We start from the raw sequence: 72,089 nt of genomic DNA on the forward strand, positions 1-72,089 counted from the left end.
ATTGGGTTGGGACGTCATAATGTCAGACTTCCAGTCGGATGCCTCCCTTCATTATTTAATGCACCATCTGCCTCTGTGCCATACCTGAAGTCCACATGAAATTTTGCCTGATGGGCCGAATGGCCACCTTCTGTGCTGTAAAAGTCTCTCGGTAGGGTTTAAACTAGTGTGGCAGGGGGGTGGGAACCAGAGCAGTAGGACAGCTAGTGAAGTAAATGAGGAAGACATAGTAAATAAGGCCAGTAGGACTAAGAGGAAGAGCAGGCAGGGAGATGTTGCTGAGCACAGCGGGACTGGTGGTCTGAAGTGCATTTGTTTCAACGTGAGAAGTATATGAGGTAAGGCAGATGAACTTAGAGCTTGGATTAGTACTTGGAAATATGATGTTGTTGCTATTACAGAGACTTGGTTGAGGGAAGGGCAGGAGTGGCAGCTAAATGTTCCAGGCTTTAGAAGCTACAGGCGGGATAGCGGGGGATGTAAAAGGGGTGGGGGTGTTGCATTACTGGTTAAGGAGAATATCACAGCTGTACTGCGGGAGGACACCTCAGAGAGGTCATGCAGTGAGGCAATATGGGTGGAGCTCAGGAATAGGAAGGGTGCAGTCACGATGTTGGGGGTTTACTACAGGCCTCCCAATAGCCAGCGGGAGGTAGAGGAGCAGATATGTAGACAGATTTTGGAAAGATGTAACGTTAACAGGGTTGTAGTGGTGGGTGATTTTAACTTCCCCAATATTTACTGGGACTCACTTAGTGCTAGGGGCTTGGATGGGGCAGAATTTGTGAGGAGCATCCAGGAGGGCTTCTTGAAACAGTATGTAGATAGTCCAACTAGGGATGGGGCCATTCTGGACCTGGTATTGGGGAATGAGCCCGGCCAGGTGGTCGAAGTTTCAGTGGGGGACCATTTCGGGAGCAGTGACCATAATTCCATAAGTTTTAAGGTACTCGTGGATAAGGATAAGAATAGTCCTCGGGTGAAGGTGCTAAATTGGGGGAAGGCTGATTATAACAATATTAGGCAGGAACTGAAGAATTTAGATTGGGGGCGGCTGTTTGAGGGTAAATCAACATCTGACTTGTGGGAGTCTTTCAAACGTCAGCTGATTAGAATCCAGGACCAGCATGTTCCTGTGAGGAAGAAAGACAAGTTTGGCAAGTTTCGGGAAGCTTGGATAACACGGGATATTGTGAGCCTAGTCAAAAAGAAAAAGGAAGCATTTGTAAGGCCTGGAAGGCTGGGAACAGATGAAGCACTTGAGGAATATAAAGACAGTAGGAAGGAACTTAAGCAAGGAGTAAGGAGGGCTAAAAGGGGTCATGAAAAGTCATTGGCAAACAGGATTAAGGAAAATCCCAAGGCTTTTTATACATATATAAAGAGCAAGAGGGTAACCAGGGAAAGGGTTGGCCCACTCAAGGACAGAGATGGGAATCTATGCGTGGAGCCAGAGGAAATGGGCGAGGTGCTAAATGAGTACTTTGCATCAGTATTCACCAAGGAGAAGGACTTGGTGGATGATGAGCCTAGGAAAGGGAGTGCAGATAGTCTCAGTCATCTCATTATCAAAAAGGAGGAGGTGTTGGGTGTCTTGCAAAGCATTAAGGTAGATAAGTCCCCAGGGCCTGATGGGATCTACCCTAGAATACTGAGGGAGGCAAGGGAAGAAATTGCTGGGGCCTTGACATCCTCTTTGCATCCTCATTGGCTACAGGTGAGGTCCCAGAGGACTGGATAATAGCCAATGTTGTTCCTTTGTTTAAGAAGGGTGGTAAGGATAATCCAGGAAATTATAGGCCGGTGAGCCTTACGTCAGTGGTAGGGAAACTATTGGAGAGGATTCCTCGGGACAGGATTTACTCCCATTTGGAAACAAACAAACGTATTAGCGAGAGACAGCATGGTTTTGTGAAGGGGAGGTCGTGTCTTACTAATTTGATTGAGTTTTTTGAGGAAGTGACGAAGGTGATTGATGAGGGAAGGGCGATATGGACTTTAGTCAAGCCTTTGACAAGGTCCCGCATGGCAGACTGGTGCAAAAGGTGAACTCACACGGGATCAGAGGTGAGCTGGCAAGATGGATACAGAACTGGCTCAATCACAGAAGACAGAGGGTAACAGTGGATGGGTGTTTTTCTGAATGGAGGGATGTGACTAGTGGTGTTCCGCAGGGATCAGTGCTGGGACCTTTGCTGTTTGTAGTATATATAAATGATTTGGAGGAAAATGTAGCTGGTCTGATTAGAAAGTTTGCGGACGACACAAAGGTTGGTGGAGTTGCGGATAATGATGAGGATTGTCAGAGGATACAGCAGGAGCTAGATCGGTTGGAGACTTGGGCGGAGAAATGGCAGATGGAGTTTAATCCGGACAAATGTGAGGTAATGCATTTTGGAAGGTCTAATGCAGGTGGGAGGTATACAGTAAATGGCAGAACCTTTAAGAGTATTGACAGGCAAAGAGATCTGGGTGTACAGGTCCACAGGTCACTGAAAGTGGCAACGCAGGTGGATAAGGTAGTCAAGAAGGCATACGGCATGCTTGCCTTCATCGGTCGGGGCATAGAGTATAAAAATTGGCAAGTCATGTTGCAGCTGTACAGAACCTTAGTTAGGCCACACTTAGAATATTGCGTGCAATTCTGGTCGCCACACTACCAGATGGACATGGAGGCTTTGGAGAGGGTACAGAGGAGGTTTACCAGGATGTTGCCTGGTCTGGAGGGCATTAGCTATGAGGAGAGGTTGGAAAAACTTGGATTGTTTTCACTGGAACGACGGAGGTGGAGGGGCGACATGATAGAGGTTTACAAAGTTAAGAGCGGCATGGACAGAGTGGATAGTCAGAAGCTTTTTCCCAGGGTGGAAGAGTCAGTTACTAGGGGACATAGGTTTAAGGTGCGAGGGGCAACGTTTAGTGGGGATGTGCGAGGCAAGTTTTTTACACAGAGGGTGGTGAGTGCCTGGAACTTGCTGCCAGGGGAGGTGGTGGAAGCAGATACGATAGCGATGATTAAGAGACATCTTGACAAATATATGAATAGGAAGGGAATAGAGGGATATGGGCCCCGGAAGTGCAGAAGGTGGTAGTTTCGGCAGGCATCAAGATCTGCGCAGGCTTGGAGGGCCGAATGGCCTGTTCCTGTGCTGTACTGTTCTTTGTTCTTTTGTAGTTCAATGCTTCTACGTAGAATAATTGCTGCTCTAACCGTAGTCCCAAAGGGCCATCGGCATCGCTCCCCATTAGAGAGACAGTTGGTAAAGTATAGTTTGAGGGTCACCACTCTGCAAGTGTGGGGCAAGGCGAGGTGGCAGGTCTCCATGAACTACCACAGCTGGTACAGGGAATGAACACCCATTGTTGGTGTTTTTCTGTATCACACTCTGGCCAACTGAGAGAATCAGCCCTGCATGTAAAATTATAGTACAGTGATGACAAGACATCAATATGTAAGTCTGTGTGTATTCAAAGCTTGGTATTTACCAGTAACTTGTTGAGTAGAAATTGTAACTGTAATCTTCCTCAGCCATGCTGTAACTTTAGACATTCGACATACCTTTGCTCAAGTTAAAAACTATAACACCCAGCAGTCTAAAATATTATGACTCAGTTCATTCACAATTGTGCCTGTAATTATCCAATCTCTTTCATCAATCTTGGGTAAATAAAGCAATGATAATGTAAGCATCTCGGTCGTTGTCTCTATCCACAAAGTCTTTGTCAGAAAGATGTTGACTAATGTTACTTCATACTGTACTACCATTGTGATTGGACTGTGCACTGTAATACTGAAGCAGCATCACCATCCAGTCAGTCACTCCACCATTCCCCACACTGCTCCATCACCACATGCATTAACCGCTCCCACAAGATTGCACCAGATGGCAATATGGCTTTAAGGGATCACTTTATGCGATGTGGCCTGTTTAGGTTCTAAATTGTTCCCTGTACCTTGCGCTGTCATTACAGATGTCACTTTTTTAAGGATGTGAACGGCACTTTTCACTGAACTTGGAATTTTGCCTGGATGGTGAGTGGTGTCTGGTGCTGTCCTTTCAGCACAGTGTCCCGGCTCAGTCTCACTGAGGGGCAGCAGCATTGGAGGGGAGGCTGTTTATTAAAGGAACTGCAGAACAGAATGTGACAAAGAGCCGGGGATCCTCCACACGGGTGGCATTTCCCAGGGTTTTAAGCACAACTCAATGTCTGTGTTTTTCCTGCTTTCAGGATCCTGAAGTGAGTAACTGTGGGAGTGTTTACAGCTCCTCACATTGTATTTATGTGACTGATAGTTCTGGGCAGAACTCAGAGAGGAACACGATAGAAAAGGACAAGGTCCATGATTTCACCTGATTTAATTCCCATCAAATTTATGCAAAGTCCAATCTGAAGAACCTGGAAGAGAGAATCCTGTTGGTTAAAGAAGTGTCTGAGTTTTACATCGGAAAGCATTGATATTATAGATTTATCACCAGAGATAGTGTTGGAGACATACTGACACTAACTTATTCACCAAAACTCTCTCACACTGTGTTCTGATGTTGAGCCTCTTCAGTTGGGCCATTTGGAGATATGACACAGATTAGTTTATGAGGGAGGGGCTCAGTGCTGTAATGGGATGGTCTGGGGGTGTTTGAGTGAACTAATTCATTGTAAGTAATTTCTGCCTTTGCCCTCTCCTCTCAGGTTGCTGCTCTTGCTGTCCTGCAGGATGCACGAACTGCGCCAATGGTTGTGTGTGTAAAGGGAAAACCTCTGACAAATGTAACTGCTGCTCCTGAACAACAGGCCCTTCAGGCACAATATATGAAATATTGTCCATATGTACTGTATTACACAAGCTGCATGTTCTCAGTGTCTATGTACTGATGAGTTGTGTCTTTATATAAACTAATGGAAAGTGGATGAATTGTTTTTGAGAGTGTCATTTTAGTATCAGTAAATTAAAAAAAATTCCAAGTTCAGTGATAAGTGCCATTCTCCTCCTTAAAAAAGTGACATCTGTAATGACAGCGCAAGGTATAGCGAACAATTTAGAACCTAAACAGGCCACATCGCATCAAATGACGCCTTACATCTATATTGCCATCTGGTGCAATCTTGTGGTTGTGATGGAGCAGTGTGGGGAATGGTGGAGTGACTGGCTGGATGGTGACGCTGCTTCAGTATTACGGTTCATGTCGGTTAGGATGGTACTTACAGCTTCATCATCAAGGCAGAAAATGAAGGGATGTGAGGAATAGGATTCTTGTTTCTTTGTTGTGACTCAGTGGCGCTGCTCTGTCACATTAAGAAGGAGCCCCACAGAGCAGGAGACAAGAAATGCAACCTCTGGGGTTTATTGAAGCACAAAATTGACATATCTCAGTCAAATATATTTTTTCCAAAAATATACTTTATTCATGAAAATTTGTAAAAAAAATAAAATTACAGAACAGTTCAAAGCAGTTCAAATTTGACCTTTGGGAAAGTACAACAGCGATCAGATGCCTTCGATACAGAGCCTGAGGTGCCTCACAAACCTTGCCATTCCATTTTAAATGCAATGTACATTTGTATTACACAGCAAAATTATCTTTGGTGCATACAGCACGAGGGGTTTTACACAGGTTCCAGCCCCTCCGTACACTATGTCAGGAGGACCTTACACTGTGGCTTTTCCCCATTGAGCCTTTGCGATGGCTACCCCAAGCTTTAGTGCGTCCCTCAGCACGTAGTCCTGGAGCTTGGAATGTGCCAGTCTGCAACACTCGATCTTCGACAAATCTTTGCTCTGGAAGACCAGCAAGCTTCAGGGAGACCAAAGAGCATCCTTAACCGAGTTGATGGTCCTCCAGCAGCAGTTGATGTTTATCTCGTTGTGTGTCCCTGGGAACAGCCCATAGAGCACAGAGTCATGTATTACAGAGCTGCTTGGGATGAATCACGAGAAAACCAGTGCCTCTCTTTCCACACCTGCTCTGCAAAGGCACATTCCAGAATGAGGTGTATGATGGTCTCTTCCCAACCACAGCCATCTTGAGTGCAACGCCGGAGGCGCTGAGATTATGGGCATGCAGGAGGGATCTGACGGGGAGGGCCCTTCTCACCACCAGCCAAGCTATGTCTTGGTGCTTGTTTGAAATTTCTGGTGATGAGGCATTCTACCAAATGACTTTGACAGTCTGCTCAGGGAACCTTCTGACAGGATCCACCATCTCCTTTTCCCGTAGGGCCTTGAGGACATTCCATGCAGACCACTGCCTGATGGATTGGTGGTCAAAGGAGTTTTCCTGCACAAACTTTTCCATGAAGGATAGGCGGTAAGGCACGGTCCAACTAAATGGACTGTTCCACGGCAATGTGGCCAGACCCATCCTTCGCAATACTGAGGACAGATAGAAGCCCAGCACAGAGTGACACTTGGTGTTTGCGTACTGAGGTTCTACACACAGCTTGATGCAGCTGCACACAAAATTGGCCATCAGGATGAGGGTGACATTGGGTATGTTTTTCCCCCTTTATCCAGAGCTTTGAATATCGTGTCCCTGTGGACTCGGTCCATTTCGATCTCCAGATAAAATGAAAGATGGCTCGGGTGACCGCCATGGCACAGGAGTGGGGTATGGGCCAGACCTGCACCACGTACAGTAACAACGTGAGTGCCTCGCACTTAATGACCAGGTTCTTACCCACAATGAGGAGAGAATGCTGCTCCCATACGCCCAGTTTCTGTTTCACCATGGCTACACGCTCCTTCCAGTTGTTTTGCGCATTCCCCAGCCCATCCAAACCATATCCCCAGCAACTTCAGGTCGTCTGAACTGATGGTGAAGGGGACAAAGGAACAGTTGGCCTAGTTCCTCAAGAACATGACCTCACTCTTGCCCTGATATACTTTGGCTCCCGAGGCCAGTTCGAACTAATTGCAGATGTTCATCTGCTAAAACAGCTCATGATTCAGGAATCAGCCTGACAGGCAAAAAAACCCCAATGTCATTTTCCTACTGAAAACTATTTCCAAAAAACCTCTTCCTATCTCCTCCACACTCACCTCTAACAGTAAGACTGAGGAGCTCATGGACTCTTTTGTCACTAAGATTGAGATGGGTCGAATGGCCTCCTCCTGTACTGTAATGACTCTTTGACACTCTGGCCATTTGATCAGCTGCCTCAGCCACTTCCCTCCCTTCCACGAGCCCACCAGGCCAAACTCCCTCTCATATAAAAGCAAAATACTGCGGATGCTGGAAATCTGAAACAAAAACAAGAAATGCTGGAATCACTCAGCAGGTCTGGCAGCATCTGTGGAAAGAGAAGCAGAGTTAACGTTTCTTCTTCGGAAGAAGGGTCACTGACCCGAAACGTTAACTCTGCTTCTCTTTCCACAGATGCTGCCAGACCTGCTGAGTGATTCCAGCATTTCTTGTTTTTGTTTCAAACTCCCTCTCAGTTTCCCCCCAAGCCCTAGCACCGAATCACATCATTTTAAAATTCTCATCCTTGTTTTCAAATCCCTCCATGGCCTCATGCCTCCCTGTCTCTGTAATCTCCTCCAGCCCTACCCCCTCCAAGTTGTGTGCACTCCACTAATTCTGGCCTCTTGACTATCCCTGATTTTATTGGCTGCACCATTGGTGTCAGGTGACTTTATCTGCCGAGAACCAAAGCTTTGGAATTCCCTTCATAAATATCTCCGCCTCCCTCCCTCTCTTTCCTGCATTAACACACTCCCTTAAACCAACCTCCTTGACCAAGTTTTTGACCATCTGCCCTAATGCCTCCCTTTGTGACCGGGGGTCAAATTTTGCCTTTTACCGTTCCTGTGAGGCACGTTGGAACGTTTTATTACATTAAAGCCGCTACATAAATACAAGTTGTTGTTGTTGTCTAGTTCAGTCTTTCAACAGTGAGGAAGTTGCACACGGTTCAGCGGTCACATGTTCTCCGGATTCCTCCCATTGATCTGGTAACTGGCCAATTCTCACCTCTCCAAACACTGTGTGTTTGAAATGTGCTGCCCATGAAAACACAATATCAATGTAAACTCTTGTAGATATCAAAGCAGGTGGGAAACTGTCTGGGACAAAGGATCTGGCAGAGCAATCTGAAACCCAGAAACGAGCAAATATCCAGAATGAAAACGGTGAATCAAACTTCAAACAGAAAGTGCAGTCCTGGACTCCCCCAGTCCGTGGGGGTGAAACGTGTTGCAGACGCTCAGACACACGGCAAATGCACAGAAAATGTTGGGAAATTGCTGTAATTGAGAAATCTTTTTGGGACGTGTTGTGAGTGAAGGAGACGGGTGCAATTCAAACCTTCAGCCGCTGACTCACTTCGGTGCCCCGTGTGCATTCAGTCGGGACCGAGCCGCTCCTTCCCTGGTTTTGCAGCCGGTTCTCCACCGATCACAAGCCCATAAAACTCGGCTCCGATTCCGCAAACGGCACAAGATCGAGAAGTGCTGATTGGGTGAGGGCTGGAAGCTGGTGAAGAAGTTAGTGAAATGTCTGACTCGAAGTCCTGTGTGTGCCTGGATGGTGAGTGGTGTCTGGTGCAGTCCTTTCAGCACAGTGTCCCGGCTCAGTCTCACTGAGGGGCAGCAGCATTGGAGGGGAGGCTGTTTATTAAAGGAACTGCAGAACAGAATGTGTCAAAGAGTCGGGGCTCCTCCACACGGTGGACATTTCCCAGGGTTTTAAGCACAACTCAATGTCTGTGTTTTTCCTCTTTTCAGGATCCTGCTCCTGTGAAAACACCTGCAGGTGCTCCGACTGCCGATGTCCCACCAGCAAAGCTGGACACTGCCGGAAAAGTGAGTAACTGTGGGAGTGTTTAAAACTCCTCACATTGTATTTCTGTGACTGATAGTTCTGGGCAGAACTCAGAGAAGAACACGATAGAAAAGGACAAGGTCCATGGTTTCACCTGATTTAATTCCCATCAAATTTATGCAAAGTCCAATCTGAAGAACCTGGAGGAGACAATCCTGTTGGTTAAAGAAGTGTCTGAGTTTTACATCGGAAAGCATTGATATTATAGATTTATCACCAGAGATAGTGTTGGAGACATACTGACACTAACTTATTCACCAAAACTCTCTCACACTGTGTTCTGATGGTGAGCCTCTTCAGTTGGGCCATTTGGAGATATGACACAGATTAGTTTTTGAGGGAGAGGCTGAGTGCTGTAATGGGAGGGTCTGGGGGTGTTTGAGTGAACTAATTCATTGTAAGTAATTTCTGCCTTTGCCCTCTCCTCTCAGGTTGCTGCTCTTGCTGTCCTGCAGGATGCACGAACTGCGCCAATGGCTGTGTGTGTAAAGGGAAAACCTCTGACAAATGTAACTGCTGCTCCTGAACAACAGGCCCTTCAGGCACAATATATGAAATATTGTCCATATGTACTGTATTACACAAGCTGCATGTCCTCAGTGTCTATGTACTGATAAGTTGTGTCTTTATATAAACTAATGGAAAGTGAATGAATTGTTTTTGAGAGTGTCATTTTTGTATCAGTAAATTAAAAAAAATTCCAAGTTCAGTGATAAGTGCCATTCTCCTCCTTAAAAAAGTGACATCTGTAATGACCGCGCAAGGTATAGGGAACAATTTAGAACCTAAACAGGCCACATTGCATAAAATGACGCCTTACATCTATATTGCCATCTGGTGCAATCTTGTGGGAGTGGTTAATGCATGTGGTGATGGAGCAGTGTGGGGAATGGTGGAGTGACTGGCTGGATGGTGACGCTGCTTCAGTATTACGGTTCATGTCGGTTAGGATGGTACTTACAGCTTCATCATCAAGGCAGCAAATGATGGGATGTGAGGAATAGGATTCTTTTTTCTTTGTTGTGACTCAGTGGCGCTGCTCTGTTACATTAAGAAGGAGCCCCCCCAGAGCAGGAGACAAGAAATGCAACCTCTGGGGTTTATTGAAGCACAAAATTGACATATCTCAGTCAAATATATTTTTTTCCAAAAATATACTTTATTCATGAAAATTTGTAAAAAAATAAAATTACAGAACAGTTCAAAGCAGTTCAAATTTGACCTTTGGGAAAGTACAACAGCGATCAGATGCCTTCGATACAGAGCCTGAGGTGCCTCACAAACCTTGCCATTCCATTTTAAATGCAATGTACATTTGTATTACACAGCAAAATTATATTTGGTGCATACAGCCCGAGGGGTTTTACAAAGGTTCCAGCCCCTCCGTACACTATGTCAGGAGGACCTTACACTGTGGCCTTTCCCCATTGAGCCTTTGCGATGGCTACCCCAAGCTTTAGTGCGTCCCTCAGCACGTAGTCCTGGAGCTTGGAATGTGCCAGTCTGCAACACTCGGTCTTCGACAAATCTTTGCTCTGGAAGACCAGCAAGCTTCAGGGAGACCAAAGAGCATCCTTAACCGAGTTGATGGTCCTCCAGCAGCAGTTGATGTTTATCTCGTTGTGCATCCCTCGGAACAGCCCATAGAGCACAGAGTCATGTATTACAGAGCTGCTTGGGATGAATCACGAGAAAACCAGTGCCTCTCTTTCCACACCTGCTTTGCAAAGGCACATTCCAGAATGAGGTGTATGATGGTCTCTTCCCCACCACAGCCATCTTGAGTGCAACGCCGGAGGCGCTGAGATTCTGGGCATGCAGGAGGGATCTGACGGGGAGGGCCCTTCTCACCACCAGCCAAGCTATGTCTTGGTGCTTGTTTGAAATTTCTGGTGATGAGGCATTCTACCAAATGACTTTGACAGTCTGCTCAGGGAACCATCTGACAGGATCCACCATCTCCTTTTCCCGTAGGGCCTTGAGGATATTCCATGCAGACCACTGCCTGATGGATTGGTGGTCAAAGGTGTTTTTCTGCACAAACTTTTCCACGAAGGATAGGCTGTAAGGCACGGTCCAACTAAATGGACTGTTCCACGGCAATGTGGCCAGACCCATCCTTCGCAATATTGAGGACAGATAGAAGCCCAGCACGGAGTGACACTTGGTGTTTGCGTACTGCGGTTCTACACACAGCTTGATGCAGCTGCACACAAAATTGGCCATCAGGATGAGGGTGACATTGGGTATGTTTTTCCCCCTTTATCCAAAGCTTTGAACATCGTGTCCCTGTGAACCCGGTCCATTTCGATCTCCAGATAAAGTGAAAGATGGCTCGGGTGACCGCCATGGCACAGGAGTGGGGTATAGGCCAGACCTGTGCCACGTACAGTAACAACGTGAGTGCCGCGCACTTAATGACCAGGTTCTTACCCACAATGAGGAGAGAATGCTGCTCCCATACGCCCAGTTTCTGTTTCACCATGGCTACATTCTCCTTCCAGTTTTTTGCGCATTCCCCAGCCCTTCCGATCCATATCTCCATCACCTTCAGGTTGTCTGAGCTGACAGTGAAGGGGACAAAGGAACAGTCTGCCCAGTTCTTCAAGAACATGGCTTCGCTCTTGCCGTGATTTACTTTGGCTTCCGAGGCCAGTTCGAACTGGTCGCAGATGCTCATCCGTCTGCGAACCGACAGTGGATCCGAGCAGAAGACGGCGACGTTGTCCATGTACAGGAAGGCTTTAACCTAAGTGCATCCGCAGCCTGGGATTGTCACCCCTCTTATGCCCACATCCTTCCCAATGGATTCAGCTGGCAAGGCTCCAGACTTTACTCCTCACTGCAAGGTCCCTTGCATCGAGAACCTTGACAGAGGCCGGGTTGAAATAAAGTGCCAAAGGCCATAAAAAAGAGGATGGATATTTTGTGTGATAGAAAATTATCTTTATTATCTCTGACAACTAATGCTAGCCTTTCTACTTACATTACATATTCACCTGTGAGTCTCTCGTACTTCTATGTGCTCTTCTTTATTCTTTTGTGTGCACTCCTATGCAGTGTCCCCCTGCACTGTCAGCTGAAGTGGAGGCAGGCTGCTGACCTTGCTGCCCTTGGCTTGGGATGACCTTGGCAGTCGTCCTCTGGATGCCTTAAGCTTGGAGGGCCCCAGCATGTTGAGGGTATCCTGCACAGAAGCAGTACCATCCTCTGTCATCAGGGATGAAGGAGGATCTGGCAACACTGGCAGAGGGGCAGAGAAATTGCTGCCCACACCAGGAGCACCCTGAGAGGAGTCCCAGCAGTGATAAGCAGCAATTCCTCCTCCCTTGCAAGGCACACGTGCCTCCCTGCTGACCTGAGAGTGTAGAGGATCTGATTGTGACTCCAGGTCCCCTGCCCCCTCTCTCCATCCCACTGCTGCCTTGCACTCATGATCAAGACGAGGGTAGTTAAGGCAGCATGAATATCCTGTAGACACTGAGTGCTCTGCTGGATGTGGCTTTGATGGAGCCAATCACTCAATGGAGGATGGCACTTGTGTCAGAGACAGTGTGGCACTCAAGGCCTGGGTGGACTATATTATCATCAGATCTCGGGCACACATAGCCTCTGGCATCTTTGCCAGATGTTGCCTGACCTCTCACTGCAGCTGCAGCATTTCTCATGATGCTGGAGACACCAGCGGCACATCATGAGACTACGGTTCAGCATGGACCTGGCCTCCCACAGTCCTTCGACTGTCAGAGGCCTGGGTTGTCACAGCCTCTATCAGCTGCTCGGGCAGATCCATGCAGAGTCCACCAGTTTGTGTGCCATATCTAAGCGCAAGCACATACGCACCACCACGACTGTCGCTTTGCTGGTGAAGAGTGCAGGGCTCTGAGGAGATGATGCCCCTCTGAAGCTCAATTCTCCCCCTCAGACGTGGTAAGCCCTACTACAGTCTCAGAGGCTCTTTGTGGATGTTCTATGGGACCTGTGTGAGAGAACAGAGACATTTAAGGGTCAAGGGTCTCCCCTCCTGACATGGCACACACCCCTACATTGGAGATGCCTGTAGGCACTGAATGCCTGATCAGCAGCAGGGCTCCATTACTGCAGATGCACCCTTCTGCCCCATGGCAACATTATTCACTGTCTTGGGAAGGTGCCCCGTCTCTCCTTCTGCAAGGCTGCATCCATCCTGTGGCCATGCCAGCTCCATGATCTCCTCCACCATTGGGCTCAAGGCATCGAGCTTTGGCAGACAACCGCCAGTCTTGGCACCCTTTCTGCGATTGTGTGCCATTTTCTAATGCAGACACAAAGATGAATGTTTTTTCTCTCCCAGCGGAACAAGCCCAAGACATATGCTTGTTGTAGTCTCGTGGATCATGATGAGGGCACACAGATGCCTCCTGCATGTGGCCCCTTTCCAGGGATATTTTGAGGGTCTCCAATGACAAAATGCTGCCTGAGGCATAGCGAAGTGGTGCTGAAAGGTGGAGGACAGTTGACAAGGCTGTTAAAAAGGCATCAGCAATTCTTGACTTTAGGAATAGAAAAATGGAGTAAAAAGCAAGAAATCTAAGCTAAACTTTTATAAAGCACTCATTAGGCATATGCTGGAGTATTGTGCCAAATTCTGGGTACCACATTTTAGGAAGGACATCAAGGACTTGGAGAGTCTGCAGAAGTGATTTACTAGATTTCTACAAGGGATGAAGATTTCAGTGAGGTGAAGAGAATAGAGAGTTGTTCTCCTTACTGCGGAGAATGTTAAGAGAGATTTGATAGAGTTGCACAAAACTGAAACTGTTCCAATGGCAGAAGTTTTGATAACCAAATGACACTGATTTAAGGTGATTGGAAAAAATAACAGAGGCAAGGCTTTTATACACAGCCAGTTGTCATGATCCGGAATACTTGAAAGGATGGTGGAAGCAGATTCAGCAATAACATTCAGAAAGGATTGGATAAATACTCGAAGGGAAACATTTACAGGACGATGGTAAAGGAGGAGGGGAGTGGGAATAATTGGATAACTCTACCAATGAGTTGGCACAGTTGCAATGGGCCAAATGGCCTCTTTCTGTGCTGCATCATTCTATGGTTCTGTGTTATTAGTTGGGCAAAAGCAGGGTCCATGTTACAGACAGTGAGACCGAGAAACTGTAATGAGATAATTAACTAACTAATCTATTTTGGCTTGTTGTGGAACATTGGCCAGGACATCAAAACAATTGTCTGCACTTCTTCCAATAGTTCCAAAGAATATTTTAATATTGGCCTGAGGATGTGAAACAGGTAGACAGATTGGACAGGCTGTCATCTAATTTATGGTACATTTGATAGGAGGACACTGCCTCACTGGTGCACAGCAGAAATACCATTGAATCATTTACTCCACCATTCCCATCATCAGATGGTTTCACCTCATCCACCAGACTGTACCAGGTGGCAATGTGGCTTTAATCCAATATTTTATACATTATGGCTTGATGATACAGATAAGGCTCTATCTCATTCCCGACACAATGTGCTGTCATTAGGAATATCACTTATTTAAGGCAGAGAATGGCACTTATCACAGCACTTGCGTTAGTGAAATTTTATTAAATGATATGAAAAATGACATTTGCAAAAACAATTCATACAATTTCCATTAGTTTATATAAAGACACAACTCATCAGGACACAGACAGTGAGGACATTTGGCTTGTGTAATACAGTACATATGGACAATATTTCATATATTGTGCCTGAAGGGCCTGTTGTTCAGGAGCAGCAGTTACATTTGTCAGAGGTTTTCCCTCACACCATCCAGCCAGTCACTCCACCATTCCTCACACTGCTCCATCACCACATGCTTTACCCGCTCCCATAAGATTGCATCCGATGGCAATATGGCTTTAAGGCATCATTTAATGCCACGTGGACTGTTTAGGTTCTAACTCATTCACTACATGTTGTGCTGTCATTAGAGATGTCCCTTCTTTAAGGGAGAGAAGGGCATTTATCACAGGAACTAACATATTTTAGTTTAGTTTAGAGATACAGCACTGAAACAGGCCCTTCGGCCCACCGAGTCTGTGCCGACCATCAACCACCCATTTATACTAATCCTACACTAATCCCATATTCCTACCGCATCCCCACCTGTCCCTATATTTCTCTACCACCTACCTCTACCAGGGGCAATTTATAATGGCCAATTTACCTACCAACCTGCAAGTCTTTTGGCTTGTGGGAGGAAACCGGAGCACCCGGAGAAAACCCACGCAGACACAGGGAGAACTTGCAAACTCCACACAGGCAGTACCCAGAATTGAACCCGGGACGCTGGAGCTGTGAGGCTGCGGTGCTAACCACTGCGCCACTGTGCCGCAGGTTTGGAGCAGGAATCATGTCTTGCACCCCCTACTGTATCTGATAATGTTCTTTAAATATTCGGATCTGGAAGTTTGTTAGAATGTATTTTTGGTCTAATTCTGCTTAAAGCCTGAGCTACATAAAAATGCAGAACAGGGACTGTTGTTCATGTCTTATACATGTTTATGCATTTGCTATTTTAAAAAATGTCTTCAGTTTTTTTCTTGATATTTTCTTGTATCTTTTTTGTTTAACAGGTTGTAAAGTTCACGAGGTAGTTCCCTAAATGTTACTATCCTCTCATGGAATGGCTTCTTATATTCTGAAGAAACTAAGCCAATTGAAAGTCTTAAAAGTACCTGTAAATCCCTGTCCTGTCAGCCAAAATGCACGGAGCAGTTAAGAGATGTGGGCTTGGTGGTAATGATTGCTCCAGAAATGATTGATTTCTGCCCAGTTTAACTTGCATAATGTAACATTTTCTGGGCTCCCCAGATAGCTCAGCTTCAATGTGTGCTGATTTTAGCCAGAGCAGAACTGGAGTTATCCTCAGTTTAGGGAAGTGAAAAAGCAGCCACTGATTAGCAATCAAGGTTAAAAACAGTGACAGGTGAAAATATCAGCAGGCATGGGCATTAAAGCGGCAGTTTGACAAAACTCTGCACTTTGCTCCCAACAGACAAGGCGTTGTTTTTAAATGATCAGAATTTCCAATCCTGATGCACGTGCTCGCTAGATGCAGAGTGGAGTCAGGAATGATTTTGGAAAATTGAAAAATTGGAAATTCGTGAGGACAAGATTGTCTTGGCTGTGATGTTTTACACAGCTGAATATCCTTTTGACTGTTGCAAGGCTCCACTAACTGCATAGAGCCATACTAGATATCAGTTCAGATTGGGAATAGAGCTATCACTCCATAGTGCAGATTCTTTGACCCACATCTATGACTGTGTGTGTATATGTGCTGATGGCAGAACCTTGCAGAATTATTCCGCTAGAATCTAGAATATTATGTGAAAATAAGCCACTTTGGTAAAGTACCAAAGAGTGCCAGCACCCCATGGAATCATACAGAGTATGAGTTATCGTCTTTAATGGAGGATGAGAGATGGAGGCTTAAAAACTGGGGAACTTGGCTGCTTGGAACAGGAGGAACATTTAGCCCCTCGAGCCTATTCCACCATGCAGTGAGATCATGGCTGATCTGCAACCTAACTCTATATAGCACCTTTGCCCCATATCCCTTATACTTTTGGTCAACAAAAAAATCAATCTCTGATTTAAAATTAACAATTGATCTTGCATCAATTACCATTGTGGAAGTGAGTTCCAAATTTCTACTGCTCTGTGTGTGAAAGTGTTTCTTGATTTCACTCCTGAAAGGCCTGGCTCTAATCTTTAAACAATGCCCCCTAATCCGAGATTTCCCAACCAGCGGAACTAGTTTCTCTCCATCTACCCATCAGTTCCCCTTAATATCATAAATGTCAATCAAATCACCCCTTAACCTTCTAAATTTGTGTAATCTATCAGAGTAATTTAACCCTCGAGTCCAGGTATCATGCTGGTAAATCTATGCGGCACTCCCAACAAGGCCAATATATCCTTCCTGAAGCCTGGCTTCTATCCTATTGTATTCCAATGCTCTAGATATAAAGACCAGCATTCCGTTAGCCCTTTTGATTATTTTCTGTACCTGTTCATGACATTTTAATGATCTACATATCTGGACCCCCAAGTCCCTTTGAACCTCCACTGTTTCTAGCTTTTCACCATTTTAGAAAGTACCCTGTTCTATCCTTTTTAAGTCCAAAGTGGATGACATCACATTTGCCCACATTGAAAGCCATTTGCCACAATTTCTCCCATTCACGTTTTTTATTTGTTCCTGGGATGTGGGCGTCACTGGCGTGGCCAGCATTTATTGCCCATCCCTTAATTGCCCCTGAGAAGGTGGTGGTAAGCTGACTTCTTGAACTGCTGCAGTCCATGTGGGTTAGGTACACCTAGAGTGCTGTTAGGAAGGGAGTTCCAGGATTTTGACCCAGTGACTGTGAAGGAATGGCGCTATAGCTCCAAGTCAGGATGGTGTGTGACTTGGAGGGGAATCTGCAGGTAATGGTGTTCCCATGCATCTGCTGCCCTTGTCCTGCTAGGTAGTGGAGATCGTGGGTTTGGAAGGTGCTGTCTAAGGAGCCTTGGTGAGTTGTTGCAGTGCATCTTGTAGATGGTACACACTGCTGCCTCCGTGCGTTGGTGGTGGAGGGAGTGAATGTTTGTGGATGGGGTGCCAATCAAGCAGGCTTCTTTGTTCTGGATGTTGTCGAGCTTCTTGAGTTTTGTTGGAGCTGCACCCATCTAGACCAGTGGAGAGTATTCCATCACACTCCTGACTTGTGCCTTGTAGATGGTGGACAGGCTTTGGGGAGTCAGGAGGTGAGTTACTCGTCACAGGATTCCTACCTCTGACCTGCTCTTGTAGCCACGGTATTTATATGGCTACTCCAGTTCACTTTCCGGTCAATGGTAGCACCTGGGATGTTGATCGTGGGGGATTCAGCAATTGTAATGCCATTGAATGTCAAGGGGAGATGGTTAGATTATCTCTTGTTGGAGATGGTCATTGCCTGGCACTTGTGTGGTGCGAATGTTACTTGCCACTTATCAGCCCAAACCTGGATATTGTCCGGGTCTTGCTTCAGCTGGACACAGGCTGCTTCAGTATCTGAGTCATTGCAAATAGTGCTGAACATTGTGCAGTCATCAGTGAACATCCCCCACTTCTGACCTTATGACTGAAGGAAGGTTCTTGATGAAGCAGCTGAAGATTGTTGGGCCTCGGACTCTACCCTGAGGAACTCCTGCAGTGATGTCCTGGAGCTCAGATGATTGACCTCCAACAACCACAACCATCTTCCTTTGCGTTAGGTATGACTCCAACCAGCGGAGAGTGTTCCCCCTGATTCCCATTGACTCCAGTTTTGCTCGGGCTCTTTGATTCCATACTCGGCCAAATGCTGCCTTGATGTCAAGGGCAGTCACTCTCCCCTCACCTCTGGAGTGTTGAGCTCTTTTGTCCTTGTTTGAACCAAGGCTGTAATGAGGTCTGGAGCTGAGTGGCCCTGGCGGAAACCAAACTGAGTGTCACTGAGCAGGTTATTGCTCAGCAAGTGCCTCTTGATGGCATTGTCAGTGACACCTTCCATCACTTTACTGATGATTGAGAGTAGACTGATGGGGCAGTAATTGGCCGGGTTGGACTTGTCCTGCTTTTTGTGTACAGGACATACCTGGGCAATTTTCCACATTGCAGGGTAGATGCCAGTGTTGTAGCTGTACTGGAACTGCTTGGCTAGGGGCGTGGCCCTAATCTATCAGTAGCTCTTAATAGGTTTGTGCTTTCATCCACACTGCTTACAATGCTACCTATTTTGTGTCATTGACAAATTTGGATATGCTGCCTTTGCGTTGTCATTGAGTCTGTTTGTTTCAGTTTGGAAGCAAAGCCGGGAGTAATCCTGCAAGTAAAGGTCATGTACATCTCTTAATATTCTGAAAGAAGCAGAAGCTTCTCTTTATGTGAATACCCCCATGGCAACATATATTGCCAATTAGTTTTTTACTCAGATTTTCTTAAAGGGGCTCTTTTTGACATTGGAAATATGTTTGACAGTTCTTAGCTTTGCTCCCTCGCCAAACACACTCTCTCTCTCACATGCCAGGTCATGTCATACATTTAGCAATTTAGTGGTTGATTGAAGCCAGAAAATAAATGAGCCTTGCTGAAGTTATGAAAATTTCAAATGTTTATTGAAATTTCAGCTAACACTTCCCAGCCTGCGGCTGAGTTTACTCATTTGGGAGCTGTTGAGCTCCGAAGGTCAGCAGACTTTCAGATTTTTAATGCGTAATAATGCACCTGCTTGCTGTTACAGAAATTAAAATGCAGATATGTGATACATGTTTCCACCTTAGGTGGATAAAGGGAGCTCGGAGGAAGAAGAAAACAATTAAGTGAATGACATTGGACTTTTACAAGGAAGAGGGCAGGAAATGTTAGGGTAGATTAGATTAGACAAAATAAAATTAACTAAACCTAGAGAATGAGGGAGAGGAGTGATAAGACTAGTTTAAGGTTACTATTATAAACCTATTTCTGATGCTTGAGCAGTGCTGTTTGCAGTGTCACAGAACACGCACTTAAAAAAAAACACTGCCATTTTCCCTGCTGTTGGCTTAAAACTGCAAACTTGCAGATACTTCAAGATTCTGACCTCTGAACACTATCTTCACCAATTGGCCAATCTTACATCATCTGAACAGGGGCGGCGCAGTGGTTAACACCGCAGCGTCACAGCTCCAGCGACCCGGATTCGGTTCTGGGTACTGCCTGTGCAGAGTTTGCAAGCTCTCCATGTGACTGCGTGTGTTTCCTCCCACATGCCAAAGACTTGCGGGTTGATAGGTAAATTGGCCATTGTAAATTGCCCCGACTGTAGGTAGGTGGTAGGAGAATTGAAGGAAGGTGGGGATGTGAGAGGGAAATGGGATTAATGTAGGATTTGTATAAATGGGTGGTTGGTGGTCGGCACAGACTCGGTGGGCCGAAGGGCCTGTTTCTGGGCTGTATTTCTCTATGAAATCCTTTTTTTATTTACTGATACCAAAAATGCTTCCATAAACCCCAGAGGTTGCATTTCTTGTCTCTTACTCTGGGGGGCTCCTTCTTAATGTGACAGAGCAGCGCCACTGAGTCACAACAAAGAAACAAGAATCCTATTCCTCACATCCCATCATTTTCTGCCTTGATGATGAAGCTGTAAGTACCATCCTAACCGACATGAACCGTAATACTGAAGCAGCGTCACCATCCAACCAGTCACTCCACCATTCCCCACACTGCTCCATCACCACGTGCATTAACCACTCCCACAAGATTGCGCCAGATGGTAATATGGCTTTAAGGCATCATTTTATGCGATGTGGCCTGTTTAGGTTCTAAATTGTTCGCTATACCTTGCGCGGTCATTACAGATGTCACTTTTTTAAGGAGGAGAATGGCACTTTTAATTTACTGATACTAAAATGACACTCTCAAAAACAATTCATTCACTTTCCATTAGTTTATATAAAGACACAACTCATCAGTACATAGACACTGAGGACATGCAGCTTGTGTAATACAGTACATATGGACAATATTTCATATATTGTGCCTGAAGGGCCTGTTGTTCAGGAGCAGCAGTTACATTTGTCAGAGGTTTTCCCTTTACACACACAGCCATTGGCGCAGTTCGTGCATCCTGCAGGACAGCAAGAGCAGCAACCTGAGAGGAGAGGGCAAAGGCAGAAATTACTTACAATGAATTAGTTCACTCAAACACCCCCAGACCCTCCCATTACAGCACTCAGCCCCTCCCTCATAAACTAATCTGTGACATATCTCTAAATGACCCAACTGAACAGGCTCAACATCAGAACACAGTGTGAGAGAGTTTTGGTGAATATGTTGGTGTCAGTATCTCTCCAACACTATCTCTAGTGATAAATCTATAATATCAACGCTTTCCGATGTAAAACTCAGACACTCCTTTAACCAACAGGATTCTCTCCTCGAGTTCTTTAGATTTGACTTTGCATAAATTTGATGGGAATTAAATCAGGTGAAATCATGGACCTTGTCCTTTTCTATCGTGTTCTTCTCTGAGTTCTGCCCAGAACTATCAGTCACAGAAATACAATGTGAGGAGCTTTAAACACTCCCACAGTTACTCACTTTTCCGGCAGTGTCCAGCTTTGCTGGTGGGACATCGGCAGTCGGAGCACCTGCAGGTGTTTTCACAGGAGCAGGATCCTGAAAAGAGGAAAAACACAGACATTGAGGTGCTTAAAACCCTGGGAAATGTCCACCGTGTGGAGGATCCCCGGCTCTTTGACACATTCTGTTCTGCAGTTCCTTTAATAAACAGCCTCCCCTCCAATGCTGCTGCCCCTCAGTGAGACTGAGCCGGGACACTGTGCTGAAAGGACTGCACCAGACACCACTCACCATCCAGGCACACACAGGACTTCGAGTCAGACATTTCACTAACTTCTTCACCAGCTTCCAGCCCTCACCCAATCAGCACTTCTCGATCTTGTGCCGTTTGCTGAATCCGAGAAGAGTTTTATGGGCTTGTGATCGGTGGAAAACCGGCTGCAAAACCAGGGAAGGGGCGGCTCGGTACCGACTGAATGCACACGGGGCACCGAAGTGAGTCAGCGGCTGAAGGTTTGAATTGCACCCGTCTCCTTCACTCACAACACGTCCCAAAAAGATTTCTCAATTACAGCAATTTAGTTCGATGTCCTTTCTGATTCTAAATATTTACACAGTTCTTCTTCTTTGGCCTCCTTATCTCGAGAGACAATGGGTAAGCGCCTGGAGGTGGTCAGTGGTGTGTGGAGCAAGGCCTGGAGTGGCTATAAAGGCCAATTCTAGAGTGACAGGCTCTTAAAAGGTGCTGCAGAAAAATGTGTTTATCGGGGCTGTTCCACAGTTGGCTCTCCCCTTCGCTTTTGTCTTTTTTCCTGCCAACTGCTAAGTCTCTTCGACTTGCCACACTTTAGCCCCACCGTTATGGCTGCCCGCCAGCTCTGGCGAACGCTGGCAACTGACTCCCACGACTTGTGATCAATGTCACAGGACTTCATGTCGCGTTTGCAGACGTCTTTAAAGCGGAGACATGGACGGCCGGTGGGTCTGATACCAGTGGCGAGCTCGCTGCACAATGTGTCTTTGGGGATCCTGCCATCTTCCATGTGGCTCACATGGCCAAGACATCTCAAGCGCCGACTCAGTAGTGTGTATAAGCTGGGGATGTTGGCCGCCTCGAGGACTTCTGTGTTGGAGATACAGTCCTGCCACCTGATGCCAAGTATTCTCCGGAGGCAGCGAAGATGGAATGAATTGAGACGTCGCTCTTGGCTGACATTCATTGTCCAGGCCTCGCTGCCATAGAGCAAGGTACTGAGGACACAGGCTTGATACACTCGGACCTTTGTGTTCCGTGTCAGTGCGCCATTTTCCCACACTCTCTTGGCCAGTCTGGACATAGCAGTGGAAGCTTTTCCCATGCGCTTGTTGATTTCTGCATCTAGAGACAGGTTACTGGTGATAGTTGAGCCTAGGTAGGTGAACTCTTGAACCACTTCCAGAGCGTGGTCGCCAATATTGATGGATGGAGCATTTCTGACGTCCTGCCCCATGATGTTCGTTTTCTTGAGGCTGACGGTTAGGCCAAATTCATTGCAGGCAGCCGCAAACCTGTCGATGAGACTCTGCAGGCCCTCTTTAGTGTGAGATGTTAAAGCAGCATCGTCAGCAAAGAGGAGTTCCCTGATGAGGACTTTCCGTACTTTGGACTTCGCTCTTAGGCGGGCAAGGTTGAACAACCTGCCCCCTGATCTTGTGTGGAGGAAAATTCCTTCTTCAGAAGACTTGAACGCATGTGAAAGCAGCAGGGAGAAGAAAATCCCAAAAAGCGTGGGTGCGAGAACACAGCCCTGTTACACGCCACTCAGGATAGGAACGGGGTCTGATGAGGTGCCGCCATGTTGAATTGTGCCTTTCATATTGTCATTTTTACAGAGTTACTGAAGATAAATCCAGTGTACAAGGTGAACATCATGTGCACTCCGTCCCCCTGGTATGATTCTCATCTCCGCAACCGGTCTGGCAGACAACTGGTTTGTCCAATCCCCACCAGATCTGGCTGGAGCAGATTACACACAATTCGGTTCTCCCCTGATCTCCCAAAACTGCTCACCTTCCAGGTTCATCCTGGAATACAAAGATAACCCCGGCTTCTTTACTCTACTGCAAACCCACTTCTTTGTAATATTCTCAACAAGATATCTTCAATAATTTCAAAGCATGACGGGCCCCCCATTTTACTTTTATTTTTAGTTATTTTTTCTTTATTACATTTTTTGCAATTTTTTTTCTTTGGTTTATTTCATTTCATTGTCGTTTGTTCAGTTTGCTTACCCACTTTTTTTTTCATGTTTGCACTTGCTGCTGCTCAATCTACAGTGCATTAACACCCTATCTGTACTAATTCCAGACTGATCCTGAAATCGGGAACAGTTTTAGCAAAACCAAGACCCGAGGGTGTGTAATCTGGTCCAGCCAGATCGCGTGATGAATGACTAAACCATTTGTCCACCATATCTGTTCACGTCTGCGTCCCTTTGAATTAAGGCAGCAGAGATGAGGCTGTAGCAAGGGGAATGGCCAAGGAGAGAGACAGTAATGTTTTTAGTGTTTCTAGGGCAGTTGAGCAAATCAGTAGCTGCAGAAATGTCAGTGAATGGAGGGCCAAAGGCTAGACAGTTGGAATTGTGAAATTACAGTTGTAAGTGAATTGGGAATAGTTTTTCAGGGGCAGGTACAAAAGAAAGTTGGGGGAGGCGATGGGGAATGGGGATGTGAGTGGGAAGTGATACAAAGAAGTAATCGGAGATGGTCTTCTCTGTGATTGACAAACTGGAAGTAGTGAGGCCATGTGAGATGGCAAGGTCAAGGAAATGGCATCGAATATGGGTTTGAAAGTTTATATGGAAGAGAAATTGTTGGAGGATAAGAGGACAGTGAACTCAGAGGAGTTTTGGGAAATCAGGGGAGAACCAGATAGTGTGTAATCTGCTCCAGCCAGATCTGGCGGTGATTGGACAAACCATTGGACAACCAGGTTGTGGAGATGAGAATCATACCGGGGGGACGGAGTGCACACGATGTTCACCTTGTACACTGGATTTATCTTCAGTAACTCTGTGAATATTTAGAATCAGAAAGGATATCGAACTAAATTGCTGTAATTGAGAAATCTTTTTGGGACGTGTTGTGAGTGAAGGAGACGGGTGCAATTCAAACCTTCAGCCGCTGACTCACTTCGGTGCCCCGTGTGCATTCAGTCGGGACCGAGCCGCTCCTTCCCTGGTTTTGCAGCCGGTTCTCCACCGATCACAAGCCCATAAAACTCTTCTCGGATTCAGCAAACGGCACAAGATCGAGAAGTGCTGATTGGGTGAGGGCTGGAAGCTGGTGAAGAAGTTAGTGAAATGTCTGACTCGAAGTCCTGTGTGTGCCTGGATGGTGAGTGGTGTCTGGTGCAGTCCTTTCAGCACAGTGTCCCGGCTCAGTCTCACTGAGGGGCAGCAGCATTGGAGGGGAGGCTGTTTATTAAAGGAACTGCAGAACAGAATGTGACAAAGAGTCGGGGCTCCTCCACACGGGGGGCATTTCCCAGGGTTTTAAGCACAACTCAATGTCTGTGTTTTTCCTCTTTTCAGGATCCTGCTCCTGTGAAAACACCTGCAGGTGCTCCGACTGCCGATGTCCCACCAGCAAAGCTGGACACTGCCGGAAAAGTGAGTAACTGTGGGAGTGTTTAAAGCTCCTCACATTGTATTTCTGTGACTGATAGTTCTGGGCAGAACTCAGAGAAGAACACGATAGAAAAGGACAAGGTCCATGATTTCACCTGATTTAATTCCCATCAAATTTATGCAAAGTCAAATCTAAAGAACTCGAGGAGAGAATCCTGTTGGTTAAAGAAGTGTCTGAGTTTTACATCGGAAAGCGTTGATATTATAGATTTATCACCAGAGATAGTGTTGGAGAGATACTGACACCAACATATTCACCAAAACTCTCTCACACTGTGTTCTGATGTTGAGCCTCTTCAGTTGGGCCATTTGGAGATATGTCACAGATTAGTTTATGAGGGAGGGGCTGAGTGCTGTAATGGGAGGGTCTGGGAGTGTTTGAGTGAACTAATTCATTGTAAGTAATTTCTGCCTTTGCCCTCTCCTCTCAGGTTGCTGCTCTTGCTGTCCTGCAGGATGCACGAACTGCGCCAATGGCTGTGTGTGTAAAGGGAAAACCTCTGACAAATGTAACTGCTGCTCCTGAACAACAGGCCCTTCAGGCACAATATATGAAATATTGTCCATATGTACTGTATTACACAAGCTGCATGTCCTCAGTGTCTATGTACTGATGAGTTGTGTCTTCATATAAACTAATGGAAAGTGAATGAATTGTTTTTGACATTATCATTGTTGGTATCAGTAAATAAAAAAATTCCAAGTTCAGTGATAAGTGCCATTCTCTTCCTCAAAAAAGTGACATCTGTAATGACCGCGCAAGGTACAGGGAACAATTTAGAACCTATACAGGCCACATCGCATAAAATGATGCCTTAAAGGCATATTGCCATCTGGTGCAATCTTGTGGTTGTGGTTAATGCATGTGGTGATGGAGCAGTGTGGGGAATGGTGGAGTGACTGGCTCGATGGTGACGCTGTTTCAGTATTACAGTTCATGTCGGTGAGGATGGTACTTACAGCTTCAACATCAAGGCAGAAAATGATGGGATGTGAGGAATAGGATTCTTGTTTCTTTGTTGTGACTCAGTGGCGCTGCTCTGTTACATTATGAAGGAGCCCCACAGAGCAGGAGACAAGAAATGCAACCTCTGGGGTTTATTGAAGCACAAAATGGATATATCTCAGTCAAATACATTTTTTTTCCAAAATTTACTTTATTCATGAAAATTTGTCAAAGAAGAAAAATAAAATTGCAAAACAGTGCAAAGCAGTTCAACTTTGACATTTCAAAAAGTTCAACAATGATCAGATTCCCTCGATACAGAGCATGAGGTGCCTCACAGAGCTTTCCATTCCATTTTAAATGCAATGTACATTTGTATTACACAGCAAAATTATATTTGGTGCATACAGCCCGAGGGGTTTTACACAGATTCCAGCCCCTCCATACACTATGTCAGGAGGACCTTACACTGTGGTCTTTCCCCATTGAGCCTTTGCGATGGCTACCCCAATCTTTAGTGCGTCCCTCAGCACGTAGTCCTGGACCTTGGAATGTGCCAGTCTGCAACCCTCGGTCGTGGACAACTCTTTGCGCTGGAAGACCAGCAAGGTTCAGGCAGAGTAAAGAGCGTCCTTAACCGAGATGATGGTCCTCCAGCAGCAGTTAATATTTATCTTGGTGTGCGTCCCTGGGAACAGTCCGTATTATGTATTACAGAGCTGCTGGGGGTGAGTCACAACAAAAACCACTGCTTCTCTTTCCACACCTGCTTTGCAAAGACACATTCCAGAAGGAGGTGGGCAACTGTCTCTTCCCCACCTCGAGTGTGGAGGGGGTGAGACTCTCAGCGTGTAGGAAGGATCTGACGGGCAGGGCCCTTCTCACCACCAGCAAAGCTATGTCTTGGTGCTTGTTTGAAAGTTCTGGCGGTGATGCATTCTGCCAAATGACTTTGACAGTCTGCTCAGGGAACTAACTGACAGGATCCACCATCTGCTTTCTCCTTAGAGCCTTGAGAATATTATGTGCAGACCACTGCCTGATGGATTTGTGGTCAACGGTGTTTTTCTCCACAAACTTTTCCACGAAGAATAGGTGGTTCGACATGGTCCAACTGAATGGAGCATTCTGTGGTAATGTCATCAGACCTATCCTTCACAACACTGGGGACAGATAGAACTTCAGCACGTAACGGCACTTTGTGTTTGCGTACTGGGGCTCTACGCACAGCTTGCTGCAGCTGCACACAAAGGTGGCCACAAGGATGAGGGTGATGATTGATACATTTTTTCCCCCTTTATCCAGAGATTTGAACATCATGCCCTGCGGACACAGTCCATTTCCGCTCTGCAGACAAATTGAAAGATGGCTCGGGTGACAGGTGCAGGAGTGGCTTATGGGCCAGACATGCGCCACATATAGTAACAATGTGAGTGGCTCACCCTTCATCTTTCACTGTCTCCATCAGGAGTCTGGACTGGTGTCCGTTTGGCTGTCAGCCCTGCTGGATCATTCAGCTACATTGATGATGCAGTTGAAATCACTGCCTAGAATAACTGGCCTGGATGTGGCCAGCAGTAGTGGGAGCTGCTGGAGGACGGTCAGTCACTCACTGTATTGGACCGGGGCGTACACATTGATTAATCAGAACAGAGCGGTTTGGTACATGGCGTCTACTATGAGGAGGCGATTGCCCACCATCTCCTTAACTTCGGGTTGAAGTTGCCTCCCCGCAGCAGAATACCCAGGCCGGAGTAACGGGAATCATTTCCCCATGACCAGATCAATGGCCCGTGTGATCACCATTGCAATCATTGCCTGTAAGTGCTGAGGTGCGGTATCCCACACTCCTGTGGAAACAGTAGGTCAGCTTTGACCTTGGCAAGGTAGCCCAAGGTCGAAACACATCGTGCAGTGGATTTAATGCTAAGCACGTTAATGGAAGCAATCTTTAAACCCATTTAAAGTGGATGTTGCTTACCACACCAGGTGTCCTTACTAGTCCCAGTCCTTGGGTGTTCTCCTGCATACCATAGTGTGCGCAAGCTGTTGCACAGTTCCTGCAGTCAGGAAAATCACCTGGTCACTCACAGGGGCTTTGTTCCACTGGGGTGACATTGGGGTGGGTCTTGCAGGCAACAAGATTTGGACTGTCCTCTGCTGATGGTATCTTTTCCCTTTGTTGCTCATCGAGGATGCTGCTACTCCCGGTTTCCCAGAGCTGGGGTGCGCAAGGCATTTCACTGGTGCTCCCGGACTCCCGGAGCTGGTGTGCGCTGGGCATCTCACTGGGTTCAGCACTTTGGGATAGAGGGGTGCTGGGCCCATTGCTGCTTCCAGTGCCACAGAGCTGGGGGGCTTTCTCTTCCAGCACCTTTCCGTTCTGTGCTTCCTTTGCAGGTGCCGTCTTTCCAGCCCTTCGTCATCCGAGGAGGAGCAGCTGCTGTAGTCCGTCTCATAAGGACATAGGAAACAAGAGGAGGAGTAGGCCATTCGGCCCCTCAAGCCTGACCCGCCATTCAATACGATCATGGCTGATCTGCTCCAGACCTCAACTCCTCTTTTGTGCCAGCTCCTCATAGCCCTCAACTCCCCGATATTTCAAAAATCTATCTACCTCCTCTTTAAATACTTTCAGTGATTTAGCCTCCACAACTCTCTGGGGTAAAGAATTCCAGACATTCACGACCCTCTGAGAGAAGAAATTCCTTCGCATCTCAGTTTTAAATGAGTGTCCCCTTATTCTGTAACTAAATCCCCAAGTTTGAGATTCCCCCACTCGTTGAAACATCTTCTCAACATCTACCCTGTCAAGCCCCCTCAGAATCTTGTATAATCAATAATGAGATCACCCCTCATTCTTCTAAACTCTAATGAATAAAGGCCTACCATGTTTCGCTGTTCCTGATATGTCAACCCCTTCATCCCAGGAATCAGCCTAGTGAATCTCTTTTGAACAGCCTCCAATGCCAGTATATCCTTTCTTAAATACGGGGACCAAAACTGCACACAATACTTCAGGTGCGGCCTCACCAACACCCTGTACAGCTGGAACAAGACTTCCCTATTTTTAAACTCCAACCCCCTAGCAATAAAGGCCAAAATTCCATTTGCCTTCTTAATGACTTGCTGCACCTACATGCTAACTTTTTGTGTTTCATGCACAAGAACGCCCAGATCCCTCTGTGCTGCACTTTTTTGGAGTTTCTCTCCATTTAAATAATAGCCTGCCTTTTGATTCTTTCTACTAAAGTGCATGATCGCACACTTTCCTACATTAAACTCCATCTGCCAAGTTTTTGCCCACTCACTCAATCTATCTATATCCCCTTGCAGATTCCTTATGTCCTCATTACAACATGCCCTCCCACCTACTTTTGCATCACCAGCAAATTTGGATATATTACACTCTGCCCCCTCCTCCAAATCATTAATACAGATAGTAAATAATTGAGGCCCTAGGACTGATCCTTGTGGCACTCCACTAGTTACGTCATTCCAACCTGAAAAAGATCCATTAATCCCAACTCTCTGTCCTCTGTGTGTTAACCAATCCTCAATCCATGCTAATACATTACCCCCAATACTGTGAGCTCCTATCTTGTGCAATAATCTTTTATGTGGCGCCTTTTCAAATGCCTTCTGGAAATCCAAATACACTACATCTACCAGTTCCCCTTTGTCAACTCTGCTTGTTAAATCCTTAAAGAACTCTAGCAAATTTGTCAAACATGATTTCCCTTTCACAAAACCATGTTGACTCTGTTTGATTGCGTTAAATGTTTCTAAATGTCCTGCTATTTCTTCCTTAATAATGGACTTTAGCATTTTCCCAACGACTGATGTTAGGCTGACTGGCCTATAGTTTCCTGCTTTTTGTCTCCCTCCCTTCTTGAACAGGGGCATCACATTCGCGGTTTTCCAAATCTGCTGGGACCTTCCCGGAATCCAGTGAGTTCTGGAATATTGTGACCAATGCCTCCGCTAACTCTCCTTTAAAACCTTTGGATGTAGGCTATCAGGCCCTGGTGACTTGTTTGCCTTTAGTCCCATTAGTTTGTCAAATACTTTGTCCCTCATGATAGAAACTGTTACAAGATCTTTCTTGTAAGATCTTTCTCGTCATCCACTGTTGGTTCCTAAAAAACTCCCAATCCTCTGGCCTACCACTAGTTTTCACTGCTTTGTATGCCTTAGTTTTTGATTAGATACTCTCCTTGACTGCTTTTGTTAACCACGGGTGGTTCACTGAGTCCTTCTTTTTAACTGGGATAAATTTTTGCTGAGCATTATGAAATATCTGCTTAAATGTCTGCCACTGCTCATCCACTGACCTTTCCCTTAGTCTATTTTCCCACCCGCTTTAGGCAACTATTTCTTCCGACCTCTGTAATTGCCCTTGTTTAGGTTGAGGACATTGGTTTGAGACCTGAGTTGCTCGCACTCAAACTGAATTTGCAATTCTACCATGTTGTGATCGCTACCCCCTAGACGATCCTTAACTACGATATCTCTTATTAATCCTACCTCATTACACATTACTGGATCTAAAATAGACTGTTCCCGGCTAGTTTCTACAACATATTGCTCTAAGTAAAAATCCCTGATGCACTCTACAAAGTCGCCTTCCATGTTACCTCTGCCAATCTGATTTGTCCAATCAATATGCAGATGAAATCACCCATGACAATTGTAGCACCCTTCTTACACGCCTGCGTTAATTCCCTATTTATACTTTGCCCTACAGTGAGGCAACTCCTCGGGCGCCTATAGATGACTCCCACCCGTGACTTCTTCCCCTTGCTATTCCTTATTTTCATCCAAACTGGTTTCACATCACGATCTATTGCACCTATATCACTACTCACCACCACACTGATACCTCCCTTTATTAACAAAGCTACCCCACCTCCTTTTCCTTTTTGCCTATTTTTCCAGAAGGTCGAATACCCTTGAATATGGAGCTCCCAGTTTTGGTCACCCTGCAACCACGTCTCTGTAATAGCTATCAAGTCATATTCATTTATTTCTATTTGTGCTGTCAACTCATCTATCTTGTTACAAATGCTGCATGCATTCAGATAAAGAACCTTAAGCTGTGACTTTTTACCATTATTACTCATTCTGGTTCTAATTTCTGCTGCACTCTTCTGCTTATATTTTCTGCCCCTTCCTGTTACACTTTGATTACTGTTCGCCTCTTCACTACCCTGCACCTCTGCTTTCTCGTTCCTTTTTGATTTTTTAAACATCCTTTCAATTGAACCCTACTCCCCACTAATTAGTTTAAAGTTCTATTTACAACCCTAGTTATAGGATTCACCAGGACACCGGTCCCAGCATGGTTCAAATGAAGCCCATCCCAATGGAATAGCTCTCTCCTTCCCCAGTACTGGTGCCAGTGCCCATGAATCAGAACCCATTTCACCCACACCAATCTCTGAGCCAAGTTTTACTTCTCCAATCTTATTTACCCTACACTAATTCGCGCGTGGCTCAGGTGGTAATCCAGCAATTACTACCTTTGTGGTGCTGCTTTTTAATTTAGCCCCGAGCTGCTCATAGTCCCTCAGTAGAACATCTTTCCTAGTCCTACCTGTGTCATTGGTACCTATGTGGACCATGACAACTGGATCCTTCCCCTCCCACTCCAAGTTCCTCTCCAGCCCAGAGGAGATGTACTTAACCTTGGCACCCCGTAGGCAACACAGCCTTCGGGACTCCTTGTCTTTGCTGCAGAGAACAGTATCTATTCCCTTAACTATGCTATCCTCTATTACCACTATATTTCTCTTTTCTCTCCTCATTTGAATGGCACTCTGAACCACAGTGCTGTGGTCAGTTTGCTCATTCTCCCTGCAGTCTGTGCCCCATCCACACTGGGAGCAAGAACCTCGTACCTATTGGATAAGGGCACTGGCTGAGGCTCCTCCAAAGCTAAATTCTGGATCCCCATACCTGCCTCACTTGCAGTCACACCCTCCTTTCCCTGACCATGGTCCAAATTTTATGTAATTAATCTAAGGGGTGCGTGTCTCCTGAAACACAGTGTCCAGGTAACTCTCCCCCCTCCCTGATGTGTTACAGTGTCTGCAGCTCGGACGCCAGCTCATCAACTTTGAGCCGAAGTTCCTTAAGCAAAAAACACTTGCTGCAGATGGGGTCACCGTGGATCACACCGGCGTCCACCAGCTCCCACACACTACAGCTGCAACACATCGCCTGCCCAATCATCTCTATTCTATTTAATTAATTAATTTGGATGTTAAATATTTTAAAAGTGAATTTCTTAATTGTACTCTTCAGCTGCAATAACGTTTCTTGATTTAAACTACTTGGCCAATCAAAAGAGACACAGAAGAGATACCCACCAATCACCTACCTGATTTCCCGTAATGTCACACTTTGCCTCTGTTAGGTAGAAACAGGGAGAAGGGGCTCCCTGCTGCCGGATTTTATCTCCCACCACCGCTGCCCTTGTCACTCAGGTCCGCTCTCCGTGCGCTCAGACTAAAGCCTGGCTCGGGTATAAAGTTAAAACTCGACCTGGGGCTGACCCAACAACAACCAACCCGAACCTGAACCTGGGCCCAAGTCATAATTTTTTTTAAATGCCCAACCCGACCCAAACCTGACACGTATAGTAGGGTTTGGTCGGGTAGCCAGGCTTTACTGCAGAGTGCGGAGTCCAGACTGCACGTTTCCCGCCTTGACACCCTGAATGTTCATTTGAAGATTACTTCCCGCAGCAAGCAGCACCGTCCATGTTCAGCCCGACCCGACCCTAGCCCGAATGTTGGACCCGGAAGAGAGACCCGACCCGAACCTGACACTTCCCGTCAGGTCTGGTCGGGTTTGGGTCAGGTAGACACACTTTAGCTCAGACTTTAGCCTCCTCTTACCATTGGTTTGGGTGGTGGTCTGTTCCTTTTGTGGGTCTTGTAAACCGTGGAGCGGAGTCAACTCCCCCTTGGCCCCTTTATTCCCTGCATCTACTTGATCCTGGCTGTCACGTGGGACTAAGTCCTCTTAATTCAGGCTCAGGCTGGGTGTTTGGGATATCGGGTTACAGGAGAGCCACCCTCCACTTAATCCACTGGCTACAGTTAATGGCTTAGTACAAAGAGGAGGAAACTCAGTCCTTTCTTTAACTATCAATTTACTTTGTTCACATTGTTGTACAATGTAAGAATAAGGGTTATACACTTAGTTAGACAAAAGCATGCAACTCAAACTGAGTTACACAGTTAATAACAAAGCTAGCTAGAATTGATAAGCACACCCACTAGGTTCCTCTGACCTTTCCCTGACCTAGTCACAGAAAACAAAGGATAATACCCGAAAAAGGGGAGAGTTGACGCTGGCCAGGCGTTCCGTTCTCTCTCTCTTTTACGTCGTCGCCGCGTTGCTCACGCAGGGTCTTCCACTTCCACAATGGTTGTTCTCCAGAGTTTATCGCTGGCTCTATGCCCAAATAGCTCTATTCTTACTCTCCTTCTTATCTCTCCAAAACTGAGCTGTCTCTTTCCGGTTGGTTTAAGCCTGCTCACCTCGTTCGTATCTTCTCCTAATTGGCCCAGGCCCAAAGACTCCGGTATCACACTGTGTCCAAATAAGGCTCTTTTCCTGTGATCGCTCCTTTGTCTTGTCACATAAATTAATTAGTTCAAACTGGTTTTTACCAGCACAGGTCAGTGTCTGAGCTCCAGGTTACTACAGGTCACAAACAATCCAGCAGTTTGTAACTGATTCTGTATTTCTTGCAGCCCCTGGCCGACAGTCTTCTTCTTTGTGGGGTTTTTTTGACACTTGCCACTCACCCAGTTGTCCCTCTGCTGGCTCCTCCTCCATTGATTCTGTCTGTTGAGTAGGAGGTTCCAGGCACAGGGTTGGTGTTGGGCAGCTTGCTGCAGCTCCCTCCCCTTCTCCTTTTTAGACCGATTTTCCACTCTGGACGGAGGGTTGCTGGTCTCCTTCGCAGCACCAGGCACGTTCACTGTTCCTTCCTCCAGTCTTTCCTTGGTCCTTGCTGCCTGTGCATAACTGAGGCAGCATTTTGGGCTGGTCTTGTAGAGGTGGCCTGCTCCACCACTCAGGTTGCAGCACTTACTCTGCTTACAGTCCTTTGTCTGGCGGCCTTCCTGTCTGCAGTTCTTGCAGATGACTTTTTTTTTTTGACTTTTCAGTGGTCCAACATTTTTATTATTTCAAATCAACTTATATGATCCGCTAATGTTTACAGGGGCTTGGGAAGAGGTCCATGTGGATGTTGGCACCTGGCCTGAAATATGGAGGCGATGTTCAGTCCTTCCTGGCTTCTCGTGAATGATTTCTTACCACATTACAGTGGATGGCACAGCTGACACAGTAATGCAATTTCACATACAGCTTGGGCAGCATCTATGCATCAAAGAAGCTGGCCTCTGAAATATTGCAGACTGCAGCAGCCTCCACAATGTTACAGATGACAAACTTCTTAATGGCTTTGTCTTTGGGGATGCAGCGGGCACGGTTCGTGCATCTGATAGGCACAACAAATTCTGCGCTGCCCCACGTAGACCAAGGAGCCTTGACTTCCCCCCGTAAGGGGAGACTGGCGTATGGGCATCATGGGATACTTGGCGTAAAACTCAGGCCCCGAAAACTTGAGAAGAGCTTGTCTGTGAGACACAGAAAATCACATGAAGTATCTTATCAAGAGGTAGACGAGGTCATGGGGAAGACAAACAGAATCACATGAATAATCGAATCAACAGGTAGATGAGATCAGGGAAGAGAGTAAGGTGGAAAGATGATGTAATTAAAAAAACAGCTCATCAAGTAAACCTCTTGTAACTGTAAAAATTAACTGCTCAAACATTGTACCAGTAGAACCCCTACGATCATTCGTGACAGTAGGACTTCTCCTGGCATGCTGGTAACAAAGATCGCTTGTTTGAACAAGACATCCAACTCTCAAGGCGTTTTTGGGTACCAGGGCAAGCCCTCACCCCTTACACCCCAAGAGCAAAGCCAGAGGGAGGATGCATGATGGCTCCATTGGCATCCACCTTCAAGGTCACCATGACCTGCCATTTGCTGGTCCAAATCCCAAACGGGTCCTTGACCTCGGTGCTGCTCCCGGCCACCTCGATGTACCTGGCGAGGAAAGTGAACACATCCATGAGGGGAACATAGAGGTTGTAGAGGTGGATTGTCACCACCTGGTTCCATTGCAACAGCAGCGTAAAGATCGGCTCCGCCATGAGGATCAACATCGACGCCTGATTTCCTCTCCTTGAACACTTTCGGGAACTTGATGCACACCACCATGTTCTTGAATGTCACATCAAAATAGCCACTGCTAGGGAATTCCTGCAGGCCGAAGATATCTGCAGATTGGCATCCACAGCATTCAATCAGGACTTTCTTAAAGAAGAAGGTGCAGTTGATGAGTGCACCTCCTTCATGATCTTTCACTGCCACCCTCATGGTGTTTTTCACCCCTGGCCTGGAGCTCTTGTGTTTTTTGCAGCCATTTTTTGCTTGAAGCTCTCCCAGGACAGGCACTAAGACCCCAACCAACAGGAAAACAACAAACCTGGTAGATCTCCAATCCCAAGGGTGAAAGCCGTGAAAACAGCACTGAAACCCCCTGACAAATCCGGGAAAAAAAACACCACCTGCAGAATCAAAGCCCATGGTCGCTATCACGCCAGCTAAGTATCTCAGTCAATTTTTTTTCCAAAAATATACTTTATTCAGAAAAACTTGTAAAAAATACATTACAAAACCGTTCAAAGCAGTTCAAATTTGACATTTCGGAAAGTGCAAAAGCGATCTGATTCCTTCGCTACAGAACAAGAGTTTCTTCACAACTCTTTCCATTCCATTTTATATACAATGTACATTTGTATTACGCAGTAAAAATATGGTTGGTGTATACAGCCCGAGGGGTTTTACACAGGTTCCAGCCCGTCAGTTCACTATGGCGGGAGGACCTTACACTGTGGTCTTTCCTCATTGAGCTTTTGCGGCGGCTGCCCCAAGCTTTAGTCCGTCCCTCAGCATGTAGTCCTGGAGCTCGGAATGTGCCAGTCTGCAACACTCAGTCGTGGACAACTCTTTGCTCTGGAAGACCAGCAAGTTTCATGCAGACCAAAGAGCATCCTTAACCAAGTTGATGGTCCTCCAGTAGCAGTTGATGTTAATCTCGGTGTGCATCCCTGGGAACAGCCCATAGAGCACAGAGTCATGTATTACAGAGCCCCTCAGGATGAATCGCGACAAAAAACCACTGCATCTCTTTCCACACCTGCTTTGCAAAGGCATATTCCAGAATGAGGTGTATGATGGTCTCTTCCCCACCACAACCACCTCGAGGGCAGGTGAGATTCCAGGCGTGCAGGAAGGATCTGACGGGGAGGGCCCTTCTCACCAACAGCTATGCTTTGTCTTGGTGCTTGTTTGAAAGTTCTGGTGATGAGGCATTCTACCAAATGACTTTGACAGTCTGCTCGGGGAAACATCCGACAGCACCCACCTTCTCCTTTCCCCATAGGGCCTTGAGAACATTACGCACAGACCACAGCCTGATGGATTTGTGGTCAAAGGTGTTTTTCTGCACAAACTTTTCCACTTCTCCAGATAAAGCAAAAGATGGCTCGGGTGACTGCCATGAGCAGGAGAGGGTTGTGGGCCGCACCTACGCCATGTACAGTAACAATGTGAGCACCTCGCACCTAATGACCAAGTTCTTACCCACAATGAGGAGAGAATGCTGCTCCCACATGCCCAGTTTCTGTTTCACCATGTCTACATGCTCCTTCCAGTTTTTTGCACATTCCCCAGCCCCTCTGAACCATATCTCCAGCACCTTCAGATAGTCTGACCTGACAGTGAAGGGGACAAAGGAACAGTCAGCCCAGTTCCTCAAGAACATGGCCTTGGTCTTGCCCTGATTTACTTTGGCTCCCGAGGCCAGTTCGAACTGGTCACAGATGCTGATCAGTCTGCAAACTGACAGTGGATCCGAGCGACATCCATGTACAGGAAGGCTTTAACCTAAGTGCCTTTTCGCTGTCTGGGATTGTCACCCCACTTATGCCTGCGTCCTTCCCAATGGACATAACTGGCAAGGCTCCAGACTTTACCCCTCACTGCAAGGTCCCTTGCATCGAGACACTTGACAGAGGCTGGGTTGAAATGAAGTACCAAAGACCATAAAAAAGAGGAAGAATATTTTGTGTGGTAGAAAATTATCTTTATTATCCCTGACAACTAATGCTAGAGTTTCTCCTACATTACATATTCACCTGTGAATCTCTCGTGCTTCTGGGTGCTCTTTGTTATTCTTTTGTGTGCACTCCTATGCAGTGTCCCCCTGCACTGTCACCTGAAGTGGAGGCAGGCTGCTGACCTTGCTGCCCTTGGCTTGGGATGACCTTAGCAGTCGTCCTCTGGATGCCTTAGGCCTGGAGGGCCCCAGCATGTTGAGGGTATCCTGCACAGAAGCAGTACCATCCTCTGTCATCAGGGATGAAGGAGGATCTGGCAACACTGGCAGAGGGGCAGAGGAATTGCTGCCCACACCAGGAGCACCCTGAGAGGAGTCCCAGCAGTGATAAGCAGCAATTCCTCCTCCCTTGCAAGGCACACTTGTGCCTCGCTGCTGACCTGAGAGTGTAGAGGATCTGGTTGTGACTCCAGGTCCCCTGTCCCCTCTCTCCATCCCACTGCTGCCTTGCACTGTTGATCAGGACAAGGCCCTAATGCAGCCAATCACTCAATGTAGGATACAGCTTGTGTCAGAGACAGTGTGGCACTCAAGGCCTGGGTGCTCTATATTACCACCAGCTCTCGGGCACGCAGAGCATCTGGCATCTCTGCCAGAGGTTACCTGACCTCTCGCTGCAGCTGCAGCATTTCCTGTGATACTGGCGACACAAGAGGCACATCATGAGCCTGTGGCTCAGCATGGGCCTGGCCTCCCACAGTCCTCCGACTGTCAAAGGCCTGGGCAGTCACAACCTCTATCTGCTGCTCAGGCGCATCCGTGCTGAGTCCACCAGTTTGCGTGCCATATCTAACCACGAGCACATACCCACCTCCATGACAGAAGCTGTGCTGATGGAGAGTGCGGGGATCTAAGCAGACGATGTTCCTCTGAAGCTCCATTCTCCCCCTCAGAGATGACAGTCTCTACTACAGTCTCAGAGGCTCTTTGTGGATGTTCTATGGGACTTGTGTGAGAGAACAGAGACATTTAAGGGTCAAGGGTCTCCCCTCCCGACATAGCACACACCCCTACATTGGAGATCGCTGTAGGCACTGAATGCCTGATCAGCTGCAGGGCTCCATTGCTGCAGATGCACCCTTCTGCCCCATGGCAACATTATTCACTGTCTTGGGAAGGTGCCCCGTCTCTCCTTCTGCAAGGCTGCATCCATCCTGTGGCCATGCCAGCTCCATGATCTCCTGCACCATTGGGCTCAAGGCATCAATCTTTGGCAGACAACCGCCAGTCTTGGCACCCTTTCTGCGATTGTGTGCTATCTTCTAATGCAGACACAAAGATGAATGTTTTTTCTCTCCCAGCAGGACAAGCCCAAGATGTATGCTGGTTGTAGTCTAGTGGATAATGATGAGGGCACACAGATGCCTCCTGCATGTGGCCCCTTTCCAGGGATATTTTGAGAGTCTCCAATGACAAAATGCTGCCTGAGGCATGGTGAAATGGTGCTGAAAGGTGCAGAACAAGTTGACAAGGCTGTTAAAAAAGCATATGCGATGCTTGACTTTAGGAATAGAAAAACTGAGTAAAAAACAAGAAACCTATGGTAAACCTTTGTAAAACACTCATTAGGCATATGCTGGCCTATTGTGCTCAATACTGGGTACGAAATTTGAGGAAGGACATCAAAGACCTGGAGGGTCTGCAGAAGAGATTTACTAGATTTCTACAAGGAATGAGGATTTCAGTTAGCTGAAGAGAATAGAGAAGTTAGAGTTGTTCTCCTTACTGCAGAGAATGTTAAGGAGAGATTTGAAAGAGTTGTACAAAACCAAAATTGTTCCTATGGCAGAAGTCATAGAGTTATACAGCACAGAAGCAGGCCCTTCGGCCCAAAGCAACTGCGCCGACCATCAAGCACCTAGCCAATCTAATATAAAAGCAAAATACTGCGGATGCTGGAAATCTGAAACAAAAACAAGAAATGCTGGAATCGCTCAGCAGGTCTGGCAGCATCTGTGGAAAGAGAAGCAGAGTTAACGTTTCGGGTCAGTGACCCTTCTTCGGAACTGACAAATATTAGAAAAGTCACAGATTATAAACAAGTGAGGTGGGGGTTGGGCAAGAGATAACAAAGGAGAAGGTGCAGATTGGACTAGGCCACATAGCTGACCAAAAGGTCACGGAGCAAAGGCAAACAATATGTTTTGGTAGATATCTTATCAAACACCAGGAGGGAAATAGAAAGCAATGAAGGTGAACAAGGTAAAAGAGACAAACGAAAATCCCGTCGGAGAGAAGAGCAGAACTTCTTCAAGGTAGGCATTCCTGGAAGAGAAGTGGCAGTGAATTAAACACTAAAATAAAAGCAAAATACTGCGGATGCTGGAAATCTGAAACAAAAACAAGAAATGCTGGAATCGCTCAGCAGGTCTGGCAGCATCTGTGGAACTAGCCAATCTAATCCCATTTTCCCGCACTTGGCCCGTAGCCTTGTATACTATGGCATTTCGTCTAAATACTTCTTAAATGTTGTGAGGGTTCCTGCCTCTACCACCCCTTCAGGCAGTGTGTTCCAGATTCCAACCACCCACTGGGTGAAAATTTTATTCCTCAACTTCCCTCTAAGCATCCTGCTCCTTACCTTAAATCTATGCCCCCTGGTTATTGACCCCTCCGCTAAGGGAAAACGTTTCTTCCCATCAATCCTATCAATACCCCTCATAATATTGTATACCTAAATCAGGTGCCCCCTCAGCCTTCTCTGCTCCAAGGAACACAACCTCAGCCTATCCAATCTCTCTTCATAGCTGAAATGCTCCAGTCCAGGCAACATTCTGGTGAATCTCCTCTGCACCCTCTCCAGTGCAATCACATCCTTCCTATAGTGTGGTGACCAGAACTGTACACAGTACACAATGATACAAAAGTGTTGACAACCAGATGACACTGATTTAAGGTGATTAGAAAAAAAAAAGAGGCAAGGTTTTTATACACAGCCAGTTTTCGTGATCTGGAATACCTGAAAGGATAGTGGAAGCAAATTCAACAATAACATTCAAAAACGATTGGATAAATACTTGAAGGGAAACATTTACAGGACTATGGTAAAAGAGGAGGGGAGTGGGAACAACTGGATAGCACTACCAAAGTGGCCTCTTTCTGTGCTGCATCATTCTATGTATCTATGTTATTAGTTGGGCAAAAGCAGGATCCATGTTACAGACAGCGAGACCTAGAATTGACCAATTAATCTATTTTGGTTTGTTGTGGAACATTGGCTGGGACATCAAAACAGCTGCTTGCTCTTCTTTCAGTAGTTCCAAAGAATATTTTAATATTGACCTGAGGATGTGAAATAGGCAGACAGATCAGACAGGCTGTCATCTAATTTATGGTAGATTTGATAATAGGATGCTGCCTCACTGGTGCACAGCAGAAACACCATTGAATCATTTACTCCACCATTCCCATCATCAAATGCTTCAACCTCATCCACCAGACTGTACCAGGTGGCAATGTGGCTTTTTTTTTAGAGATACAGCACTGAAACAGGCCCTTCGGCCCACCGAGTCTGTGCTGACCAACAACCACCCATTTATATTAACCCTACACTAACCCCATATTCTCTACCACATCCCCAGCATTCTCCTACCACCTACCTACACTAGGGGCAATTTACAATGGCCAATTTACCTATCAACCTGCAAGTCTTTTGGAGGTGGGAGGAAACCGGAGCACACAGAGGAAACCCACGCAGACACAGGGAGAACTTGCAAACTCTGCACAGGCAGTACCCAGAATCGAACCCGGGTTGCTGGAGTTGTGAGGCTGCGGCGCTAACCACTGCGTGACTGTGCCGCCCTAATGCATTATTTTTATACAATATGGCTTGATGATACAGCTAAGGCTCAAACATATTCCCGACACATTGGGCTGTCACTTGGGAATATCAATTATTTAAGGAAGAGAATGGCACTTATCACAGCATCTGCATTAGTGAAATTTTATTCAATGATATGAAAAATGACATTTTCAAAAATAATTCATACAATTTCCATTAGTTTATATAAAGACACAACTCATCAGTACATAGACACTGAGGACATTTGGCTTGTGTAATACAGTACATATGGACAATATTTCATATATTGTGCCTGAAGGGCCTGTTGTTCAGGAGCAGCAGTTACATTTGTCAGAGGTTTTCCCTTTACACACACAGCCATTGGCGCAGTTCGTGCATCCTGCAGGACAGCAAGAGCAGCAACCTGAGAGGAGAGGGCAAAGGCAGAAATTACTTACAATGAATTAGTTCACTCAAACACACCCAGACCCTCCCATTACAGCACTCAGCCCCTCCCTCATAAACTAATCTGTGTCATATCTCCAAATGACCCAACTCAACAGGCTCAACATCAGAACACAGTGTGAGAGAGTTTTGGTGAATATGTTGGTGTCAGTATCTCTCCAACACTATCTCTAGTGATAAATCTATAATATCAACGCTTTCCGATGTAAAACTCAGACACTTCTTTAACCAACAGGATTCTCTCCTCGAGTTCTTTAGAATTGACTTTGCATAAATTTGATGGGAATTAAATCAGGTGAAACCATGGACCTTGTCCTTTTCTATCGTGTTCCTCTCTGAGTTCTGCCCACAACTATCAGTCACATAAATACAATGTGAGGAGCTTTAAACACTCCCACAGTTACTCACTTTTCTGGCAGTGTCCAGCTTTGCTGGTGGGACATCGGCAGTCGGAGCACCTGCAGGTGTTTTCACAGGAGCAGGATCCTGAAAAGAGGAAAAACACAGACATTGAGTTGTGCTTAAAACCCTGGGAAATGCCCCCCATGTGGAGGAGCCCCGACTCTTTGACACATTCTGTTCTGCAGTTCCTTTAATAAACAGCCTCCCCTCCAATGCTGCTGCCCCTCAGTGAGACTGAGCCGGGACACTGTGCTGAAAGGACTGCACCAGACACCACTCACCATCCAGGCACACACAGGACTTCGAGTCAGACATTTCACTAACTTCTTCACCAGCTTCCAGCCCTCACCCAATCAGCACTTCTCGATCTTGTGCCGTTTGTGGAATCCGAGAAGAGCTTTATGGGCTTGTGATCGGTGGAGAACCGTCTGCAAAACCAGGGAAGGAGCGGCTCGGTCCCGACTTAATGCACACGGGGCACCGAAGTGAGTCAGCGGCTGAAGGTTTGAATTGCACCCGTCTCCTTCACTCACAACACGTCCCAAAAAGATTTCTCAATTACAGCAATTTCCCAACATTTTCTGTGCAATTGCCGTGTGTCTGAGCGTCTGCAACACGTTTCACCCCCACGGACTGGGGGAGTCCAGGACTGAGAGGGAGTTTGGCCTGCTGGGCTAGTGGAAGGGAGGGTCGTGGCTGAGGCAGCTGATCAAATGTCAGTGTCATAAAGTCCTTACAGTACAGGAGGAGGCCATTCGACCCATCTCAATCTTAGTGACAAAGAAGTCCATGTGCTTCTCAGTCTTACTAGTAGAATAGATAAGGGAGAACAAGTGGATGTGGTGTATTTGGATTTTCAGAAGGCTTTTGATAAGGTCCCACATAAAAGGTTGGTGTGCAAAATTAAAGCACATGGGCTTGGGGGTGAAATATTGGCATGGATTGAGAATGGTTGACACAGGAAACAGAGAGTAGGAATAAACGGGTCTTTTTCTGGGTGGCAGACAGTGACAAGTAGGGTACTGCAGAGATCAGTGCTTGGGCCCCAGCTATTCACAATATATATTAATGACTTGGGTGAGTGAACTAAATCTAACATTTCCAAGTTTGCAGATGACACAAAGCTGGGGGGGGGGGGGGGGCGGGGTACGGGGAGGGGAATGTGAGCTATGAGGAGGATGCAGAGAGGCACCAATGTGATTTGGACAAGTTGAATGAGTGGGCAAATGCATGGCAGATGCAGTAGAATGTGGATAAATGTGAAGTTATCCACATGTAAAAAGAGAAAGGCAGATTATTATCTGAATGGTGATAGATTGGGAAAGGGGGAGGTGCAATGAGACCTGGGTGTCCTTGTACACCAGTTGCTGAAAGCAACCATTCAGGTGTCGCAAGAAGTTAGGAAGGTGAATAGTATGTTGGCTTTCATTGCAAGAGGATTTGTGTACAGGAGCAAGGATGTCTTACTGCAGTTATACAGGGCCTTGGTGAGACCACATCTGGAGTACCATGTGCAGTTTTGGTCTCCTTATCTGAGGAAGGATGTTCTTGCCATGGAGGGAGTGCAAAGAAGATTTACTAGACTGATTCCTGGGATGGCAGGATTGACGTATGAGGAGAGATTGGTTTGACGAGGCCAATATTCACTAGAGTTTAGAAGAATGTGAGGGAATCTCATAGAAACCTATAAAATTCTAACAGGATTAGACAGGCTAGATGCAGGGAGGATGTTCCCGATGGCTGGGGTGTCCAGAACCCGGGGTCACATTCTCAGGATACTGGGTATGCCATTTAGAATCGAGATGAGGAGAAATTTCTTCACTCAGAGGATGGGGAACTTGTGGAATTCTTTACCGCAGAAGGCAGTGGAGGCCAAATCATTAAATTTATTCAAGAAGGTGATAAATATATTTCTTAAGCCAAAGGAATATGGGGAAAAAAGTGGGAACAGGGTATTGAATTAGACGATCAGCCATGATCTTTTTCGAATGGCGGAGCAGGCTGGAAGGGCCTAATGGCCGACTCCTTTCCTGTTTTCCATGTCTCTATGTTAAACCAGTTGTCTGCCAGACCGGTTGCGGAGATGAGAATCATACCGGGGGGACGGAGTGCACACGATGTTCGCCTTGTTCACTGGATTTATCTTCAGTAACTCTGTAAATATTTAGAATCAGAAAGGACATCGAACTAAATTGCTGTAATTGAGAAATCTTTTTGGGACGTGTTGTGAGTGAAGGAGACGGGTGCAATTCAAACCTTCAGCCGCTGACTCACTTCGGTGCCCCGTGTGCATTCAGTCGGGACCGAGCCGCTCCTTCCCTGGTTTTGCAGCCGGTTCTCCACCGATCACAAGCCCATAAAACTCGGCTCCGATTCAGCAAACGGCACAAGATCGAGAAGTGCTGATTGGGTGAGGGCTGGAAGCTGGTGAAGAAGTTAGTGAAATGTCTGACTCGAAGTCCTGTGTGTGCCTGGATGGTGAGTGGTGTCTGGTGCAGTCCTTTCAGCACAGTGTCCCGGCTCAGTCTCACTGAGGGGCAGCAGCATTGGAGGGGAGGCTGTTTATTAAAGGAACTGCAGAACAGAATGTGTCAAAGAGTCGGGGCTCCTCCACACGGGGGGCATTTCCCAGGGTTTTAAGCACAACTCAATGTCTGTGTTTTTCCTCTTTTCAGGATCCTGCTCCTGTGAAAACACCTGCAGGTGCTCCGACTGCCGATGTCCCACCAGCAAAGCTGGACACTGCCGGAAAAGTGAGTAACTGTGGGAGTGTTTAAAGCTCCTCACATTGTATTTATGTGACTGATAGTTCTGGGCAGAACTCAGAGAAGAACACGATAGAAAAGGACAAGGCCCATGATTTCACCTGATTTAATTCCCATCAAATTTATGCAAAGTCAAATCTAAAGAAACTTGAGGAGAGAATCCTGTTGGTTAAAGAAGTGTCTGAGTTTTACATCGGAAAGCGTTGATATTATAGATTTATCACTAGAGATAGTGTTGGAGAGATACTGACACCAACATATTCACCAAAACTCTCTCACACTGTGTTCTGATGTTGAGCCTGTTCAGTTGGGTCATTTGGAGATATGACACAGATTAGTTTGAGGGAGGGGCCGAGTGCTGTCATGGGAGGAACTGGGTGTGTTTGAGTGAACTAATTCATTGTAAGTAATTTCTGCCTTTGCCCTCTCCTCTCAGGTTGCTGCTCTTGCTGTCCTGCAGGATGCACGAACTGTGCCAATGGCTGTGTGTGTAAAGGGCAAACCTCTGACAAATGTAACTGCTGCTCCTGAACAACAGGCCCTTCAGGCACAATATATGAAATATTGTCCATATGTACTGTATTACACAAGCTGCATGTCCTCAGTGTCTATGTACTGATGAGTTGTGGCTTTATATAAACTAATGGAAATTGAATGAATTGTTTTTGAAAGTGTCATTTTTGATTCAGTAAATTAAAAAATCTATTTCCAGTTATGTGATATGTGTCATTCTGCTCATTAAATAATTGATATTTCTAACGAAAAACTCAATGTATAGGGAAGGAGTTAGAGCCTAAAAATTTTTTTTTTATTTCCAAAATATACTTTTATTCATAAAAATCTGTAAAAATTACATTACCAGTTTCAAACAGCACCAAGTCAAAAAATACAAACAGTGCATAGGTGTTCAGTTTCCTTCAATACAATCATGAGTTGCCTTCCATTTCACATTTGTCATGCCAGATACATTTTTACATTTTACACGAGACAAAATTTTCCCGATACAGTTCGAGGGATTTCCCATGCATCCAGCCCCTCAGTTCAGCTTGGTGGGGGGACCTTACACTGTGGACTTTCCCCATTGAGCCTTTGCTGCGGCTGCCCCAATCTTTCGTGCATCCCTCAGCATGTAGTCCTGGACCTTGGAATGTGCCAATCTGCAACATTCGGTCATGGACAACTCTTTGCGCTGGAAGACCAGCAGGTTTCGGGCAGACCAAAGGGCGTCTTTCACCGAATTGATAGTCCTCCAGCAGCAGTTGATGTTTGCCTCGGTGTGCGTCCCTGGGAACAGCCCGTAGAGCACAGACTCCTGTGTTACAGAGCTGCTTGGGATGAACCTCGACAAAAACCACTGCATCTCAAACCACTGCATCTCTTTCCACACCTGCTTTGCAAAGACACATTCCAGGAGGAGGTGGGCAACCGTCTCTTCCCCACCACAGCCACCGCGGGGGCAATGTGCAGAGGGGGCGAGACATCAGGCATGCAGGAAGGATCTGACGGGGAGGGCTCTTCTCACCACCAGCCAAGCTACATCTTGGTGCTTGTTTGAATGTTCTGGTGATGAGGCATTCCGCCAAATGACTTTGGCGGTCTGCTCGGGGAACCACCTGACAGGATCCACCGTCTCCTTTTCCCGTAGCCTTGAGGACATTCCGTGCAGACCACTGCCTGATGGATCGGTGGTCAAAGGTGTTTTCCCGCAGAAACTGCTCCACGAAGGATAGGTGGTAAGGCACGGTCCAACTGCATGGAGCGTTCCGCGGCAATGTGACCAGGCCCATCCTTCGCAACACCGGGGACAGATAGAACCTCAGCACGTAGTGACACTTGGAGTTTGCGTACTGGAGGTCTACACACAGCTTGATGCAGCCGCACACGAAGGTGGTCATCAGGATGAGGGCGACGTTGGGTACGTTTTTGCCGCCCTTATCCATAGGTTTGAACATCGTGCCCCTCCGGACCCGGTCCATTTTAGATCCCCAGATGAAGCGGAAAATGGCTCGGGTGACCACCACAGTGCAGGAGTGGGGTATGGGCCAGACCTGCGCTACGTACAGCAACAACGTGAGCGCCTCGCACCTGATGACCAGGTTCTTACCCACAATCGAGGGAGATTGCTGCCCCCACATGCTCAACTTTTGTTGTACCTTGGCTACTCGCTCCTCCCAGGTTCTGGTGCACGCCCCGGCCCTTCCGAACCATATCCCCAGCACCTTCAGGTAATCAGTCTGTGCACAGACAGCGGATCCGAGCAGAAGACGGCGACGTCATCCATGTACAGGGAGCTTTTAACCTGAGTGCTTCCACTGCCTGGGATTGTCACCCCTCTTATGCTCGCATCCTTCCTAATAGACTCAGCAAAGGGTTCAATACAGCAAACAAACTAACCCTAACCCTAACCCTCTCCCCCTTCCGCTTGTAAATGAGGGTGATGATGCCTTTCTTCATGGATTCTGACATGTTGCCGGCCAGGAGCATACTCTCGTATACTTCCAGCAGGTCCGGGCCGACCCAGTCCCACAGAGCCGAATACAACTCAACCGGCAAGCTGTCGCTTCCGAGAGTTTTACTCGTTTCGAAGGACTCGACGGCCTTTGTCAGCTCGTCCAGAGTTAGCGGCTTGTCCAGTTTCCCCCTTGTGCTGTCATCTAAGACCTCTGTGATAGATGACAGGAAGGACTGGGAGGCTCTGCTGTCTGTGGGCTTCGCGTCATACAGCCCAGCATAAAAGGATTTGCTGATCCTTAGTATGTCGGACTACGAAGACGTTACCGAGCCATCTTCTTCCTTCAGGCTGCTGATCACTGAGCACTCTCCGTGTACCTTTTGGAAGAAGTAACGCGAGCACGTCTCATCCTGCTCGATGGAGCGGACTCTGGACCGGAAGATGATTTTGGAGGCCTCCGTGGCAAAGAACGAGGCCTGCTGGCTCTTCACCTCTTGGAGGTCCTCCTTGACCTCGACCCCCATCGACTGCAGCTGGAGCAGATTTTGCATACTTTTCTGGAGTCGGGACATTTCCCTCTGTCTCTCTCTCACCCTCTGAACACCTTTGTGGATGAAGAACCTCTTGATGTTCTCCTTGATCGCTTCCCACCAGTGAACTGGAGACTCAAAAAGGGGTTTCACGGTCCTCCAACCTTTGTAATCCCTTTTGAGTTCCTCAACGTTCTCTGGGGTCAGCAGTGCGGCATTGAACTTCCACGTCCCCCTGCCAACTCGCTGGTCGTCCTGTAAGTAACAGTCGGCCAGTAAGAGGCAGGGGTCGGAGAAGAACACCGGCTTGACGTCGGTGGATCCGACCGTGACGGCACGGGACACAAACAGGAAGTCAATCCTGAAACGGGCAGACCCGTCCAATCTTGACCATGTGTATCTGCGCTGCGCTGCGCTCCGTCTGCAGGTTTGCTGAAGACGTCATGCAGTTTGGAATCTTTAACTGTTTCTATTAGGAATCTGGACGTAGCGTCCAGTTTGCTGTCGTCTCTGCCGGATCGTCCAGCCGCATCGATGATGCAGTTGAAGTCACCGCCTAGGATGACCAGCCTGGACGTCGCCAGCAGCAGTGGGAGCTGCTGGAAGACGGTCAGCCGCTCGCTGCGTTGTACCGGGGCGTACACGTTGATCAACCGGAGCGAAGCGTTGTTGTACATTGCGTCTGCTACGAGGAGGCGACCGCCCACCACCTCCTTAACTTCGGAGATGGTGAAGTTACCTCCCCGCAGCAGAATACCCAGGCCGGAGGAATGGCAATCATTACCCCCTGACCAGATCGATGGCCTGTGGGACCACCATCGCGACCACTGCCTGTAGGTGCTGAGGTGTGGTATTCCACACTCCTGCAGAAACAGTAGGTCGGCTTTGACTTTGGCGAGGTAATCCAAGGTTGAAACACATCGCGTAGTGGATTTAATGCTATGCACATTAATGGAAGCAATTCTTACACCCATTTTAAAAAGTTAGTTGTTGCTTCCCATACCATTTGTCCTTGCTAGTCCCAGTCCTTCGGGATGTTCCTGCATACCCATAGTGTGCGCAAGCTGTTTCACGTTGGTTGGGTTCAGAAACCCCTCCTGGTTTTTCATGCAGGGTTTGTTCCGCTGGGGTAACATCGGGGGGGGGGGGGGTTCTTGTAGGCAGCAAGGATTGGGTTATCTTCTGCTGCTTCCATCTGTTCCTCCTCGAAAACATCACTGCCCTCGGCTTCCCGGAGCTGAGGTGCGCCAGACGTGTCTTTGCTCTCGGTGTCCCGGAGCTGAGATGCGTTGGCCACGTCGTTACGTGTGGCGCTTTGGGGTTGGGGCACGCCGGGTCCATCACAGCTTCCCGTGCCCGGGGGCTGGGGGGCTTTATCTTCCATCTCCTTGGAGTTCTGCCGCCTCTTTTGAAGGCGCTGTCGTTCCAGCATTTTCCCGTCCAGTGAAGAGGAGCTGTTGTAGTCTGTCTCAGAAGGTAGCCTCCTCTTGCCACTGGTTTGGGTGGTGGTCTGTTCCACTTTTGGAGGGTTTTGTTTGTGGTTTTCCTTTGTACCACTTGCCACTGACCTGTTTGTCCATCTGCTGCCTCCTCCTCCATTGATTCTGTCTGTGGAGGAGGGGTTTTCGGGTGCAGGGTAGGAGCTGGGTCACTGGTTTCAGCTGCCTCCCCTTTCTTCTCTTTCTCGGGTTGAAGTTCCTCACTGTGGAGAAGGTTGCTGGTCTCCTTTCGAACACCGGATGCCTTCGTCGAACCTTCTCCCGGCCGTTCCTTGGACCTTGCCGCCTGAGCAGAACTGAGGCAGCGTTTGGGGCAAGTTTTGTAGAGGTGGCCTGCCGCACCGCACAAGTTGCAACACTTAGTCTGCTTACAGTCCTTGGTCTGATGGCCTTCCTCCTTGCAGTTCTTGCAAACAACCGTGCTGCAGTTTGCTGCCACGTGACCAGATTTGCCACAGGTGCGGCAAACTCTGGGCTGCCCAGCGTAGACCAAGAAGCCTCAACTTCCCCCGATAGCGAAGCTGGAGGGAGGGTGGATGATGGCTCCACTGGCATCGACCTTCAAGGTCACCTTGACCTGCCGCTTACTGGTTCAAATCCCAAAGGGGTCCTTGACATCAGTGCTGCTGCCGGCCACCTCAACGTACCTGGCGAGAAAGGTGAGTACATCCACCACCGGAACATGGGGGTTGTAGATGTGAATCGTCACCACCCGGTCCCATTGTGACGGAAGCGTGAAGAGCGGCTCCGCTGTGAGGATCGACAGTGGCGCCCGGTCCCCTTTCTCCTTGAACGCCTTCAGGAACTTGAAGCACCCGCCACATTCCTGAACGTCACATCGAAGTATCCACTGCTGGGGAAATCCTGCAGGCAGAAGACGTCCGTAGCTTGAAATCCACAGCAATCGAAGAGGATTTTCTTGATGAAGAAGGTGCGATCGACCGGTGCATCTCCTTCCTTGTCCTTCACGACCACCCGAACGGTGTTTCGCACTCTCTGACCTGAAGCTCGAAGATTGGTTATAACCATTTTACTCAAAGCCTACCCAGGATCAAAAGGCAATGATCATGGTTTCTTCTCAACCAAGTAAGCACTGATAAGAACAGATACTACACTTGATCTTAGCCAAAAGGCCGAGAAGCGATGTTAGAGCCTAAAATTTTTTTTATTTTTTTTATTTCCAAAATATACTTTATTCATAAAAATCTGTAAAAATTACATTGCCAAACAGTTTCCAAACAGCACCAAAAAATACAAACATTGCAAGGGAGATCAGTTTCCTTCAATACTGTCATGAGTTTCTTCCCAATCCTTCCGTTTCACAATTGTCATGTCAATTACAGTTTTACATTTACAGCAATTGAGAATATTAACGATACAGTTCGAGGGGTTTCCCATGGATCCAGCCCCTCAGTCCAGCTTGGTGGGGGAACCTTACACTGTTGTCTTTCCCCATTGAGCCTTTGCTGCGGCTGCCCCAAGCTTTAGTGCGTCCCTCAGCACGTAGTCCTGGACCTTGGAATGTGCCAGTCTGCAACATTCGGTGGTGGACAACTCTTTGAGCTGGAAGACCAGCAAGTTTCGGGCAGACCAAAGGGCGTCTTTCACCGAATTGATAGTCCTCCAGCAGCAGTTGATGTTTGTCTCGGTGTGCGTCCCTGGGAACAGCCCGTAGAGCACAGACTCCTGTGTTACAGAGCTGCTTGGGATGAACCTTGACAAAAACCACTGCATCTCTTTCCACACCTAAAATGGCAAGGAATAGCAGCAGTAGTGGGCCCTTTACCCCTACAAGCTTGCTCCGCCATTTGGGAAGATCATGATTGATCTTCTACTTCAATGTCCCACCAGCAACGCTGGACACTGCCGGAAAAGTGAGTAACTGTGGGAGTGTTTACAGCTCCTCGCATTGTAATTATGTGACTGATAGTTCTGGGCAGAACTCAGAGAGGAACACGATAGAAAATATAAGGTCCTCCGGCTTTCATTCAGATCAGTTTGACTCCAATGTGTGACGTAATTTACCCCGAACCCTAACAGCAACCCACACGGCTCTGACTCCAATTGGAAAGGCTCACCCTAAAATATCCCAATCTAAAATAACCCAACCCTGATCTGAATCGTGTCTTTAAACCTAAACCAGATTCACCCCTTTTCCAGGAATCAGAAAATTCCAATCCCAATTTCTAATCTTTAAATTAATCTGCAATATTCAAATAAATTGCACCTACTGAGCAAACAGCCCAAATTTGATGGGGAATTGTCACTGACGAGTTGGAACCCCACTGAGTCCGGGTGGTTACGAAGTATCTTCAGACTGCTCCAACTGTAACTGTAATACCTTGATACTTCCCCTATGGAACTAAATTAAACCTCAACGTCACTGTTTGGCTCCTGACTAAAGCCTGATCAGAGAAGGGCAGAATCTCTTCACCTAGCAACATTTAGCCCACGACTACTGCATTCCTGTCGGCGCTATTTTTACCCAGGAATTGCAGCAACAGCTGCAGCTTGCATACTGCAAACACATTTCAAGGTACTACACAGGGCGGCACAGTGGCGCAGTGGTTAGCACTGCAGCCTCACAGCTCCAGGGACCCGGGTTCGATTCTGGGTACTGCACTGTGTGGAGTTTGCAAGTTCTCCCTGTGTCTGCGTGGGTTTTCTCCGGGTGCTCCGGTTTCCTCCCACAAGCCAAAAGACTTGCAGGTTGGTAGGTAAATTGGCCTTTGTAAATTGCCCATAGTGTAGGTAGGTGGTAGGAGAATGGTGGGGATGTGGTAGAGAATATGGGATTAATGTAGGATTAGTATAAAGGGTGGTTGATGGTCGGCACAGACTCGGTGGGCCGAAGGGCCTGTTTCAGTGCTGTATCTCTAAACATAATCTAAACATAACGGAGCTCACCTGACTGGACAACCAGGCGCTGGTTTCACGCCCACACGTGAAATTAGCCAATCGGCAGTTTGAATCGGAAGAGCTGATTTCTGATAGTGGGTGGGACAGACACTCCCAATTCTCACCACAAATTCATTCGCTGGCAAACTGACAGGTAGGTCTTCTGAGGTAGGGCATCGTCAGTCGTTTTACTTGGAGATGTGACACCAATTGGTTTATTAGTGAGGAGCTGAGTGCTGTAATGGGAGGGGTTGGGGTGTTTCAGTGAACTAATTCATTGTTACTAATTTCTGCATGTCCTCAGTATCTACATCCTGATGAGTTGTGTATTTATATTAACTAATGAAAAATGAATGAATGGTTTCTGAATGTCATTGTTTTTGATCTGTAAATAAACGATTTCTGGTTCAGTGATAAGTGCCATTCTCTTTGTTAAATAAGTGATATTTCTAATGACAACTGAATATGTCGGGAACGAGTTAGAGCCTAAACAGGTTACATCGCATAAAACGATGCCTTAGAACGACGCTGCTGTCTGGCACCGTCTGGTGGAAGAGGTTAAGCCATGTTGTGGAGGGCTGTGTGGGGAATTATGGAGTGAATGATTCGATGGTACCCTTGATTCGGTATTAGGATTAGGATAGTTTATACAGCTTCAATATCAAACGAGCAAATGATGGTAGAGTGGGGGCCTTGTTTTATTTTTGACTCAGGCAGCTGCTCTGTCACATTAAGAGGGAACCCCAAGTATCTCCCCCCAAATATTGTGGAATCTTGCCTTACCCTTGATATCAATGGCACATATAGTATATGTTTCATAGAGAGATACAGCACTGAAACAGGCCCTTCGGCCCACCGAGCCTGTGCTGACCAGCAACCACCCATTTATACTAATCCTACATTAATCCCATATTCTCTACCACATCCCCACCATTCTCCTACCACCTACCTACACTATGGGCAATTTACAAAGGCCAATTTACCTCTCAACATGCAAGTCTTTGGCTGTGGGAGGAAACCAGAGCACCCGGCGGAAACCCGCGCGGTCACAGGGAGAACTTGCAAACTCCGCACAGGCAGTACCCAGAACCAAACCTGGGTCACTGGAGCTGTGAGGCTGCGGTGCTAACCACTGCGCCATTGTGCCGTGTTCTCACAAGCTACTTTATTTACCTTCTACCCAAACTACAGATATACTCACTGTACTGGTAGTTGGTAACGCCACATGCAAGAGCTTGTCCCTGGGTGGTCAGTCTGCCGAACAAGCTTTCTTCGCGTCTTCAGTGACTGACCAGGTCCCGATTCCCAACTGCAGCAACAATGTCCTTGTGGGCTGTGGTTTTATACCCCTTTCTGACCCTGGTCCCTTGACATATAAGGTAATGTCTCGAATTGGGTCATCCGATTTAAAGGCCTGCTCAGGGTCTGCAATTGAAACCCGACCCGAGCCCAACAGAACCACATCCGACCCAAGCCCAACCCGGCCTGAGTCCTTTGATTTTTACCTACGCCCGATCCAACTACCAGAATGAAGTTGATTATATTACCACCGACCCTGGTGTGCATGTACATTATTAACCTCTGGCTGAGGCTGAGGCAGCTGAGGTCTCGAACATTTGGAGAACTGTGGGTGGCCAGGCCAATGCTAAACCCCAGGCTGATGAGGAGATTCTGGTGTCAACAGCACAGGACATGCTGGAGTTGCAGAGAAAGGTAAGGCAACATCTGGCGGAGATGCCAGAGGCCATGTGTTGCCTTGAGCAGACGATGGAGGAGTCCATCCATCTCATGAGTGCTACCATGTCTCAGGCATGTGAGTACATGGCTTCCTCCATAAAGAGGTTGGCAAACCTTATGGAGAGCTAGATCCCACAAATGTGTGCAGACCTGCTCCAGCTCCTCGTTCTTCTCTGATGAGCAGGGAGGTTCAAGTGAAACCTGAAAGGGAGAAGGAGAGGCTGACCTACACATCCAGGGTCTCCCCTCAGGGTGCTCAAGAGTATGGACAGCGTCTCCTCAGCCCCTCTGCCAGTGAGCCCAGCTCCTGTAGTTGCAAAGACTGAGGAGGATCCTGCACCTGTGCAGGAAGCCCTCAGACAGCCAAGACCATCCAGGCCTCAGGCACCCAGAGGACACCTGCCGAAGTCATCACAGGTCAAGGGGCAGCCTGATCAGCAGCCTGCCTCCGGCCCAGCTGCTAGCACAGGGGTCACACCTCGTAGAATCACTCAAACATATAAAGAAAACACCTCGAGTCACTTGAGGTTTCATGGGTGTTTGAAATTTGCCAATTTTCTGTGTTTTTCATTATTACAGTTAACATTCATTATGGACAATGCTTATTCTTTCATGTCTTAATTGTGAGATGCTGACTTCACCCTTGCTGCCTCATTGGGTTGCCAGGTCAGGGACAGCTGGATGCAGTGAGTTGAGTCTTTATTGAGTTCACTTTGAGGGGCCATCATGGTATCTGGAAACGGGTATGTATGAGATTGTCTCTTGCCTCCTTGTCCCATCATTGTGCCTGGCCTCCTGTGCAAGGGGTTTAAGATCCAGCGCTGCCTGCTCATTAGCCTGCTCCACATCCTCCTCATTGATTGAGGACTGGAGATCAATCATGTTGCAGAAACCATAGAAAATTTACAGCACAGAAGGAGGTCATTCAGTCTGTCGTGTCTGTGCCGGCTGAAAGATCTAGCCGCCCAATTTAATCCCACCTTCCAGCACCTGGTCCATAGCCTTGCAGGTTACAGCACTTCAGGTGCAGGTCCGGGTACCTTTTAAATGAGTTGAGGGTTTCTGCCTCCACCACCGATCCTGGCAGTGAATTCCAGACACCCACCACCCTCTGGGTGAAAAAGTTTTTCCTCATGTCACCTCTAATCCTTCGACCAATAACCTTAAATCTGTGCCCCCTGGTAACTGACCTCTCTGTCAGGAGAAACAGGTCTTTCCTGTCTACTCTATCTAGGCCCCTCATAATTTTGTACACCTCTATTAAGTCACCCCTCAGCCTCCTCAGTTCCAGGGAAAACAACCCTAGCATATCCAATATTTCCTCATAGCTGCTACTTTCAAGCCCTGGAAACATTTTTGTAAACCTCCTCTGTACTCTCTCCAGAGCAATTATGTCCTTCCTGTAATGTGGTGACCAGAACTGTACGCAATACTCCAGCTGTGGCCTAACCAGCGTTTTATACAGTTCCAGCATTACAACCCTGCTTTTGTATTCAATACCTCGGCCAATAAAGGAAAGCATTCCATATGCCTTCTTCACCACTTTATCTGCCTGTCCTACCACCTTCAGGGACTTGTGGACATGAACTCCAAGGTCTCTCACTTCTTCTACCCTCTCAATATCCTCCCATTTATTGTGTATTCCCTCGCTTCATTTGCCCTCCCCAAATGCATTACCTCACACTTCTCTGGATTGAATTCCATTTGCCACTTTTCCGCCCACTCAACCAAACCATTGATATAATTCTGGAGTCTACAGCTATCCTCTTCACAATCAACTACAAGGCCAATTTTTGTGTCATCAGCAAATTTCCCAATCATGCCTCCCACATGTAAGTCCAAATCATTAATATATACCACAAACAGCAAGGGTCCCAATGCTGAGCCCTGTGGAACGCCACTGGAAATTGCTTTCCATTCACAAAAATATCCGTCGACTACTACCCTTTGTTTCCTGTCACTGAGCCAATTTTGGATCCATCCTGTCACATTCCCCTGTATCCCATGGGCTTTCATTTTTCTAACCGGTCTGCCATGTGGGACAGAGACAGAAAACTCATTAAGAATCCTGCCCACATCTTCTGCATCTACGTGTAAGTTCCCTTGTACATCTCTGATATGCCTTACCCTTTCCTTAGTTTTCCTCTTGCTCTTAATGTACTGATAAAACATATTTGGGTTTTTCTTGATTTTACCTGCCAATAATTTTTCATGTCCTCTCTTTGCTTCTCTAATTTCCTTTTTTATTTCACCCCTGCAATTTCTATACTCCTCTAGGCTTTCTAAAGTATTAAGTTTTTTGTCATTGTCATAAACTTTCTTTTTCTGCTTTAACTTACCCTGTCAACTTCTAGATAACCAGGGGGCTCTAGATTTGGCTGTATCACCCTTTATCTTTGTGGGAGCACCCGGCGAAAACCCACACAGTTTCCACCGGGTGCTCCAGTTTCCACCCACAGCCAAAGACTTGCAGGTTGATAGGTAAATTGGCCATTGTAAATTGCCCCTAGTATAGGTAGGTGGTAGGAGAATTGAGGGAAGATGGGGATGTGATAGGGAATGTAGGATTAGTATAAATGGGTGGTTGATGGTCGTCACAGACTCGGTGGGCTGAAGGGCCTGTTTCAGTGCTGTATCTCTCTCTCTCTCTCTCTGAGTGTTATCAAACAAAATTTGACACCAAGTCACATAAGGAGATATTAGGACAGGTAAAAGAGGTAGGTTTTAAGGAGGGTCTTAATGGAGGAGAGAGAAGTCGAGAGATGAAGTGGTTTAGCGAGCGAATTCCAGAGTTTATGGTTCGGCTGCTGAAGGTACAGATGCCAATGGTGAAGATGTGCAAGGGGACAGAATTTGAGGAGCATGGAGATCTCGGAAGGATGTAGAGTTGGGGCGGCACAGTGGCGCAGTGGTTAGCACTGCAGCCTCACAGCTCCAGCGACCCGGGTTCAATTCTGGGGACTACCTGTGTGGAGTTTGCAAGTTCTCCCTGTGTCTGCGTGGGTTTCCTCTGGGTGCTCCGGTTTCCTCCCACAAGCCAAAAACTTGCAGGTTGATAGGTAAATTGGCCATTATAAATTGCCCCTAGTATAAGTAGGTGGTAGGGAAATATAGGGACAGGTGGGGAAGTGGTAGGAATATGGGATTAGTGTAGGATTAGCATAAATGGGTGGTTGATGGTCGGCACAGACTTGGTGGGCCGAAGGGCCTGTTTCAGTGCTGTATCTCTAAACTAAAACTTGGAGGGAGGTTACAGGGATAGCGAGGGTTGAGATCATAGATGGATTTGAAAACAAGAATGAAGGTTGAGAATTTTAGTAGCCTAACTGCAGTATCAAAATATCCAAAGTAATAATTATGTTCAGGGTGTAACATAAATACAGCATTTGGAATTGAAAGTGGATATTTGCGGGGTGTTGCTTTATCACTATGGTTGACAGAAATTGTAGTTTAGCTCCAGGGCAGGGCTTTACATCAGCAAAAACTACTTGCATTTTGGGCGTAGTAATCCTTTTTCAGGCAATTATCCTTTCAATGTGAATCTTCCTGCTGCAGGTTAATATGATGGTACATGTTAATTGAATAAAAGGGACTAAGAGCAGCATGCAGCCAGTTACCCTGCTCGCTATAGTACTGAGTGGAACTAGGAAGCACCTTGCACCAGAGCAGAGTTCAGCATGCACAGAGCATGGCATCTTGACTTTTTTAATTCATTCATGGGATGTGGGTGTCACTGGCTATGCCAGCATTTATTGCCCATCCCTAATTGCCCTTGAGAAGGTGGTGGTGAGCTGCCTTCTTGAACCGCTGCAGTCCATGTGAGGTAGGTATACCCACAATGCTGTTAGGAAGGGAGTTCCAGGATCTTGACCCAGCGACAGTGAAGGAACGGCGATTATAGTTCCAAGTCAGGATGGTGTGTGACTTGGAGGGGAACTTGCAGGTGGTGATGTTCCCATGCATCTGCTGCTCTTGTCCTTCGAGGTGGTAGAGGTGTCTGTCTAAGGAGCCTTGGTGCATGGCTGCAGTGCATCTTGTAGATGGTACACACTGCTGCCACTGTGCGTCAGTGGTGGAGGGAGTGAATGTTTGTGGATGGTGTGCCAATCAAGGGGGCTACTTTGTTCTGGATGGTGTCGAGCTTCTTGAGTGTTGTTGGAGCTGCACCCATCCAGGGGAGTGGAGAGTATTCCATCACACTCCTGACTTGTGCCTTGTAGATGGTGGTCAGGCTTTGGGGAGTCAGGAGGTGAGTTACTCGCCGCAGGATTCCTAGCCTCTGACCTGCTCTTATAGCCATGGTATTTATATGGCTACTCCAGTTCAGTTTCTGGTCAATGGTAGCCCCTAGGATGTTGATAGTGGGGGATTCAGCGATGGTAATGCCATTGAATGTCAAGGGGAGATGGTTAGATTCTCTTGTTGGAGATGGTCATTGCCTGGCACTTGTGTGGCACAAATGTTACTTACCACTTATCAGCCCAAGCCTGGATATTGTCCAGGTCTTGCTGCATTTCTACATGGACTGCTTCAGTATTTGAGGAGTCGCGAATGGTGCTGAATATTGTGCAATCATCAGCGAGCATCCCTACTTCTGACCTTATGATTGAAGGAAGGTCATTGATGAAGCAGCTGAAGATGGTTGGGCCTAGGACACTACCCTGAGGAACTCCTGCAGTGATGTCCTGGAGCTCAGATGATTGACCTCCAACAACCACAGCCATTTTTCTTTGCACTAGGTATGACTCCAACCAGCAGAGAGTTTTCCCCCTGATTCCCATTTTGCTAGGGCTCCTTGATGCCATACTCAGTCAAATGCTGCCTTGATGTCAAGGGCAGTCACTCTCACCTCACCTCTTTTGTCCATGTTTGAACCAAGACTGTGATGAGGTCAGGAGCTGAGTGGCCCTGGCAGAACCCAAACTGAGCATCACAGAGCAGGTTATTGCTAAGCAAATGCTGCTTGATGGCACTGTTGATGACACCTTCCATCACTTTACTGATTATTGAGAGTAGACTGATGGGGCAGTAATTGGCCAGGTTGGACTGCTTTTTGTGTACAGACATACCTGGGCAATTTTCCACATTGCCAGGTAGATGCCAGTGTTGTAGCTATACTGGAACAGCTTGGCTAGGGGCATGGCAAGTTCTGGAGCATAGGTCTTCAGTACTATTGCTGGAATATTCATAGAGAGATACAGCACTGAAAAAGGCCCTTCGGTCCACCGAGTCTGTGCTGACCAACAACCACCCATTTATACTAATCCTACATTTAATCCCATGTTCCTTACCACATCCCCACATTCCCTCAATTCTCCTACCACCTACCTAAACTAGGGGCAATTTACAATGACCAATTTACCTATCAACCTGCAAGTCTTTGGCTGTGGGAGGAAACCAGAGTACCCAACAGAAACCCACACAGTCACAAGGAGAACTTGCAAACTCTGCACAGGCCGTACCCAGAACTGAACCTGGGTTGCTGGAGCTGTGAGGCTGTGGTGCTAACCACTGCGCCACTGTACCACCCCAAAGCCAGGACCCATAGCCTTTGCAGTATCCATTGTCTTCAGTCGTTTCTTGATATCACGCGGAGTGAATCGAATTGGCTGAAGTCTGGCATCTGTAATGCTGGCGACTTCAGGAGGGGGCTGAGATGGAGCATCAACCCGGCACTTCACTGATGTGCTGGGCTCCCCCATTGTTGAGGATGGGGATATTTGTGGAGCCACCTCCTCCAGTTAGTTGTTTAATTGTCCACCACCATTCACGACTGGATCTGGCAGGACTGCAGAGCTTAGATCTGATCCGTTGATTATGGGATCGACTGACCCAATGCAGGGTGGCATCAAGAAAATGTTGCCTGAAACCACCAGTTTCCAATTTAAAATATTAAAGCAACTCCCTCTGGTGGCTTGGTTGGTATCTTTACAGTCCGGTGGGGGCTGAACCAATACAGATCAAAAATGGTCTTTTGTTTAATCATTGATCTATGATGAGTTGGCTCATTTTAGCCAGGGCAGTATTAGGAATACCTTTATAGTTGCACTTGACCTCAACACTTCTGGGCTAAGGAGGGGAAAAGAATCAGTCAGGATTCAACTGTTCCTCATGCTTATGTTGAGCTTCATTGGAACACCATGGCAGGCCAAGGACAGAAATGTGGGCATGAGAGCAGGGTGGTGAATTACAATGACAGGTGACCAGAAGCTTGGGGTTATGCTTGCGGACTGAGCGAAGGTGTTCTGCAAAGCAGTCATCCAATTGTAGAGGGTACCGTGTTGTGAGCAGCGAATACAGTATACTAAAATTGAAACAACTACAAGTAAATTGTTACTTCACCTGGAAGGAGTGTTTGGGGCCTTGGATGGTGAGGAGAGAGAAGGAGGGCACATATTACACCTCCTGCAATTGCACAGGAAGGTGCTGTGGGAAGGGGACAAGGTGTTGGGGGTAATGGAGGAATGGAGAAGGGTGTTGCGGAGAGAACAGACCCTTCGGAATTCTGACAGCAGAGGGGAGAGGAAGTTATGTTGGTGGTGGCATCATGCTGGAGTTGGCGGAAATGGCGGAGGATGATCCTTTGGATGTGAAGGCTGGTGAGATGGAAGGTGAGGACAAGGGGAACCCTGTTGCGGTTCTGGGAGGGAGGGGAAGGGGTGAGGGCAGAAGTGCGGGAAATGGGTCAAACATGGTCGAGGACCCTGTCAACCACAGTGGGGGGAATCCTTGGTTGAGGAGAAAGGAAGACATATCAGAAGCGCTGTTGTGCAAGGTAGCATCATCAGAACAGATGCATTGGAGACGGAGAAACTGGGAGAATGGGATGGAGTCCTTACAGCAGGCAAGGTGTGAAGAAGTGTAGTCGAGGAAGTTGTGGGAGTTGGTGGGCTTATAATGAATATTAGTGGACAGCCCACCCCCAGAGATGGAGATAGAGGAGTCAAGGAAGGGAAGGGAAGTGTTGGAAATGGATTATGTGAAGGTGAGAGAAGGGTGGAAATTGGAGGCAAAGTTGATGAAGTTTTCCAGTTTATGTTGCAGTAAATGGTTGTTTCTCAGACTGTGATGATCCCCAGGGTCAGTGCTGGGACCACTGTTTTTTTTGCTATATATTAAAGACTTGGATCTTGGAATACAGAGTAGAATTTCAAAATTTGCCGTTGACCCCAAACTTGGCAAACAGTGAGGATGATGTGAACCATCTACAACAGGACATAGATAGACTAGCAGAATGGGTAGAAAGGGGCAGATGGAATTGAATACAGTCAAGTGTGAGGTGATGCATTTTGGCAGAAGGATTAGGGAAAGGAAATATATACTCAATGGCACAATTCTAAAAGGTCTGCAGGAACAGAGGAACATGGGTCTGCATGTGCATCAATGTTTGAAGATGGCAGGACATTTTGAGAATGTGGTTAGCAAAGCATATGGGACCTTGGGCTTCATAGAGGCATTGAGTACAAAAGCTGGGAAGTTATGCTGAACCTTTATAAAGCTCTAGTTAGACCCCAACTGGAGTATTGCGTCCAGTTCTGGTCACCACACTTCAGGAAGGATGTGAGAGGCCTTGAGAGTGTGCAGAGGAGATTTACCAGAATGATTCCAGGGATGGAGATTTTAGTTACAAAGTTAGGTTGGAAAAGCTGGGTTTGTTCTCCTTGGAGCAAAGGAGATTGAGGAGAGGTTTAATAGAGCTGTACAAGATTATGATAGGCATAGATAAGTTAGACAAGGAAAAATTGTCCCCATTAACTAATGGTACAAGGATTAGCAGACACAGATTGAAGGTTTTGGACAAGAGATGCAGGGAGAATATGAGGAAGAACCTTTTACGCAGTGGGTGGTAATGACCTGGAACTTGCTACCCACAAGGGTGGTGAAAGCGGAGACAATCAATGATTTCAAAAGGAAATTGGATGGCCACTTGAAGGAAATAAACTTGCAGGGCTACGGGGATTGAGCAGGGGAGTGGGATTGACTGGGTCGCTCCTTGGAGAGTCGGCATGGACTCAATGGACCAAATGGCCTCTTTCTGTGCTGTAAATAAATAAATGACTCTATGATCCTAACACTACTGATCAGCCTTGTGGCTCTTCCCTGCTCTATCTCTAGTGCTTGAATGTCACCCCTGCATCTTGTCACCAGAATGGGACACTGTAGTCAAGGTGTGGTCTGATCAGAGCACTGCACAGTTTGATCATAACCTCCTCTCACCTGTACCTTACTGTTCTGAGTAGTAGTGCATCATTCAGTTGACTTTATTGATTGCTGCTCTGAATTGGTTGGGCACATAGAGATTTGCGACTATTAAGACTCCTAGATGTCATTCAGCTTAACCCTGTTTCAACACTAGTCATGGTGTGTGTGCTCACTCATTTTCTTTTCTTTATACTTGTCTGCATCAAATTCCATATGCCATCATTCTTCCCACTCACATTTTGGCTCCAATTTTAGGATAGAAATAACAGTGATGCTCTCTGTGCTCTTTGTTGTTAAACAGTAAATTGGACAACAACTTCTGGTAACCATGTGCAGCTAAACACAGAAATCAGGAAGTTGCTGTCCCAGATGCCCTGCTCTTCCAGAAGCTGTATGATAATGGTAGCTCACAGAGAGACTCAGCATCGAAACATATGGAATGGCGGGAAGTTACTGATGGATACACACTAAACTCATCAGAGAAGGTTATGGCTTGTTCATTCCAGTGTAAGTAATTTTTTAGTCCTTATGATAAGTTTTTATTAATGCCAGTACCGAAAATTCACTTTCACAGGTGTAGAATCTCCTACATTCAAATTTTAATTATTGTTGGAGAATTAAAAAAATAAAAAAACTTCCCATTTTATTTTTACATTTTCTGTCTGTCATTTTAATTTTTCTTTCCCTCACTTTATTTTTCTTTCTGTACATAATTTGGCATTGAATTAAATATTTTAACTCACACATATGTCGAGGAAAGCAGCTCCTGAGACATAGAGTAAATGCTACTGTTCTTCAATAATAGTCATTGAGAGATACAGCACTGAAACAGGCCCTTCAGCCCACCAAGTCTGTGCCAACCATCAACCAACCATTTATACTAATCCTACATTAATCCCATACCACTTCCCCACAATTCTCCTACCACCTACCTACACTAGGGGCAATTTACAATGGCCAATTTACCTGCAAGTCTTTGGCTATGGGAGGAAACTGGAGCACTCAGCAGAAACCCACACAGCCACAGGGAGAACTTGCAAACTCTGCACAGACAGTACCCAGAACTTAACACAGATTGCTGGAGCTATGAGGCGGCAGTGCTAACCACTGCACCACTATGCTACCCAATGTAATGTAAGTTTAATATTACATTTCTTTTCAAAGAAGTGTGTGGAAAGTAAACAAAGAACGAGGACAAGGAAGAAGAACTGATGATGGACTATATGAATGAATCAATAGTTTAATTGTATTGAGAGAGTGAAATCTTTAGACATACTTTCAGCCTCAGTAAGACAGCACTTCACACAAAGACTTGCAGAACCACAACATGTGATTACAGTTTGAAAGGTACACTTCTTGAAAGGTAGGTAAGCAGTTTACGCCCTTTCTCTGTGTGCCAAGTACATTAAACCCACTCTGTGGGTGCTATCTACTACTCCCCACGCTTACGTGCATGACTTATTCTCTGCATGGGCCTGTTCATTGCACACAATCTGGGCACACCCAGTTCCTTACACAAGGCGCTCCTGATGTTATATATCCTGCAGCATGTTGAATAAAATGCTGACCTGCACTATCAGGCTTCATACATGAAGAATAACTATTTAGGCATGAAGGCTGCTATTTGCTGTCGGTAGGATCTTGCTGGGTGCAAAATGACTGCCGCATTTCCCTACAGTTCAACAGCAACTACACTTTAAAATGGACTGCATTGGCTGTGAGGCACTTTGAGATGTCCTGAAAGGCATTAACTAAATGCAAGCTCTTTGTAAACTTTGCATCATGTTCTTCATTCCCAGCTAGCATTATTGAGCTGATTTTAAGAAATCAGTCTATTGCTATGACCAATGAGTGACTAGTTATTGAGTAGAGATAGTGACAATCCTCTATGGGATGGGAGGAGGAGATACATTGGCTTCAGTATTAACCCTGCCATGTCAGGCAGAAGAGGGTCGTGGGGTTTATAGAGTTAAATGTGCGGCATTCATCCCCAGCATATGTTTGGCACCTTTTTTTATAGCGGCAAATAGTGGGGCATCCAATGTCCCACCATGGAGATGTGAGACTCTTCATTAAAATATTTTAATGGGCTCCCAAAGTACAATTGGGAACTCTATTTAAAATTCACTGCTGCGGTGTGCATTTCCCCAGGAAGCAGGAAATCAGACAGTGAGAGGAAGGCAGAAGCTACCAGTTCCACAATGTAAGTGCCTTTCTCAACATTCCGTGTGGGCTATGAGGAGCAGGGAGCAGGAGTACTCTCCTCAGCCCCTCAAGGAAGTCTTTAACCTCCTGCAGCCCTGATTTTCTGCTTTAGCTTTGTTAATTTCAGCAGGAACTCTGTGTCTCCAGCCTTGCCGAGTTCTTCAATCATTTTTGGCCTCCCCAGGACCCTCCTTAGCTCTCTGAAAATATTGGGGCTGTTGGGGCTGTTTGGGATTGCAGTTGCTGATGAAAGATTGGAAGTCGCTTCCCTGTGGCAGACTTGGTATATCTGCTAGCTGAATATGGCAGATTTGCAGGGGTTTGCCACCTAGCCTGGTTCATTCATTTATATAGCTCCATTAAGATAGTAAAACATCCCAAGGCGCTTCACGTGAGCATGATCAAACAGAACTTGACACCGAACCACATAAAAAGATATTAGGGCAAGTGACCAAAAGTTTGGTCAAAGAGGTAGAGGGTCTTGAAGGAGGAAAGAGAGGTAGAAAGGTTTAGGAAGGGAATTCCAGAGCTTAGGGCTAGGCAAGTGAAAGTACAGCCGCCAATGGTGGAGTGATTAAAATCGGGGATGAGTAAGAGGCCAGAACTGGAGGGGTGTAGATATCTTGGTGGGTTTTAGGGCTGAAGGAACTTATAGAGATAGGGAGGGGCAAAGACATGGAGGGATTTGAAAACAAGGATGAGAATTTTCAGATTGAAGTTTTGCCTGACTGGGAGCCAATGTAGGCCAGCGAGCACAGGGGTGCGAGGTAGGATATGGACAACAGATGTTTGGATAATCTGAAGTTTACGGAGGGTAAAAGTTGGGAGGCTAGCCAGGAGAACCTGGGAATAGTTGAGTCTCGAGGTAACAAAGGCATGGATGAGTGTTCCTGCAGCAGTTAACCTGAGGCAGGAGAATAGGTATTGTTCTAAAGAATTGTTATGGAGGCAGAAGTAGGTGGTTTTGGTAATGGAGAGGATATGGAATTGGAAGCTCAGCTCCGGGTCTAATAAGAGGCCAAGGTCATGAGTAGTTTGGTTCAGCCTCAGACAGGGAGAGAGAGCGGGTTAGATAAATACAAAAGTAGTTGTAATGAGTTTTTTTTATGTTGTCTGATACAACATAAATGAGATGTGTGGAGTTCAGTTGGTTGAAGATCTCAAACAGGTTTATTAAAGCTAACTATTATATACAGTACAGAGCTACCTATTTACAGAACTTACCTCTAGGTGTTAGTTACAGAGTGCCCCAGGCTCTGAGTCACAGTCTGAGTCTGCATCCTGGTACTTGGCTCATTAGTATACTAAGATCTTAAAGGGACATCACTCTTAAAGGCAATCACACAATATGAGTATAGGAATAGGAGGATAGAGAAGATGAATGTGTGGCTGAAGAGATGGTGCAGGAGGGAGGGCTTTAGTTTCCTGGATCACTGGGTCTGTTTCTGGCAAAGGTGGGACCTGTACAAGTTGGATGGGTTGCACCTGAACCGGAACAGGACGAACATCCTTGCTGGGAGGTTTGCTAGTGCTGTTGGGGGGTGGTGGTGGGGGGGGGGGGGGGTTTCCAAGTAATTTGGCAGGGGAATGGGATACAGAATGGAGGTACTGTAGGGGGTGATGCTCAGTCAAATATAGAAGAGAAACTGAGTCAGACTGGAAGGCAGAGCCTGTTAAGGCACAAGGGAAAAATGCAAGGCTGGATTGCATCTATTTTAATGCGAGGAGTCTTACTAGCCTGCTATACTCTCAGCACTTAATTTCTCTCCAGTTCTTGCAGCTGCTCGTTAAGAGTGGATGAGGTGACCTGCTGTTAGGCACCAGCCAATGTTACTTTTAGCTAGCTGTCTGCTTCCTCTTCTCTCCGTTTGTGGAAAGGATCTCTATTCTGTAGCACAACTGAGGTCAGCAATTCTGCTAGGTGGGAATTTCCTCTTCTGTGGCATATTGATTGCCTATTTTTCTGTGACACTTTGCTGCTTATATAAGATCCATATTCTGCTGTAAAATCCACTTTTGCTCCTTAGTGAAGGTAGTTCGTAAATTTGAATGCTGATTTCTTCCAGTTGTTTTCCTATTTCCGTGTTTTGGTGACATCTCCTTTTCAGTCCAATAGTGGCTTTTGGGTACGTACTCAAATTGGCAGGACGTGACTAGTGGTGTCCCTCAGGGATCTGTACTGGGCCTCGGCTTTCCACTATATTTTTAAATGATTTACATAAAGGAATGGAGAGCCGTATATCCAAGTTTGCTGATGGCGCCAAGTTAACTGGCACAGTAAATAGTGTAGATGGGAGCAGAATGTTGCAAAGGGACACTGATAGATTATGTGAGTGTGTAAAACTGTGGCAGATGGAATTCAACATGGAGAAGTCTGGGTTCATCCATTTGGAACCTAAGGAATATAGATCAGAGTATTTTCTGAATGGTGAGAAATTAGGGACTGGGGCGGAGCACAGAGATTTAGGGGTGCAAGTACAGAAATCACTAAAAGCTCGTGGACAGGTGCAAAAATTAATTAAAAAGGCAAATGCAATGCCAGCCTTTATCTGAAGGGGGTGGGAATAGAGAAAATCTTATTTCCTCTGGTGGAGGTGTCCAGAACGAGGGGGCATAATCTTAAATTAGAGCTAGGCCATTCATGATGATGTCAGGAAGCACTTCTTTACACGAAGGGTCGTGGAAATCAGGAACGCTCGCTCCCAAAAAGCTGTTGAAGCGAGAACGGCGGCATACTTCAAAAACAGCGTGGTGCACGCGCGAGACGTGCGCCGCGGAAAAACCGCGATATTTCGTGCGGCAACTCATTAACATAGAGGGGGCAGATTGCCCACCCTGATTACATAGAGAGGGCGGGCACTTCGTCTCCGGCAATGGCATCTAGCATCATTGCGCTGGCGCCACTTTTAAAGGGCTTCACGCCCTTGTTGGTGTTTTTACTTTTTAAAGTGAAATGGATGTGACATGGAAATTTATAAGTTTAATAAAAGATCAAAGGCCTCCTCCCACCACCCCCCACCCCCGCCATGACCATACACTTTCATTTATTGTTATTTCCCCACTAAAAAAAATGTTGTTCCCATCCTGAACTTCCCCCACGAACTTCATTACCTTTGCCCTTCAAATCCTTCCCATCATCCCCTCAGCCAGTCGAAACAGTTTACCCGCTCCCCACCCTGCCCTGAAAATTCCACTCCTCCCCTGCTCCACCAGCGTTACACCTCGGATCACCAGAGATCCCCAGCTGTGGGACTTCCGGCCACCGGCTGGAATATCGGCATGGGACAGCCATCGGGATAAGGTCGGCGCTTATGCAGTCATTTTAATGTAATTGTCATATTAAAATAAAGTCTCCGTCGCCATATGGCTGGGAGGTCGCCATGAGGCCTTGCCGCCATTGGTAAAATGGGGCGGGGTCTTACTGGCATCGAGGTCCGTGGCAGGCCTCTCCTGGAAGGATAATCCGGGCCCCCCTGCCATGACCCCTGATGTCAGGGGGCTTATAAAATTCAGCCCTTGATGTTGTATTTGGCTCTGAATTGAACATCTGACCACATAGCCATGCCAGCATTAAGACCGCCAATTTGCACTCTGTAACATTGTCCGACTCCACCTCTAGACGTGACGATTCCAAGGCACCCCTGGCCGGCCTCCCACTTTCTACCTTCTGTAAACTTGAGGTCATCCAAACCTCTGCTGCCTGTGTATAACTCGCACCAAGTCCCATTCACCTATCACTCCTGTGTTCATTGACTTAAATTGGCTCCCGGTTAAGCAACACCTTGATTTTAAAATTGTCATCCTTATTTTCAGATTCCATCATGACCTCACCCCTCCCTCTCTCTGTAAACCCCTCCAGCCCCAAAACACTCTGAGATATCTGCACTTCTCCAATTCTGGCATCTTCAGCATCCCTGATTTTAATCACTCCACCATTGGTGGTTGTGCCTTCAGCTGCCAAGATCCTGAGGTCAGGAATTCCGTCCTTTAAGACATTCCTTAAAACCTACTATCTGACCTAATATCTCCTTATTTGTCCCAGTGTGAAATTTTGTTTGATATTGTTCCTGTGAAACACCTTGGACTATTTTATTACATAAGTAGAAGTTGTTTTTGTTGTTGGTAGATGGAGTTATTGTATAGAAACATAGAAAAATAGGAGCAGGAGGAGGCCATTCGGCCCTTTGAGCCTGCTCTGCCATTCTATACGATCATGGATGATCAACCAAACTCAGTAACCTGTTCCCGTTTTCTCCCTGTGCTTAATCCCATTGACCCTAAGAGCTATATCTGACTCTTTCTTGAATATATTTAATGATTTGGCCTCAACTGCTTTCCGTGGCAGAGAATTCCACAGGTTCACCACTCTCTGGGTGAAGAAATCCCTCCTCATCTCATTTCATTTCAGCTATGATCTACTTGAACGGTGGTACAACTCGAGGGGCTGAATGTCCTACTCCTGTTCCTAAGTTACAGAATTACCAGAATTACTGAGGCTTAGGAGTATTGACAGGCTGAGAGATCTGGGCGTACAGGTCCACAGGTCACTGAAAGTGGCAACGCAAGTGGATAAGGTAGTCAAGAAGGCATACGGCATGCTTGCCTTCATCGGTCGGGGCATAGAGTATAAAAATTGGCAAGTCATGTTGCAGCTGTACAGAACCTTAGTTAGGCCACACTTAAAATATTGCGTGCAATTCTGGTCGCCACACTACCAGAAGGACGTGGAGGCTTTGGAGAGGGTACAGAAGAGGTTTACCAGGATGTTGCCTGGTCTGGAGGGCATTAGCTATGAGGAGAGGTTGGAAAAACTCGGATTGTTTTCACTGGAACGACGGAGGTGGAGGGGGCGACATGATAGAGGTTTACAAAGTTATGAGCGGCATGGACAGAGTGGATAGTCAGAAGCTTTTTCCCAGGGTGGAAGAGTCAGTTACTAGGGGACATAGGTTTAAGGTGCGAGGGGCAAAGTTTAGAGGGGATGTGCGAGGCAAGTTTTTTTTACACAGAGGGTGGTGAGTGCCTGGAACTTGCTGCCAGGGAAGGTGGTGGAAGCAGATACGATAGCGACGTTTAAGAGACATCTTGACAAATACATGAATAGGAAGGGAATAGAGGGGTATGGTCCCCGGAAGTGCAGAAGGTGTTAGTTTAGGCAGGCATCAAGATCGGCGCAGGCTTGGGGGGCCGAATGGCCTGTTCCTGTGCTGTACTGTTCTTTGTTCTTTTCTTTGTTCACTCCATGAACTGCTTTGCCTGTGCTGGGATGAGGGAGCAGTACCACAGGACATGTGCGATGCCATTATCATCATCCTCTAAAAGAATAAGGGTGATCGCGGTGACTGCAACAACTACCGTGGAATCTTCCTGCTCAGCATAGTGGGGAAAGTCTTCGTTCGAGTCATTTTAAACAGACTCTAGAAGCTGGTTGAGCATGTCTACCCTGTGGCACAGTGTGGCTTTCGAGCAGAGAGATCGACCATTGACATGTTGTTCTTCTTCGTCAGATACAGGAGAAATGCCGTGAACAACAGATGCCCCTCTACGTTGCTTTCATTGATCTCACCAAAGCCTTTGACCTCGTCAGCAGACGTGGTCTCTTCAGACTACTAGCAAAGATCAGATGTCCACCAAAGCTACTAAGTATCATCATCTCATTCCATGACAATATAAAAGGCACAATTCAGCATAGCGGTGCCTCATCAGACCCCTTTTCCTATCCTGAGTGGTGTGAAACAGGGCTGTGTTCTTACACCTACACTGTTTGGGATCTTCTTCTCCCTGCTGCTCTCACATGCGTTCAAGTCTTCTGAAGAAGGAATTTTCCTCCACACAAGATCAGATGGCAGGTTGTTCAACCTTGCCCATCTTAGAGCGAAGACCAAAGTACGGAAAGTCCTCATCAGGGAACTCCTGTTTGCTGACGATGCTGCATTAACAGCCCACACTGAAGAGTGTCTGCAGAGACTCATCGACAGGATTGCGGCTGCCTGCAATGAATTTGGCCTAACCATCAGCCTCAAGAAAACGAACATCATGGGACAGGACATCAGAAATGCTCCATCCATCAATATCAGCGACCATGCTCTGGAAGTGGTTCAAGAGTTCACCTACCTAGGCTCAACTATCACCAGTAACCTGTCTCTTGATGCAAAAATCAACAAGCGCATGGGAAAGGCGTCCGCTGCTATGTCCAGACTGGCCAAGAGAGTGCGGAAAAATGGCGCACTGACACGGAACACAAATGTCCGAGTGTATCAAGCCTGTGTCCTCAGTACCTTGCTCTATGGCAGCGAGGCCTGGACAATGTATGTCAGCCAAGAGCGACGTCTCAACTCATTCCATCTTCGCTGCCTCCGGAAAATCCTTGGCATCAGGTGGCAGGACCGTATCTCCAACGCAGAAGTCCTCGAGGCGGCCAACAACCCCAGCATATACACCCTACTGAGCCAGCGGCACTTGAGATGGCTTGGCCATGTGAGCCGCATGGAAAATGGCAGGATCTCCAAGGACGTATTGTACAGTGAGTTGGTATCAGACCCACCGGCCGTCCATGTCTCCGCTTTAAAGACGTCTGCAAACACGACATGAAGTCCTGTGACATTGACCACAAGTCGTGGGAATCAGTTGCCTGTGATCGGCAGAGCTGGCGGACCACCATAAAGGCGGGGCTAAAGAGTGGTGAGTCGAAGAGACCTAGCAGTTGGCAGGAAAAAAGACAGAAGTGCAAGGAGAGAGCCAACTGTGTAACAGCCCTGACAACCAATGTTATCTGCAGCGTCTGTGGAAGAGTCTGTCACTCTAGAATTGGCCAAAAATCCCAGCAGGCCATCAAGACGAGGTGTAATTATATTTAAATTAATTAATTTAATTGATTCGATTATTAAAATTGTGGTCCCGTCGCCCAGCGGCGGGAAGGCCACCACGGTGCCTCACCACCACAGGGAGGATCGGGCCAGGCCCTGCTGGCTTTGAGGTCTGTGATGGGCCTCATCCAGGGCCATCTTCAGGTCCCCTGACATGGATCCTGACTTCGAGGGCTCCTTTAAATCCAGTCCAATATGATTGCGATGACCACACTTGAAGTATCTTTTACCTGTCTGATAATGGAAATTTAGAGAAATAGTCCGTGACTAAGATCAAGTCGTCTCCTTTAACAGAAAACAGACCAGTGGCAATTTTGAACCAAGGGACTGATGGAATCTTGTGAAGGTGTAGAGGTTCTTTACGTTGTTGTGGCTGGTGGCTCTGGCATGCCTTGCACATCCTCACTAAATTTTCAATGTCATTATTAATCCCTGGCCAATAAACAATGTCTCGTGCCAGTCATTTCGTTCGCCCTACGCCTATATGGCCTTGGTGAAGTTGTGACAAGATGTCCTCTCGGAGAGCTTTGGGCACAATAACTTGTTTTCCCTTGAAGGTGATGCCTCTCGATATACCAAGTTCATCTCTATAAGGCCAAAAGCATCTAAGGGTTTCTGGGACCATTTTTACCGTGTCAGGCCAGCCTTCCATGATGACTCTCCACAGTGCCTTCAGTTGTGGGTCATTGGCTGTTTCTGATTGCAATTGGTCACATTTGTGCTGATCAAAATGCAATAAGTTGATCTTGAGCACATCTTCCACCTCGATGTCCATGCCATCTACTTGAAGATCCAGTGTTCTTGTTCAGGTTTGGCAATCTGCTCAGCATATCCGAGGTGACCATTTTAGTACCTGATTTGCAGCAGACTTCAAAGTCGTACCCCTGTACTTTCACTAAGAGTCACTGTAGACGGGGTGGTGCGCGTGTCAATCTCCAGTGGTGTAGAAGGGAGGGTTTCAGATATCTGGACCATTGGGCTCTCTTCAGGGAAAGATGGGACCTGTACAAGAAGGACAGGTTGCATCTAAACTGGAAGGGCACTAATATCCTGGCTGCAAGGTTTGCTAGCGTCACTCGGGAGGGTTTAAACTAGTGTGGCAGGGGGTTGGGAACCAGAGCAGTAGGACAGCTAGTGAAGTAAATGAGGACACAGTAAATAAGGCCAGTAGGACTGAGAGGAAGAGCAGGCAGAGAGATGTTGCTGAGCACAGCGGGACTGGTGGTCTGAAGTGCATTTGTTTCAACGTGAGAAGTATAACAGGTAAGGCAGATGAACTTAGAGCTTGGATTAGTACTTGGAAATATGATGTTGTTGCTATTACAGAGACTTGGTTGAGGGAAGGGCAGGAGTGGCAGCTAAATGTTGCAGGCTTTAGAAGCTTCAGGCGGGATAGAGGGGGATGTAAAAGGGGTGGGGGAGTTGCATTACTGGTTAAGGAGAATATCACAGCTGTACTGCGGG

The 72,089-nt window shown here is 46.8% G+C and overlaps 2 long non-coding RNA genes and 1 pseudogene across 2 annotated transcripts; all 3 read right to left on the minus strand.

The window, feature by feature from the left end:
- Nucleotides 1–20,281: 20,281 nt before the first annotated feature.
- Nucleotides 20,282–21,891, minus strand: LOC137379219 (uncharacterized). The gene is made up of 3 exons (XR_010976769.1): nucleotides 21,223–21,891; nucleotides 20,950–21,027; nucleotides 20,282–20,500 (listed from the first exon to the last, which is right to left on the minus strand). It is a non-coding gene; the product is annotated as an uncharacterized lncRNA (long non-coding RNA).
- An 18,866-nt stretch (nucleotides 21,892–40,757) lies between these two features.
- LOC137379023 (uncharacterized) lies at nucleotides 40,758–44,258 on the minus strand. Its single transcript, XR_010976727.1, has 3 exons — nucleotides 41,753–44,258; nucleotides 41,478–41,555; nucleotides 40,758–41,028 (listed from the first exon to the last, which is right to left on the minus strand). It is a non-coding gene; the product is annotated as an uncharacterized lncRNA (long non-coding RNA).
- Nucleotides 44,259–49,694: 5,436 nt separating this feature from the next.
- LOC137379299 (U2 spliceosomal RNA) lies at nucleotides 49,695–49,862 on the minus strand (annotated as a pseudogene).
- Between the last annotated feature and the right edge of the window lie 22,227 nt (nucleotides 49,863–72,089).

The sequence above is a fragment of the Heterodontus francisci genome, chromosome 17 (assembly GCF_036365525.1).
Source record: "Heterodontus francisci isolate sHetFra1 chromosome 17, sHetFra1.hap1, whole genome shotgun sequence".
NCBI lineage: Eukaryota > Metazoa > Chordata > Chondrichthyes > Heterodontiformes > Heterodontidae > Heterodontus > Heterodontus francisci.